Source organism: Procambarus clarkii, chromosome 45, assembly GCF_040958095.1.
Source record: "Procambarus clarkii isolate CNS0578487 chromosome 45, FALCON_Pclarkii_2.0, whole genome shotgun sequence".
In the NCBI taxonomy this organism is placed as follows: Eukaryota; Metazoa; Arthropoda; class Malacostraca; order Decapoda; family Cambaridae; genus Procambarus; species Procambarus clarkii.
The window spans coordinates 8,622,853-8,693,675 of record NC_091194.1 but is presented as its reverse complement, the minus strand read 5'-3'; the positions used below and the strand labels follow the sequence as shown (position 1 = coordinate 8,693,675).

General features: G+C 45.5%; 5 protein-coding genes across 11 annotated transcripts in view; 2 read left to right on the top strand and 3 right to left on the bottom strand.

Moving 5' to 3' along the window:
• LOC123770179 (uncharacterized) overlaps positions 1-15,250 on the bottom strand; it is a 101,990-nt gene extending 86,740 nt beyond the window's left edge. The window contains exon 1 of one of the 2 annotated variants that reach the window (XM_069301353.1): positions 14,550-15,250. The gene's annotated coding sequence lies outside the window, so the exon portion shown is untranslated. Of the gene's footprint in view, positions 1-12,383; positions 12,613-14,549 lie in introns of those variants that run through there. The other variant, XM_069301352.1, reaches the window with a different exon arrangement.
• Positions 15,251-24,779: 9,529 nt separating this feature from the next.
• On the bottom strand, positions 24,780-54,885 carry LOC123770063 (integrin alpha-8). 6 transcript variants are annotated; one of them, XM_045761721.2, is made up of 26 exons: positions 54,314-54,881; positions 45,548-45,746; positions 45,043-45,179; positions 44,768-44,871; positions 44,341-44,455; positions 43,232-43,323; positions 42,908-42,956; positions 42,399-42,580; positions 41,800-42,006; positions 41,454-41,556; positions 40,521-40,606; positions 40,212-40,348; positions 39,887-40,062; positions 36,728-36,797; positions 34,459-34,540; positions 33,720-34,012; positions 33,157-33,385; positions 32,431-32,615; positions 31,176-31,338; positions 30,303-30,425; positions 29,767-29,984; positions 29,309-29,368; positions 27,999-28,077; positions 26,672-26,800; positions 26,304-26,399; positions 24,780-25,238 (listed from the first exon to the last, which is right to left on the bottom strand). In XM_045761721.2, the coding sequence occupies exons 2-26, from the start codon at positions 45,718-45,720 to the stop codon at positions 25,104-25,106; spliced, it is 3,423 nt and encodes a 1,140-aa protein (XP_045617677.2). In that variant the 5' UTR covers positions 45,721-45,746; positions 54,314-54,881; the 3' UTR covers positions 24,780-25,103. The 6 variants fall into 6 exon arrangements, with proteins under 6 accessions (XP_045617677.2, XP_045617678.2, XP_069157450.1 ...); XM_045761722.2 differs by lacking the exon at positions 54,314-54,881 and adding an exon at positions 49,840-49,937; XM_069301349.1 differs by lacking the exon at positions 54,314-54,881 and adding an exon at positions 49,874-49,933.
• On the bottom strand, positions 48,694-51,901 carry LOC138350414 (putative uncharacterized protein DDB_G0282499). Its single transcript, XM_069301047.1, has 2 exons — positions 51,390-51,901; positions 48,694-48,793 (listed from the first exon to the last, which is right to left on the bottom strand). Exons 1-2 carry the CDS (start codon positions 51,899-51,901, stop codon positions 48,694-48,696), a joined length of 612 nt encoding a protein of 203 aa, XP_069157148.1.
• Positions 52,490-59,642, top strand: LOC123770064 (anti-lipopolysaccharide factor). The gene is made up of 3 exons (XM_045761724.2): positions 52,490-52,759; positions 55,755-55,888; positions 58,685-59,642. The coding sequence occupies exons 1-3, from the start codon at positions 52,635-52,637 to the stop codon at positions 58,795-58,797; spliced, it is 372 nt and encodes a 123-aa protein (XP_045617680.2). The 5' UTR covers positions 52,490-52,634; the 3' UTR covers positions 58,798-59,642.
• Positions 59,643-63,781: 4,139 nt separating this feature from the next.
• LOC123770065 (proteoglycan 4-like) lies at positions 63,782-67,529 on the top strand. The gene is made up of 3 exons (XM_069301348.1): positions 63,782-64,548; positions 64,655-64,800; positions 65,431-67,529. Exons 1-3 carry the CDS (start codon positions 64,292-64,294, stop codon positions 67,416-67,418), a joined length of 2,391 nt encoding a protein of 796 aa, XP_069157449.1. The 5' UTR covers positions 63,782-64,291; the 3' UTR covers positions 67,419-67,529.
• Positions 67,530-70,823: the final 3,294 nt, after the last annotated feature.

Below are 70,823 nucleotides of genomic sequence, written 5' to 3'. Positions count from 1 at the left end.
CAGACACCACCACAACACCACCAGACACCACCACAACACAGCCACACGGCCATGGTGGAGGATCACTACCCACAGTGCATGGACCCTTGAAACTCTCATAAAACATTGGCAGTCAGCTGGCACAGTGTAAACGTTCATGATATTAAGAGAGAGACAGAGAGAGAGAGAGAGAGAGAGAGAGAGAGAGAGAGAGAGAGAGAGAGAGAGAGAGAGAGAGAGAGAGAGAGAGAGAGAGAGAGAGAGAGAGAGACAAAGAGAGACCAAGACAGACAGAGAGAGACCAAGACAGACAGAGAGAGACCAAGACAGACAGAGAGAGACCAAGACAGAGACACAGTCAGATCAGAAAGACAGAGACAGGGAGACATAAGGAAACAGAGACAGAAGGGTGAAATAAATATGAAAATTAAATAAACCCATAATTAACCAAATTAACTAATAACATTACCATATGCATGGGAATGAATAGGAATTTGAAATGAGGAAGAGAAGGAGGAGGATGATGAGGAGGAAGAGAGGGAGAAGGAGGAGGAAGAGGAAGAGGGGGGCAGAAGAGGACAAGAGAGGATCATGAGAGCTAGAACTACCCCCTCCCCCCCCCCTAGCCTCCAAGCCGATGCCCTGATCAATACTAGGGGTTGTTCCCTTGCTGGGGGGAGGGGGGGGGGCGTGAGGGGGTCCTATACCCCCCTCACGTGTAGCTATGAGGCGGGCATACACCTGCCTCCTGCCCCCCCATTCCCCCCTCACAGGTTACCTCTGTTGAGTATACACCTGCCTTTCTCCACTACTATATGGAGTTCTTGACTCCTGTACACATCTGCCTTAGTCTACGACTTGGGCTACCTACCTGTACTACCATACACGGCTACCCACCACCTGTGCTACCTCACAAGACTTCGTATCTGTGGTAGTCCCCCCAGAGGTTATACCTGCCAGAACCTCCCATCTCGACAACCTGCTTGTCCTCGTGTGTAAGACAAGACACTACCTGGTCAGCACCTTTCCGCCTGTTCTGTCAAGTTTACCTGGTTACTGCAACTGGTCAAGTTGTGTTTACAGGCAGGCAGGGCTTGGGGGACCTGGGGTTTGTGTGAGGGAGGGAGTTGTTACCTGAAGACCCCCTGGTAAGGGTGTGGGGTTAGGGTGTAGGCTGAGAATGTGTGGTCGTCAGGGTGTAGGCTGAGAATGTGTGGTTGTCAGGGTGTTGGCTGAGAATGTGTGGTTGTCAGGGTGTAGGCTGAGAATGTGTGGTCGTCCGGGTGTTGGCTGAGAATGTGTGGTCGTCCGGGTGTTGGCTGAGAATGTGTGGTCGTCAGGGTGTAGGCTGAGAATGTGTGGTTGTCAGGGTGTTGGCTGAGAATGTGTGGTCGTCCGGGTGTAGGCTGAGAATGTGTGGTCGTCCGGGTGTTGGCTGAGAATGTGTGGTCGTCAGGGTGTAGGCTGAGAATGTGTGGTCGTCAGGGTGTAGGCTGAGAATGTGGTGTTAGGGTGTAGGGTAAAGGTGTGAGGAGGGGTTAGGGTGTGTATATAGACACTGAACAACACCCACGAACACAGCCACCATTATTTCTGAGATTGTTTTTCCCCCCCGCAGCTGAATTTGAAACACTGTCGGTGAAGAAATCCTGAAATATGAAGGCTTGAGGGCCACCATGGACCTTGAACCCATGGGACAGTCTGATCACTGTGGCGTGCATTGGTCGTCCCCAGGACCCTGTTGAGGGTCACCAGCAACGGAGACACAGGGGCCATGCTGGGAGTGTTGTCAACACTCTTGGGACACCTTCTGACTAATGAGCACTTAAGGAAAAGATCTTCCCACACATAAGCCCTTCGTCCCTCTGGACAAAACCCCACCGGTGGACCTATTCCTGGACGCATCCCCAGGTGTATGTAACCCCTGAACACCCCCTGGTCACTGACTTGTCCGCCTCTGATCGTTTGTGACCCATTCCCCCCCAGCCTCCATTCCTCAACCTATTCCTCCTTTCTACACCAATCCTTCACTCTTCCCTCTATCCTTCCTCTACCCACCCCTCCTCCATCCCCTCTCACCTTGCCACGCTCTGCAGGACATTTCTTCCTACGACATTCCTCCTTGCTTGCACCTTCTCAAGCACACCTTGCCCACCCGAAGCCCTCCCCCCTCTTCTCTGGATCCCTCCCCCACCATACCCCAACAACAACCCCCACCAGCCACACACAATAACCACACCTTCCCTCCACATGACCTTAACCTTCTCTCTCTCAGGATGCTCCCCTCAGAATTCCTTTCCATTCTGCTGTGGTCATCCCTTTTGCACATCTTCCTGGTTCCCTTTCACCTAGTTCGTCCCTAAACGTGCCCCTTCTACCCTGGAAACACAAACCGAAACTATCTCCATTTTCCGCTTGTTACAACTTGTAATAAAGTTGTTACATCTTGGGTTAACGTGTTTATGACGTATTAGAACGTTGTTACAACTTGCTATATTGGTTATTATAACTGGTTAGGAGGTGTTAAAACTTGTTCGAACGTTGTACCAACGTCGTAGTTTCGGTGTGTGTTTGGCGGGTATACATCTAAACACTACATCCACCCTACCCAGCCCCATTCCGCTACATCCAACCCCTCCCATAATACTCCCCTGGGATTCTGCCGTTCCTCTTTATCCTACTCCTTCCAGCATTTCCCGTTAATTCCATAATAGACCACGGGTGCCATCAATGTCAATCAGTCTAGGCCTTGTTCCTATCACCGTCCAATCCACTTGAACTGCAGTTCTATCTAATGACTGAGACACCCTTACAACCACTGCCTCATCTCGTTCCTCGTCCCCCACATGCAGGGAAAACAAGGGCAGGTCACTAATTTTGGTACACCAATGCTGATGGAATGTCAGATAAGGCATATGAACTGAAATAACTATAGACATGAACTTTAATGTAATACCAACAGAAGATGAAACTGTGAAGCTAATAATGTTATATTACTCGTGAGAGAATAGACCCAGAGGCGAGGAGGTGGAGTTGTATTTTTGACTAAAGGGAACATTAGCTTTAACGAATTTCTTACCATTGAAGCAAATGAATACACAGGATCACCAGAATCATATCAAAGGTGAAAAAGTGAAAGTGGCTGTGATCTACAACCTCAACAAAGCAACAGGAGACCAGAGCAGTAACATATGAACACAAGCAAACCTGTCACATCCTCCATGAGTTAGCCGAAGCAGACCAAAAGGATGTGAGCTAAGGTTGCTCATTATGGGAGACTTCAGTCACACGGTTATTAAATGGGAAAGGATCGAATCCACAGAGTCCAGTAGAAGACATGGCAAATAAAGCTAGCAGAGGTAGCACCTAGGAATTTCCTCGTGCAGCACATCAGAGAGTAAACTAGAGAGAGGGTTCAGAACCTCCCACCAAGACTACTCTTGGAAAACTTTACGATAATCAAACCCAACAAAAAAGGAGATAATGGGATAAGAAGACTTTTGTACTTCAGACAAAATAGACTAGAATATTGTGGTAATGCTTCGTGAGCCACACCATGAGATAGTGAAGAGCAAAGAGAAGGCAGAGAGGAATGAAGGCACAAGAGACCACCAGTGCTGGGCCTGCACGACACTTGCACAATGCTGATAGAAGGAACACATGTTACCATAAACAGAGAATACACAACATCATCTGTGCGACACTACACACCTGTATGTTGCCCTTAGGAGACATGTACAACGTTTTAGGTAGGCATTACTTACTTCTTCTTCCTCCTCCTCCTCCTTCCCCTTCTCCTCCTCCTCCTTCCCCTCCTCCTCCTCCTCCTCCTTCCCCTCCTTCTCCTTCTTCTCCTCCACCTCCTCTCCTCCTCCTCCTTCTCCTCCTCCTCCTCCTCCTCCTCCTCCTCCTCCTCCTTCCCCTCCTTCTCCTCCTTCCCCTCCTCCTCCTCCTCCTCCTTCCCCTCCTTCTCCTTCTTCTCCTCCACCTCCTCTCCTCCTCCTCCTTCTCCTCCTCCTCCTTCCCCTCCTCCTCCTCCTCCTCCTCCTCCTCCTCCTCCTCCTCCTCCTCCTCCTCCTCCTCCTCCTCCTTCCCCTCCTCCTTCCCCTCCTCCTCCTGCCCTGGCCTCCTACACCTTCCTCATCAAGATCTGTGCTGAAGGGTGAGGAAGGGAACAGGAAACTTGGTGATAAAGTCAGGGGGGGGGAAGAAGTGGACGGTTCTAAGTGTTTGAGAGGAGAGCAGGCAAGGGAAGGGAGAGAAGTTAATAGAGAGAAAAGAAACAAAAACTGAAGAAGTAAGAGTCACTTTCTCCAGTAAAAACCAAAGGATTTAGATCTTTATTGACAGCCTTCCTTGGCGAGGTAGGCGGTCGGGGCAAGAGGGTGCTAAGGGCCATCATCAGGAAGGCAGGCCGGGAGGTATGGGTAAGACGTCTATTTTTAGCTAAAGGTTTCTTGGTCATGTTGGTTCTACGAGTTTTGTGGGGGAGCTGAAAAATTGTTGGGGTGCTTGGCGCTGTTTATGGGGGGTGGGGGAGGGAAGGAAGGAGGGGGTGGGGGTGGGGAAGAGGGGGTCGGGGGGGAGGGAGAGAGGTGGGGGGGGGGAGGTAAAGCGTACTTTACACAGTGGTTACATTACTGTAGTAATCTCTCCCACTTTTTACGTTCTCTATCTCCTTCCCTCTTTCTCTTCTCTCACTATCTTCCTCTCTCTCTCTCTCTCTCTCTCTCTCTCTCTCTCTCTCTCTCTCTCTCTCTCTCATTCCCCCCTCGATCTATATATATGTGCTCCTTCCCTTAATCTCTCTCCTCCCTTCCTCCCTCTCTCTGTCTCCCTCTCCCTCCTCCCTCACTCTCCCGTCCCATTACCTGTCATTCTTCTGTCCTCACCCCTCATTCAATTTACCTTTTTTCTCTTTCTCCCCTTCCTTTCTCTCGCTCTCTCTTTCTTCTTTAATTATTGCGTATCTCTGCCTCCCTCTCTCTCCCCTCTGTGGCACACCCTGCCTCTCTCTCCCCTCTGTGGCACACCCTCCCTCTATCTCCCCCTCCTTCACTTTCAGTCTCCCCTCGCCATCTGACATGAGTATGACGGTTAAAAAAGATAACCAGACTAAGTCTCCATTAACAGGCAGCCAGGATGAGTAGGAGAGAGAGAGAGAGAGAGAGAGAGAGAGAGAGAGAGAGAGAGAGAGAGAGAGAGAGAGAGAGAGAGAGAGAGAAACAGAGAGACAGAGAGAGAGACTGACTCAAGGGGCAAGCAATAGACGTAACGCCTAAACAAAGACTTTATAGACCCTAGAAGAAGGTTCCGTAAACAAAATCCGGTGCTCCGGTGCACTCATGAAGGATTCAACGTCATAAATGGTTGAATCCAACTCTGTCTGTGACCAAAGGCAGCGGATTTAGTAGTTTAGGTTGCTGCGTCGTTGTTATGAAGGGCAGAAATATTAATGAATGCTTTACCTGTGGTACACATGATTAATGTCAACTTCCAGGAGCGCGTAAACTAAATATTTCAAGTTTACTATCTTCGTACCTGGACTGTGGTGGGGGGGGGGGTGAGTGGTTGAAGGGAGAGGGGGGGGGGTCAAGGGGACGGTGGAGGACGGTACCGGAAACAAGACCAAAGGTCCCCTTCTTGGTTATTCGTCACAAGTTCTGTCAAGACCATAGGTCCCCTTCTTGGTCATTCGTCACAAGTTCTGTCAAGACCAAAGGTCCCCTTCTTGATCATTCGCCACAAGTTCTGTCAAGACCAAAGGTCCCCTTCTTGGTCATTCAATACCCAAGGCCAAAGGTGCACAGTTGGAGAAGACAACGTCAAGTCCTGCCTGAACCAAGGGTCCACCTGTGTACGAGACACAGGCCAAGCATGCTCCGTACATATGCATTCACAGCTATTACATTCCCGGCTATTAATGTTTTTTTTATGACCAACGTGTCTCAGGTCTTGTTGTTGTCGCAGGAGATCCGGAATCCGTTCGTGAGCTGACCCACGCACACCTAACCGGCTACAGAAAATGCAACACTCCGTTCGTGAGCGGACGCATTCACTAAGCCGGCTACAAAAACGCAGTTTTTGTAGTTCGTGAGCGTTATATACCACACCTGAATCAAGATAGGATGATAAGATAACAGCAAGAAAGATAATTAAATAACCAAGTTCTGGTTACAAAATACTTATCAAAACGATGGTGATTTTGTCACAATACCCTACCCCAAGACACTGAACATTGAACATCCAGAACACTGAACACTGAACATCCAGAACACTGAACACTGAACATCCAGAACACTGAACACTGAACACCCAGAACAGTGAACCTCGAGGACACTGAACACTCAATGTTAAGGGACAGGAATATGTAGCACTACGATACTCGGAATTACTTTGATTACTTTCTTGGTTCCTTGATTTATTAAATAATTTCGTTTGATCTACTTCAGCTGTCACTCTTACCCTGAGGTTCCTCTCTCCAGTTTTATTATTATTATTATTATTATTAGTAGTAGTAGTAGTAGTAGTAGTAGTAGTAGTAGTAGTAGTAGTAGTAGTAGTAGTAGTAGTAGTAGTATTACTACTGCTTTTCAAAACCCATTGAAGCACTCAAGAGTATTCGAACCACCATTCTACGTCTCCCCAGATGCACACCTGAACCCCACTGGACTACGTGACACAATAAATAATTTAGCCTGGGATTCCGCTGAACCCATTAGTGGATTCAATAGACTACCCAGGTTAAATTACCGTATGTGGTCCAGTGAGTTAAGTGCGTGGCTAGGGAGACCTTAGAACGCTGGTTCGAATACTCCGAGTGCTTCAATGACGACAGGTACTTGGGGGCTAAGCGTACTCAACATTTCAAGATGACACATGCGTGGGAGAGGATTGTCATAGGCCGGGCGAGGATCAACCCCAGTGCCCCCCTTTTCAAGGGGGGGCACTGGCTCGCCTATTCCAAATCCCAGCGACTCCTCTGACGGCTGAAATTGGAGTTTTGCTTTCCACAGAGTTTTTCTACAGTTTTTCAGATTTGTGTTTGCCGTGATATGTGTTGAAAGAGAGGGGGGGGGAAGAGGGAGGGGGGGGGGAACGAGACCCAAGAATCGCCGGTTACCCCATTTAGTTATTAAATATAATCATAATCCATTTTCTCTCTGACCAGTTTCTCTATTCGTCTGACCTTACCCTTCCCCCCCCCGTGACCTTTGCCCCCGGGGGGGGGGGGGGGAGAGGTCAAACTAATGACCAACATCAAGACTTTCCCTGCATATTTATTGCTTAAATTAAGCTTTCTACCTTTAGACCACCCGCAACTTGACCCCGTTTCACCCCCCTTGAGCCAGTCCCCTGACCTTTGGCGGGGTGTGGAGGGGGTGTGCCGGGGTGTGGCGGGGGTGTGGCGGGGGTGTGGGGGGTGTGGGGGGGGGTGTGGCGGGGTGTGGCGGGGTGTGGTGGGGTGTAGGGGGGTGTGGCGGGGTGTGGCGGGGGTGTGCCGGGGTGTGGCGGGGGTGTGGCGGGGTGTGGCGGGGGTGTGGCGGGGGTGTGGCGGGGTGTGGGGGGGTGTAGGGGTGAGGGGGGGTGGGGGTGCTGGGGGTAACGGAACCTGAACGTGGTGGGGAACACAATTAAGTCTCCTGCCCAATAAAACTTGGCCAAACTACCTAACTCGTTGTTTTTTAACAATGACCATGACTTAAACTTTTGGGAAATTCCCCCTCAGGTGAGGGGGAAATTCCCCCTCAGGTGAGGGGGAAATTCCCCCTCAGGTGAGTGGAATTCCCCCCAGGTGAGGGGAAATTCCCCCCAGGTGAGGGAAATTCCCCCTCAGGGGAAGGAAATTACCCCCTCGGGTGAGGGAAATTCCCCCAGATGAGGGAAATTCCCGTCAGGTGAGGGGGAAATTCCCGTCAGGTGAGGGGAAATTCCCCCCAGGTGAGGGAAATTCCCCCCAGGTGAGGGGGAAATTCCCCCCAGGTGAGGGAAATTCATAGTTCATCCATACATAGTTCCAAGAGTATGTGTGACGAGTAGTAAGAGGGTCGGCAGCCATTGTAATGTGTAGCCAGCACTCGAAGTACGAGCCCAGGAGCTAAATCTCGTCCTGTAAGCACATATAGATAAGTACCTATATGTGAATATACCTACACACTATGATAAGCCTTTAGGAGATAACCGCACTCTTCGCCATAATTAATATAATCACCCACTTGATAATTGGCTGTAATTGCCTGAATTATCGATCACAATTCCCTGTAATTATGTACAATAGATAATTCATAACTATTTGTATAATCACTTAATTATAAACGGTGCTTTTGAAGAGGCTCTTTGAAACACACACACACACACACACACACACACACACACACACACACACACACACACACACACACACACACACACACACACACACACACACACACAGCGCTCTTGAGTCGTGGTCCTAAGGGCCCGGGTTCGATCCCCGGCGGAGGCGGAAATAAATGGGCAGAGTTTCTTTCACCCTACGCGCCTGTTCACCTAGCAGCAAATAGGTACCAGGGAGTTAGAGAGAGCTGCTACGGGCTGCTTCCTGGAAATATGTGTGTGTGTGTGTGTGTGTGTGTGTGTGTGTGTGTGTGTGTGTGTGTGTGTGTGTGTGTGTGTGTGTGTGTGTGTGTGTGTGTGTGTGTGTGAAAAAATTAGATAGTAGTTAGTAACAGTTGATTGAATGACAGTTGAGAGGCGGGCCGAAAGAGCAGAGCTCAACTCTCGCAAACACAAATAGGTGAGTACACACTCCGCCCCCCCCCCCACACACACACACACACCTGAGGGCAAACATTTACCTATCAAAAAAGGTCTCCAACAACACCATCTTCCCGCCCGACGCTTGATACACTCCGCTTGCAAACACGACCAGAAAAATTGCTTTAAAACACCTTTCTCGGGTCGTTTTTAATTCAAGCACGAGTTTTTCTTTGATCAAATTCAGCTTTTTTTTTTATTTAGTGAGTTTGGAACTGTGCATATTTCTTTTACACAATAACTAATGGTCCATTAAGTACCGTTTTCTAAGTATAAATCAGTAATTACTGGGTACACGTAGGCTAAGTGATTTCCGGGTTCCAATAACGCAGGCGCGGAGACGCTGCTATGTACAGCGACTCACGTAATTTGGTCTTTTAAAAAGGCTGAAAACTAAAATAATAAACTCGTTCTGTCTGGCTATTATCGCTGGCTATTATCGAACTACTTCACTGCCGGTAAATGTCGTAGCCTCATTAGTGATGCGCTTTCAACAAAATTCTTTCACTGGGATTATTTCGGAGGGAGTCGACATCCCCTTTAAGTGCGTCCTAGGCGTTGATTGGTCCGAGATGTAATGTTGACGAAATTCGGCGCTCTGATTGGATATTGTGCTGGTGTTTACTTATTACCACATGCTGATTGGCCATTATGGTACTCATTGTTGCTCTCTGATTGGTGGATGAGCGTGTTCTAGGTGATCGGGGAAAGTATAACGTTTATAAAGAACGTGCGCTAGTGAAAATTACCACTCCGTCAAAAGTGCAACTAACGTGCCTAAAAAAACCTTCATAACCTTAAAAAACGTAAACAATTACGGTGCTTAATTTCTAATTAATGCGTCTCATTTTAACATTTTTAACGGATTTGTCGATTCCGTTAGAAAATGACACGTATCCTATAAAAAAACTTTTAAAATCTGCGAGTTAAGTAATTGAGCAAATTTTGGGAGGAGGTTCGATTATAAGGCATAAATTATTTATCAATAAATGAGAACTGCCGTGGCACTCCCGGGCGAGTGCCACATGCTCCTCAACAAACCTCCCCTGAATAACTGTATGCAAATGACCTTAATTTGCATAAGATAATATGCTATTATTTTTGTTCATCACACACGCAGGGAGTAAGGAGAGTCCCGTGTGTATGTATTTATTTATATATTCATTTAGAAACTGCGGGTAAGAAGGCAGAGAGAGAGAGAGAGAGAGAGAGAGAGAGAGAGAGAGAGAGAGAGAGAGAGAGAGAGAGAGAGAGAGAGAGAGAGAGAGAGAGAGAGAGTGAGAGAGAGAGAGAGAGAGAGAGAGAGAGTGAGAGAGAGAGAGAGAGAGTGAGAGAGAGAGAGAGAGAGAGAGAGAGAGAGAGAGAGAGAGAGAGAGAGAGAGAGAGAGAGAGAGAGAGAGAGAGAGAGAGAGAGTGAGAGAGAGAGAGAGAGAGAGAGAGAGAGAGAGAGAGAGTGAGAGAGAGAGAGAGAGAGAGAGAGAGAGAGAGAGAGAGAGAGAGAGAGAGAGAGAGAGAGAGAGAGAGAGAGAGTGAGAGAGAGAGAGAGAGAGAGAGAGAGAGAGAGAGAGAGAGAGAGAGAGAGAGAGAGAGAGAGAGTGAGAGAGAGAGAGAGAGAGAGAGAGAGAGAGAGAGAGAGAGAGAGAGAGAGAGAGAGAGAGAGAGAGAGAGAGAGAGAGAGAGAGAGAGAGAGAGAGAGAGAGAGAGAGAGAGAGAGAGAGAGAGAGAGAGAGAGAGAGAGAGAGAGTGAGAGAGAGAGAGAGAGAGAGAGAGAGAGAGAGAGAGAGAGAGAGAGTGAGAGAGAGTGAGAGAGAGAGAGAGAGAGAGAGAGAGAGAGAGAGAGAGAGAGAGAGAGAGAGAGAGAGAGAGAGAGAGAGAGAGAGAGAGAGAGAGAGAGAGAGAGAGAGAGAGAGAGAGAGAGAGAGAGAGAGAGAGAGAGAGAGAGAGAGAGAGAGAGAGAGAGAGAAAGACAGAGACAGGCTGATTAATGATAACAAATACTGTGTCATGTCTATATAAATATAAAATATGTACAGAAAAACAAATGGAAATATGAAACATTTCCATTTTTTTAAACATGTTTAAAGCATACACTCCGTGCTATGAGTGCACAACACATACACTAAGTCCTCCATGAAACGGACAGAGAGAAAGATCTAGGACTTGATATCACGACGAACCTGTCTTCTGAATCCCAAAGAATATCATCATTTGCGTATGCAAGGCTGGCAAACATCAGAACTGTCTTCAGGAACCTGTATAAGGAATCCTTCTGAACCTTGTACACCGGTTGCAACCCGTTCTCGTACTTTCTTATTGTCAATATTGACTTATTAAATACATGCATATGTGACATACTAATTTATTGTGAATATTTTAGTTTACCTTGAAAAGCTTCATAGAAAACACCGACCTTACCTAACCTTCTTAGTATGTTAAGATAAGCATCTTATTGCTTCGTAATTACAATTATTACTTAACCTATTATAGGTATAGGTTAAGTAATAATTGTAATTACGAAGCAATAAGGTGCTTATCTTAACATACTAAGAAGGTTAGGTAAGGTCGGTGTTTTCTATGAAGCTTTTCAAGGTAAACTAAAATATTCACAATAAATTAGTATGTCACATATGCATGTATTTAATAAGTCAATATTGACTATAAGAAAGTACGAGAACGGGTTGTGTATACCACATATGAAAGGCCAGTCCTGGAGTATGCGGTACCAGCATGGAGCCCGTACCTTGTCAAGCAGAAGACGAAGCTGGAACACGTTTAAAAGTATGCACTAGACTAATCCCGGAACTTAGAGGCACAAGTTACGAGGGAAGGCTGCGTGAATTGCATCTCACGTCGCTGGAAGACATAAGAGTTCGGGAGAGACATTATCAGGGTAGATAAGGGACAGATACTCAAGGGGAATTGACAGGGGTAGATAAGGACAGATACTTTAACACGGGTGGTACTCGAACAAGGGGACACAGGTGAAAACTGAGTACCCAAATGAGCCATAAAGACATTAGAAAGAACTTTTTCAGTGTCAGAGCAGTTAATAAATGAAATGCATTAGGTAGTGATGTGATGGAGGCTGACTCCATACAAAGTTTCAAATGCACATATGATAGAACACAATAAGCTCAGGAACCTGTACACCAGTAGATTGACAAATGAGAGGCGGGTACATACACCTAGTTGTAAAAATATTTGAACACCAGAACGGGCCGAGTGTGTGAACATTATTCCATACACGTCAAGACCTAACTCTACTCTGGCAACATTCCATCTATATAAAACGAGGTGTACAAACTCATTTTTGTTATGTACTGAAGGTCATGATAAGGCGAAATTCTTTCCGTTGTAGAGAACAACTCTAGCGTTTAACTATTAAGTTTTAATGGTTGTATGAAGTGAATTTCATACAGGAATGCATGTCTCCTAATTCCCGTGATAAAATAATATAAATTTTAAAATAAATAATATTCACATTGAGCTCTTGAAAGACCCGAGCATCGCCGGTACCCAGGGTCAATGTAATGGACCATGTAATGGAATGTACCAGGACATTAAAGTGAATCCGGGACATTTAGTAGACCGCAGTCATCTTTGTTTACCTGTGAAAGTGGTGGTTGGTGTGAGGACAGTGGGTACTGATGCACCTCAAGCACTGGTGGGGGTCCCGTGAACACTTCTCCACCTCCCCTGCACGAGCCTCGAACTTAACCATTCAGCTGCTGGCCCAAGGTGCCGCACGTATTGCCCCTTGCTCCAAAATATCACTGTTTTTCTTTTATAGGTGCAAAATAGCGATAGTGTTCTCTCGGTACGTCCGATATACTACCACTTTCCTCTCCCGTTTTCTGTCATGGCCTCGCAACAACTGGACTGTTGGTTCTTTTTTTGTTCCTGAATATTTTTTGTTAAATTCTTTACTACTCTGACAATATTTGTTTCATCCATATGTAGTACAAGTCATTGTAATAGATATCACAATGTATTTTTGAAGATATATAAATGTAATGTAGTTTAAACATGCAGAGTGTGACGCAGTTAGCTGTGATTTGCAGCTGTTTTGAGGCAAAATAAACGACTGTAGTTCAAACAGTCTATTACAGTTGATATTTTTAACCTATGTCGTGACGTTGGTGTCGTTTTTCACGGTGGCATTTAGACCTGAAATGCATATTCGGGAATTTTACTTTATACGCGAAGGTAGTGAGTGGAGTGGCCTCTGTTGAACCTGCAATTTCTATTTCAATATCTTTATTTGTTTTGATTGAGAGTGTTTTTATTAGGCTAGACTAGGTTATGTGTAGCTATGCTAGGTTAGGTGAGGTAAGCTAGGATAAGTTAGGTTAGGTGAGGCAAGGCTAGGCTAGGATAGGAAACGTTTAGCTAGGTATACGCTACACCACACAAACGAAACGAACGAGGCTTCATAAAATACACAGATTGTAAACGCATTAGCAGCAGGCATATGAAACTTTTTTAATATTTAATATTCTTAATATTTCACAAAAACATATAATTCAAACATTAACCCAAACAAACCAAAGGTGAGATACATTAACAATGACAGCCTAATATCCACGGAGGATAGGACAAGCAAACACAACAGTTGCTTTTACTCCTAAACCACCACCTCCTTCACTTGTATGGTGCTCATTGACTACTTTTCTCGTTTCTCACCTAGTTCAGTTGTTTGGAGGTCTCAGGCATGCCTATTAAACCCTCATGAAAATATAAATTCAGTGGTTTATCGGGATTTTCTGGCATCGTCGGAGTTCATTAGTGATCAACACATGATTTGACAGTACCAAGAAATCAGGTGACCAATCATGCCATGAGGTCCCCAATCAGTATGTTTGTACGTATGAGTGTTGAAGTGTTAGTGTAAACACTTTTGCCTGAGTGTGTGCCCAGAGAGGGTGGTGCCCAAGGGTGCCTACGACACCTATGTAGTGTGGAACATAAACAATGGCACCCTAACTATCCCCTCCTCTCCTTAAGATTATTCTTTAAAACTATACCCCACAATTCTGGCATTCTTTGGCATAAAGGTGGAAATATTAATCCTGCTCATGCTGTTTATCTTGCTACTTCTACTCTTCTACTTTTGTTTCTACTACTTCTACTCTTGTTTCTACTACTTCTACTCTTGTTTCTACTACTTCTACTCTTGTTTCTACTACTTCTACTCTTGTTTCTACTACTTCTACTCTTGTTTCTACTACTTCTACTCTTGTTTCTACTACTTCTACTCTTGTTTCTACTACTTCTACTCTTGTTTCTACTACTTCTACTTTTACTACTTCTAATAAAATACTGATAATAATATTAATTATTATTTTTTTTTACAAAATTACAGAAAGATAATAATTCTAATTTAAGAAAGCGTGTTTTATCCCCAGGTGGGGGAGATAATGATCACATTAATAAAGATTAAAAACTAGATACACAGTGATGGCAAGGTTGAAGAAATTATCTAATAAACAAGCCACAAGCAGCTGTTTATCAAAACAACTTTGTTTACCACAAACAGTTGTCTGTCTACCACAAACTGTTTGTTTACCACAAACAACGGCTTGTTTACCAAAAACAGTTTGTTTACCACAAACTGCTTGTTTATCACAAGTGTTTGCTTACCACAAACAATAGTTTTTAAAACAAACAACTGCTTTTCAAACAAACAACTGCTTTTCAAACAAACAACTGCTTGTTTATTACAAACAACTGTTTTTACCTCAAAAAATCTAACAAAAGAGCATCAAAACACTTACTGGAGCTTAATGATGTAAGTAGAGTGAAGCAGCCAGAGTGCCAGGGAAGACCCTAGGGTGAGTCCTAGAGTGCCAGTGTGACCTTAAGACGTGACCCAGAGTATTAGGGTGACCCTTGGGCGAGTCTCAGAGTACTATGGTAACTAAAATACGTCCCAGAGTGCTAGGGTGACTAGGGCGAATCTCAGAGTACCAGTGATCGTAAGGATGTTTCAGAGTGCCAAGATGACCGTAAGGGTGACTCAGAGTGCCAGGGTGACGGCAAAGGAAGTCTCAAAGTGTTATGGTGACCCCTAAGGAGAGCCTTAGTGCCAGGGTGACCCTAAAAGCGTGTCCTAGAGTGCCAAGGGTAACCCTAGGACGAGTCAAAGAGTTTTAGGGTGACCATGACGAGTCCCAGAGTGGCAGGGTGATCTTAAGGTAAGTCCCAGAGATCCAAGGCGCTATTAGGGTGATGCGAATATCTGTTCTAGAGTGATTGGGTCACACTACTGTGTCGTAGATAGAATCTGTGACAATAGTCAGTCTATATCGCCATAATAGGGTGAAACAAGGGGTAGTTCAAGAAAGGGTGACACATCAGGCTTTGGTGGCACTCGAGTGACACAAAGAGCCAGGGTGACAATAGAGGCACAGCTCGACAGGGTGATGGCACAAGAATGATACAGAGAGCCAGAGTGACAGAACCAGGGTGACAAGTGTCACAGACCCTGGTGACACTAGTGACACAGATAGCTAGGGTGATACATAGAACCAGGGATACACTAGTGACACAAGAATGACACATAGAACAAGGGTGACACTTGAGTACACAGAGTCAGTATTACAATAGTGACACAGAAAGTTAGGGGGACACTAGTGACAGAGCTAGGGTGACACTAGAGTGACACAGTCAGGATGACACAGAAAGCCAGGGTGACAAGTCACAGAGCCAAGGTGACACAGAGTATCAGGGTGACATTAATATGACAGATCCAGGATGGCACTAGGGTGACAAGAGTGCCAGGTTGGCACAAGGGTGACAGAATTCCAGGGTGGCACAAGGGTGACAGAATTCCAGGGTGGCACAAGGGTGACACAAAGTACAAGGATGGCAATAATGTGACACAGAGAGCCAGGATGACAGAATATCAGGGTGTCATTAGGGTGACAGTACCCGAACGGTACTAGTGTGACAGAGTACCAGGGTGGCACTAATGGGACACTGAGAGCCAGGGTGACACAGAGTATCAGGGTGTCATTAGGGTAACAGAGTGCCAGGGTGGCACTAATAGGACACAGAGCTAGGGTGATCACAAAATAAATAGAAGTGGCACCATGGTTTCACATCGATTTAGGGTGACACTTGTGGAGCAGAACGAACTAGGGTGAATCTTAACAGCCACAGATATATTACGTCGAGTCCTCAGGGTGACATAGAGAACCAAGAAGGCACTAGGGTGACACACAGAGACATTAGGGTGCCAGAGAAAGTTAAGGTGCTGTTTAAGGGGGTGTCCTAGAGCTCAAAGATTTGTCTAAGATAACACAGATAGAGCCAGGACTACACTATGATAACACAGATAGAGCCAGGACTACACTATGATAACACAGAGAGCCAAGGGGGGGGGGTGACGTTAGGGTGAGGCCGACCACCCGGAGCAGCGGTACCTCTCGCCTCTACCACAGCCGACGCCAGACTGGGCGGTGGAGCTGCCATACTCCCTTATATACCCCAAGCTGGCAACCTCCTCCCCCTCCACCCTCCCAACGTCGTCATCAACTGCCATACTTCCTGCTATGCTGACAGTGATGTGATGAATGCCCGTGCAGACAGTGCCATGCTGACAGGATCATACTGAGTGTGGTGTCTTGACAGTGGCATGACAAGGATGGTTATACCCACAGTATCGGTTCGACAATGGCATGTTAGGTGTCATGTGCTGACAGTGATGGATTGGGAGGTATGTTGACAGTGTCATATTGACAGTTTCCTTCTCTCCTTGTGTCTCCCTCTCCTTGTGTCCCTCTCCACCTGGTCTCAGTCCTTGTGTCCCTTCGTCCTGGACTCACCTTTTCCACATCCTTAGCCTTCTTGTCGATATGTCAAAGTACTTCGCATGTTGTGACTATGTCTCGCCAGCGTCTTGATGAGCTTCAGAGAGTGAGGGTTTCTAGCTAGTGCTGCATACAGGTATATATATATATATATATCTGCCTGTCCCCGACAAAACGAATTATGTTGTAAAATATTATATCCTTGCCGAAGTGTTTGAGGGCTGTTCATATGTAAATGATGCACACGCTACTGACGCAATCCTCTTAGAATTTCTATCAATAGAGGGGGGGTGTGCTGGACATCACCTTGCATTTATTTGGATTCAGCTCGAGTAGCCACGTGACAGCCTCTTCTCACCATTCGTCCACGTCACTATATGTAGACTTTGCCACCTCTTACCAGCTCATTATTCGCATAAGATTGTCAACACCTGCAAACAATAACATAAAGAAGTTGATCTATTCTGCTTTGTTCAAGGAACATCTAAGGGCCGTGCACCGGACCTTGGGAACACCTTGTTTGCTCCAACCTGTCCTCCTACAACCTGTCCTCTTACAACCTGTCCTCCTACAACCTGTCCTCTTACAAAGAACGTCGTTTTTCGCTCGTGTGCGTTATCTAAGGCCAAATAATGTCGTACTAGAAAATGGAAGCGGCTGGCGAAAGTGACGTACTGTCCCGTTCTCTGTTTTGGGTCCTCTGGTAGGTTAGGAGAGGACACTTTACATTGACCATTTTCTTGACGTTAGAAAACCTTAGGAGGACGGGCTGACGTACGCGCGCGCGCGCGTGTGTGTTTTTGCTATTTGTGTCTGCAAGATCGATCTGTTAGCTCTTGGACCCCGCCTTTCTAACCGTCAATTGTCTAATGTACTGACTCCGACATATATTACATCACTGAGCGCATCCAATCCTTCGATCGTTGTCGCCCCTCAATCAACATAACTATCATATCTACTACATATTTCCCTCACACACACATCCCCAGGAAGCAGCCCGTAGTAGCTGTTTAACTCCCAGGTACCTATTTACTGCTAGGTAAACAGGAGCATCAGGGTGAAAGGAACTCTGCCTATCATTATTTCTGCCTCAGCCATGAATCGAACCCGGATCCGTGTGTATACCTCTCCATTCCTCCCCCGATGGCCTTATTCCGCTCCTGGTTCCACCGGGATCATTTTTATATCCTCCTCCTCCCTCCCCTTCATCATGGTGTCAATCACTTCCTTTGTTATGATCCATCCCTTGTCTGCGTCTCTCCTCCTCCTCCTCCTCTCTCCCCGCCTCCTAGATCTCAGCGTCCTCCTTCTCAGTTATTGATTACTCTTCCAGGTACCCAGACCAGGTGAGCTGGTTATGATGTATTTGATCCAGACACAAGAAACTCACTAAGCTATCTCCGAGGAGATAGTTCTCTCGTTACGATGCGGCCTTCCACACGCCCCTGGCGGACGCACCAGATACTCTGCACTACCAAATAGCCTAATCACAACATTATTTTTTTAATGCTGTAACAACAATATCACAACCTTGTGTGATATCGTTACCAACCTTGTATGTTTGCTGGCCAGTTGCTACGTTTTCAAACTCGTCAGAATATATTTGTAATTCTGTAGTGAGAAGCATTATAACAAAGAGATGACTAAGAGGCTGAAGGGCCGCTACCACAAAGTATATTAGTGTTAGACTAGCAAGCATGTAGGAGGCTTTTCCTACAGACGTTTGTGCCTGTTGTCATTTGTAAAACCTGTTTGCCAGACGCACGATCAATAAACCCTGGCAAGTCTCGTACTCAAGATTTTGCCATAAGGTAAAAAAATTACTTCCCTTCCAGGCGGATGATCAAGACGGAATGTGCCAATCTATTAGGCTTTAAGTTTTACAATAGAGAACAGCCTAACGTCTTCTGTAACAAATATCCATCACACCCATCTGGCTCCCACGCTCTGATTGAATAACGAAAGCTCACAGAAGTACGACTGAGTTTCCTGTAAAGCAGGCAGCACCCATCAGGTCGTTGGCGGGCACCGTCGAGCAACGAGCCACTACATCGCCAGCCCCAAAGGTGTTGTCACGACACCCATAACTTCCAACTGGTCATGGCGGCCGCTGCTGCTAGACACACAACCATGGTTCATTGGCCACTTCGAGGCTGTTTGTCTGAGGTTGGTACTGGCGCCTGGTACTGAGGTACTGGCGCCTGGTACTGAGGTACTGGCGCCTGGTACCCGCTGCCAGGCGCCAGTGGGTACAATACACTAAGGTTTGGTGCACTGCGCGACAACGAAGGATGAGTTGTCGCATGTAAGATAATAGTATATATTGTTTGCGTTTTGTATATATACTAGTATTAAATTAATAAATATAATATCAATAAAATGAGTAATAATAGGCAGTAAGAAATGTGGTGTTGTTGGTGGGGGAAAATGAGACAGAAAAAAAGTTATATAAGAGATCTTCCCCTTAATAACACCTGCTTTATATATATTATTAAGCCCTAGCGTGGTATTGATAAAAATAAAAATTTTGTTGATCAATTTACATCAATCAGCATACTGAAAATTATCTCTAATGAAATTTTTATTGAAATGATAGCGATAATATGAGGCTAGGCATAGCGGAAGTTCTTCACCTGAAACACACACTGATCCACTTATCAAGAGTTAGCTCATGTCTGTTTGTCCTTACTGTAGACCAAGATGTAAGTGGTAGTTGGTGCTTCACCAACCACGCCAGCCCAACTGTGAGAATGCAGGATGCTATTAACATGTTCTTTTGACAGGACATCACTGCCTTTACTACACCCACATCATCATGAACATATTGAGATAATGTCAATTGAGTTCCCTGCCTCTGAGGATGTTAAGATGAGCCTAGCCAAACACACCACGTACATTATAGGTGTAAATGGGACCTTGGAGAGTTACATTTGTAACTTCCTTCCCAAGTAATGAAAAAACTAAATAATAGAGAATATTTGTGATAGAATAATAAGATTATACGTTTATGTTTAGTTTAAATCATGGTCTCAGCTCCCTGTAGCATAGTGATCAGCGTCTTTAACTCGCAATCGAGGATTTAGGGTTCAATCCCCAGGCAGGGCAGAAACAGTTGGGCAATATTACATTTCACCCTATACTCCTGTTCACCTAGTAGTAAAATAGGTACCCGGGAGCTAAGCAACTGTTGTAAGTTGCATCCTGGGAAGGCCAGCAGCTGGCCCAGGGAGACCTCGATAACCCTAAACACAGATTTTCTACTTTCGACAACGGAAAAAATACCGTTGGACAATGACAGTAGGGGTCAAAAAGGGGATAAAAATGATGTGATCCCACGTCATCGTGACGTCATAGTTTTAAGTCTCGGAATCCTTTTTGGATACTAGTATTTCCTCTGCAGAAATGGACCTTGTGCCAGGTCAATATATCTCCCTCTAAACATGGTGCCCGCGTCACAGCCTCGCGTGAGAGGTCACGTTAACACTAAATAACTGCACCAGTTTCAGGCTCTCCACGCACAGCGAGGCCAACACAGTCACTATATACGCTTCAGTCCACACCATTAAACGCCGAATTTTCTTCCATTACATTTGTATATCTTTCTTGAAGGGATATTTTTAACCCGTTGTTTATTTATATATTTGCCAAAATAACAAGGGAAAAGTTTTGTTTTTATTTGTTAAAAGAGCATAAAAATAGTTATAAATTTAAGTCTGTTATTTATTTAATTTCAAAAGCAATCGAAAACGCAGATATAGGACGAGTGACGTCACCGATAACGTCATGAAATAAAGCCGTGATTGGCCGGGAGTTAGCCAATGGGAGGCCGGTAGGTTATCCTGTCACGATGATTGGTTGCTGTGTTTCCCGCGTTACTGTAAACAAGACGCTGATTGGTCGTAGCGCTGCACGTGGCACTGTAGCCAGCACTGTGATCAGCTTCCCATGACCCCTCCCCCCTATCTTCTCCCACACAAACATTCTCCATTTCATGTGCAAGGGAACACTGTAGGTCATGATGGTCACTGTAGGTCATGATGGACACTGTAGGTTATGATGGTCACTGTAGGTCATGATGGACACTGTAGGTCATGATGGACACTGTAGGTCATGTTGGTCACTGTAGATCATGATGGTCACTGTAGGTCATGTTGGTCACTGTAGGTCATGATGGTCACTGTAGGTCATGATGGACACTGTAGGTCATGATGGACACTGTAGGTCATGATGGTCACTGTAGGTCATGATGGACACTGTAGGTCATGAAGGTCACTGTAGGTCATGATGGACACTGTTGATCATGAAGGTCACTGTAGATCATGATGGACACTGTAGATCATGAAGGTCACTGTAGATCATGATAGTCACTGTAGGTCATGATGGACACTGTAGGTCATGATGGTCACTGTAGGTCATGATGGACACTGTAGGTCATGATGGACACTGTAGGTCATGATGGACACTGTAGGTCATGATGGACACTGTTGATCATGAAGGTCACTGTAGATCATGATGGACACTGTAGATCATGAAGGTCACTGTAGATCATGATAGTCACTGTAGGTCATGAAGGTCACTGTAGATCATGATGGACACTGTAGATCATGAAGGTCACTGTAGGTCATGATGGACACTGTAGGTCATGATGGACACTGTAGGTCATGATGGACACTGTAGATCATGAAGGTCACTGTAGATCATGATGGACACTGTAGATCATGAAGGTCACTGTAGATCATGATAGTCACTGTAGGTCATGAAGGTCACTGTAGATCATGATGGACACTGTAGATCATGAAGGTCACTGTAGGTCATGATGGACACTGTAGGTCATGATGGACACTGTAGGTCATGATGGACACTGTAGGTCATGATGGTCACTGTAGATCATGATGGTCACTGTAGGTCATGATGGTCACTGTAGATCATGAAGGTCACTGTAGATCATGATGGACACTGTAGGTCATGATGGACACTGTAGGTCATGATGGACACTGTAGGTCATGATGGTCACTGTAGGTCATGATGGTCACTGTAGGTCATGATGGACACTGTAGGTCATGATGGTCACTGTAGGTCATGAAGGTCACTGTAGGTCATGATGGTCACTGTAGGTCATGTTAGTCACTGTAGGTCATGATGGACACTGTAGGTCATGATGGTCACTGTTGATCATGATGGACACTGTAAGTCATGATGGACACTGTAGGTCATGATGGACACTGTAGATCATGATGGACACTGTAGGTCATGATGGACACTGTAGGTCATGATGGTCACTGTAGGTCATGATGGTCACTGTAGGTCATGATGGACACTGTAGGTCATGATGGACACTGTAGGTCATGATGGACACTGTAGATCATGATGGACACTGTAGGTCATGATGGACACTGTAGGTCATGATGGTCACTGTAGGTCATGATGGACACTGTAGGTCATGATGGACACTGTAGGTCATGAAGGTCACTGTAGGTCATGAAGGTCACTGTAGATAATGATGGACACTGTCGATCATGATGGACACTGTAGGTCATGATGGACACTGTAGGTCATGAAGGTCACTGTAGATCATGATGGACACTGTAGGTCATGAAGGTCACTGTAGATCATGATGGACACTGTAGGTCATGATGGACACTGTAGGTCATGATGGTCACTGTAGATCATGATGGACACTGTAGATCATGATGGACACTGTAGGTCATGATGGACACTGTAAGTCATGATGGACACTGTAGATCATGATGGACACTGTAGATCATGATGGACACTGTAGGTCATGATGGACACTGTAGATCATGATGGACACTGTAGGTCATGATGGACACTGTAGGTCATGATGGTCACTGTAGATCATGATGGACACTGTAGGTCATGATGGACACTGTAGGTCATGATGGTCACTGTAGGTCATGATGGACACTGTAGGTCATGATGGACACTGTAGGTCATGATGGTCACTGTAGATCATGATGGACACTGTAGATCATGATGGACACTGTAGGTCATGATGGACACTGTAGGTCATGATGGTCACTGTAGATCATGATGGACACTGTAGATCATGATGGACACTGTAGGTCATGATGGACACTGTAAGTCATGATGGACACTGTAGATCATGATGGACACTGTAGATCATGATGGACACTGTAGGTCATGATGGACACTGTAGGTCATGATGGACACTGTAGGTCATGATGGACACTGTAGATCATGATGGACACTGTAGATCATGATGGACACTGTAGATCATGATGGACACTGTAGGTCATGATGGACACTGTAGGTCATGATGGACACTGTAGGTCATGATGGTCACTGTAGATCATGATGGACACTGTAGGTCATGATGGACACTGTAGGTCATGATGGTCACTGTAGATCATGATGGACACTGTAGATCATGATGGACACTGTAGGTCATGATGGTCACTGTAGATCATGATGGACACTGTAGATCATGAAGGTCACTGTAGATCATGATAGTCACTGTAGGTCATGAAGGTCACTGTAGATCATGATGGACACTGTAGATCATGAAGGTCACTGTAGATCATGATGGACACTGTAGGTCATGATGGTCACTGTAGATCATGATGGACACTGTAGGTCATGATGGACACTGTAGGTCATGATGGACACTGTAGATCATGATGGACACTGTAGGTCATGATGGACACTGTAGGTCATGATGGTCACTGTAGATCATGATGGACACTGTAAGTCATGATGGACACTGTAGGTCATGATGGACACTGTAGATCATGATGGACACTGTAGGCCAGTTTCTTAAGCCTCCGCTATAAACTGTATTTAACAGAGAAAATGATACTTATGTACTAATAAAGAAAACGAAAATATTCACTAAATTAGTAGGGAACTATAATATATATTTTCTATAGGCTTTTTATTCATCCGTTTTGGAGAACTGAGCAGGTTCAAGAACGAGTAATGGTTTCTCATGACTAATTCGAAAAACTCGAACGATAATTTAACCTTTTTACACTATGAATATGTGGGACAGAGGTTAATTGAATTTTTCACTGTATATACCAAATATATTAGGATGATGAAAATATGTTGTGATACCACTAGATATTTTTATTATTTCCTAATTTAAATTTAAAGACTCAGTAAGATTGTTATGACAGTTTTGTCACGGAATCACAGTTGTTTCAATATTTATTTTATACAATTGTACTACAGTACCAAACCCTCTTTCGACTTCTCAGCAATGACACAGTAACACAGTAAGCCTTTTCCCTCTGGGCAGCAACACTGAGACGATGAAACAGGAAATTGGCTGCTTTTGGGTCTCTAGTTTACCTACTTAGTTTTTCACCCAAATTCCTGAGAAATTTAAATGCATATTTACCCCAGGAACCAAGGAACTCCGAAGTTACTAGCACGAACCTGTAACACTGTCCTCGACTCCTGCACTTGCACTTGTTCTAGGTATCCCTGAAAGTGGCAGCCGCGCCATCTTCACATACACTGTACCGTAGATTGGTATCAGTCATTGCATGTACACACACACACATGTCGTCCCACACAAGTGCATTATCTTTCCAGTAGTAATAATACTACTACTAATAATAAGAATAATATTAATAATATTTTATAAGATAGAAGAAAGATAAATTATATCAGTTATTATTTAGTGAGTATTTGTATTTTCTATAATAAAACAAATTACGTTATATATATATATATATATATATATATATATATATATATATATATATATATATACATATATATATATATATATATATATATATATATATATATATATATATATATATATATATATATATATATATATATATATATATATATATATATGAATGAGACAAACTCAAGTACACAAAGCAAATTGCAATTTGCTATTGTACTGACTATGAGAGAGTACAGAGCATAGATCAAGAGCCAGCTGTGAGTTGATCAAGAGTCTCCACCTCACCGAATGGGTATAGCCAGTCACTCACACACACGGTGTAAGAAGCACGTCACGACAAGCGAGTCTGGTCTCCTGGTCCCCGACTCTTACAAGCTCTGGGGAGACCGCCTGAATATCTTCCAGTTTGTGTGCGTGTGTGAAGTAGTTACAGAGCTCAGTGTACAAGGTATATACGGCTTTCATTTAGGTCTCTCCTATCTCTGTTTCTCATCTTTCCTTCCTGTATCTCTCGCTTCTTTCTGTCTCTTTCTCACCAATCTCTCTCTGCCAGTCTCTCACCTCTCACTCTGCGAATCTCTCACCTTTCTCTACCTGTCTCGGCCTGTCTCTCACTTCTCTCTGCCAGTCTCTCTCCTCTCTTTGGCAGTCTATCACCTTTCTCGGCCTGTCTCTCACCTCTCTCTGCCTGTGTCTCACTTCTCTCTCTCTCTTTGCCTGTCTCTCACCTCTCTCCGCCAGTCTCCCTCCTCTCTATACCTGTCTCTCACCTGTCTGCTAGTCTCTCACCTCTCTCTCTACCTGTCTCTCACCTCCCTCTCACGAAAAACCTTTCAAGCCTTTGCTCCCTCAGCGTCATCACTTTGTTCCTCTTGAGAAGTTTCTTCTTCTCCTTCCGTCTCCCTTTCTCTCTTCTTTATCAATTCCCGCTCGTCCTTGGGGACCCTCTGCCTCTCGAAGAAGCCCACCTGGACACGAAGAACTCCGTCGTCAATGGAATCAACAGGTTTTTATATATTTTTTCTTAAACGGGAAGAAACTATCAGGAGAGAGCGTCAAGGAAGTACGATAATATAGCACTTGGAAGGAGTCAGGATTTGGGATGGGACGGGGGGAAGGAATGGTGCCCAACCACTTGTGGACGGTCGGGGTTTATGATTTTTTATGAAAGTAGATGATCCTACTGAAAGTAGATACTCTAAATGAAAGTAGATACTCTAAATGAAAGTAGATACTCTAAATGAAAGTAGATAATGTAACTGAAAGTAGATGATCATACTGAAAGTAGATACTCTAAATGAAAGTAGATAAACATACTAAACGTAGATAATTTTATTGAAAGTAGATAATCTTACAAAAAGAAGATTAATCTTGCTGAAGGTATATATTCTTATAAAAATATCTTTCAACGCATGGCACTGCAGGAAGATACAAGTGCCCAACACTGCTGTGGCACTTATAACCTATGTTAAGTATTGCTAATTCACGACGTGTGCAACTGGAACTTATAACTGGAACTTATAATTAGAACTTATCTAAGTTAGTTCTCTTTGAAACAATTATTGTGTTATACAAATTAAAATTTTACATTTGCATTCCTGAGTGGCACTAATTGATAATTATAATTTGCACTGGTCGACTACTGTAGCTGGCAGCCAATCTGTGCCAATGGGAGAATCTAACTGCCACTCGTGCTTGGTTTCAATGACCAAATTACCTGTAACTAATTAGTATCCCCCACGTAGCGATAATTAGCCTTCCAATCTTGTACTTCCCATTGCTAATGGCATCCTAATTAAAATTCCAAGATAACAAACTTTTAGCCCATGACTGGTAATTAATTCCGAATCTGAAAAAAATATAATAAACACAAATATAATTTTCTCAAATTTTCCAAATTATAAATTCTAACAAAGTAGCTATTCGTGGAAAAAAATATTCGATATAGACTTATCACACTTTGGCACTGACGTTAAAAGTGGGCGTTTATAGTATTTGAGTGGCACTTTGTGACACAACTTGGCAGTACTGACCTTTTTCAGGACCGCCATGATGATGAGAATGATGATGAAGCTGATGAGGAGGATCAGGAGCCAGTGCCACCAGCCGATGGTCCGAGCGCTGGACGTCTGAGGGTGAGAGAGAGAGAGATAGAGAGAGAGAGAGAGAGAGAGAGAGAGAGAGAGAGAGAGAGAGAGAGAGAGAGAGAGAGAGAGAGAGAGAACAACTGACAACTGCTGTAGTGGAGCTGTTAAAATAATATGTATATGTATATATACCACGTGATTGCAGTTCTAGAAACTTATATACATATTTTCAGACACCATTAATGTATATTACCTTACAACCACTATGACGAGCACCATCACAACCACTTGCACCACGCGCATGCCTCACTTACCATTGGTTTGATGATGGTAACAAGTGTTCCAGCTGTTACGTTCTCATTGGCGCCGGTGATAAAGTTGTACTGATGGTCAACCTTTACCGTCACCTGCGTCTCCACCAGCACTGATCGGCGACGCAGAGACTAAACAATTTTGAGGAGAGACAGAGAGCGGGTGATGTTAATTCACTAAAATATTCAAGCTCAACATTCTAGCTCAACATTCAAATTTACCAAGCCCAATAACCAAAATATGTATATATTTTCTCTAGTGCCGTAGGGAGAATATTTAAATCAGGCGCCGGTGGAAGGTTCCGCAGCTGCAGGGTGGCGGGAACTGCTGTGATTGGTGGGCCGCTGTGACGTGCGGCGGGGGACGCGCGGCCCGCCAGTGTACCAAGTACCCTAGTGAGAGTACGACGCGTTTCCCGACCTAATGGCCTTGCCCTCAGACCTTGCGCTACCTGCATGTACTCGAGCAGAGGACAGGAGGTGTAGCTCGACAGCTCAGTATCCCAGCTGACATGTCTAAAGTCGTCCTCCGAGGATCATCCCACGAGAATGTGTTCAACCCCATCCAACTCCGGCCGTTCGAAGCCCTCTGACCCCCTGGCAGAAACCCTCACCCATCTTCCCACAGGGTTACAGGGAGCCTTGAGGAGGACTGAAGATAGCTCCAGCCTCTAGGTAAGTGTTCTTCTGTGTACACTACCTCACATCCTACAGGTGAGCACAGAGGTAGTACACTGTACCACCAGTGTACCTGGGGTACACTGTATGTATGTACCCCCCCCCTGTATGTATGTATGTATGTACTCTTGTATGTACTGATACACTGGTACACAGAGGGAGTACACTGTACTAACTGGTGTTCTTCTACAGTATAACGTTTTTATTTCTAGTTGTCACCCATCTCTGTACATACAAACTGTATGAGATATTGGTTCTTCAGTTCCAGCTTATCTTTCATAAACAGTGTGCTGGTTGTATCCTTGTAAAATGTTTGAGTTCAGGTAAAAATAACATAAAAAGTAAAATAACATAAACAGTAATATTTAAGTGATTTGCTAAAGTCAATGCTCAAAAAATAAAGAACGTATCTTTTGTAGAAAATGTAAAACAAACGCGTCGATGATAGGAGGCACTAAAATATTTTCTAGACCGTCGAACGCGTTCCAAGAATTACAATGTTAAGAAAATAGGAGGCACTAAGCTCTATAATGATAAGTAAAAAGTAATTTTAAATTAGATTAGAGGCTACAGGGAATTTAAATCATGAAATGGCTGGCCTGAGACACATTTAGGGACTCGTCAGAGACCAGAAAGTGGAGTTGTATGTTACCTGGAGGGCAGCCACCACGGCGTAGCCAGTCACAGACACCCCCACCTGCATCCCAGCCCTCAGCGTCGTCGCCTCACATCTATATAAACAAATGAATTATATCGTACAATCTTCTTCTATCGTACAATGCAGTGTATACAAACATTTACAGGACCAACAATGTTTACAACATGGGTTAAGGACATAAACAAGGGTGGGGGGCTGTATAAACAAGGTTCTCAAACTATGGGAACAGTGCAGATCCCACTACAATGGGTACAAGCTAAAGAAATTTCGTATTAGGAGGGAAATTGGGGAGTACTCTTTTGTAGATAAGCAAGAGTAGACTGAGCTACCAATGGGCATTATTGTGACAGATTGCAAGAATAGATATGACTAATACATTAGTGAGAAGGGATGGATATAAACGGGACTCGCCTAGTATGGGACAACATTTATTTCCATGTAAATATGTATCATAGTGTGTATAATATTGTCGCAAATTATTGTAAGCTCCAGTGAATGCTCAGGGAAAGCTATATTGCCTCCAATTACGAAACTGTTAGTCGTGTGGGGTAATGAGTCGAGGCCAAATTGGTAAACAAGGTAAAGGATATAAAATGGTTGTGACCCTCTGGTTTACAGGCAGGTTCCCGTGACAGTGTTTACAAGCAGGCTCCTGTGACAGTGTTTACAAGCAGGCTCCTGTGACAGTGTTTACAAGCAGGTTCCTGTGACAGTGTTTACATGCAGGCTCCTGTGACAGTGTTTACATGCAGGCTCCTGTGACAGTGTTTACAAGCAGACTCCTGTGACAGTGTTTACAAGCAGGCTCCTGTGACAGTGTTTACAAGCAGGCTCCTGTGACAGTGTTTACAAGCAGGCTCCTGTGGCAGTGTTTACAAGCAGGCTCCTGTGGCAGTGTTTACAAGCAGGCACCTGTGACAGTGTTTACAAGCAGGCTCCTGTGACAGTGTTTACAAGCAGGCTCCTGTGACAGTGTTTACAAGCAGGCTCCTGTGACAGTGTTTACAAGCAGGCTCCTGTGACAGTGTTTACAAGCAGGCTCCTGTGACAGTGTTTACAAGCAGGCTCCTGTGACAGTGTTTACAAGCAGGCTCCTGTGGCAGTGTTTACAAGCAGACTCCTGTGACAGTGTTTACAAGCAGGCTCCTGTGACAGTGTTTACAAGCAGGCTCCTGTGACAGTGTTTACAAGCAGGCTCCTGTGACAGTGTTTACAAGCAGGCTCCTGTGACAGTGTTTACAAGCAGGCTCCTGTGACAGTGTTTACAAGCAGGCTCCTGTGACAGTGTTTACAAAGAGACTCACATGATCAGCTCACAAGGTGTGTAATCACAGTTCAGAGAGACGACCTCGCCCATACGATCCCTGTTAACCAAACGTAGATTAGTGTCACTTTAAATATAAAACACAAATCACTGAGAAAAGGGAACGAAATAAAGGACAGTAGAAGTGATTACATTCAAGAATAGTTTGGTTTGGGCTTAAGATCTATCATCCCCCGGAGGGATTACTAAGACCATCACCATAGGTTAGTGACCAACCAGCTTTAGTCTTCAATACAATCCAGGACAAAAGTAAACTGTAAACTGAGAAAGCAGTATACACTCCTCGGTGTATATATTGTGTATATCCCTGCCTGTGTAAGAAGAGGCAAAGATGACAGCAGGTTGAAGGAGTCGTAGAAATGGAGGAACATGTTGTATAAATAGTGATAAATATATTAGATAAATTGCTTGAGGTTTGTCTTAAACCTTGGGACTCACCTCGCCACCTGCTCGTGGTCATCGCCTCCAGCATCACAAGCGACGTCCTCATCACCAGCGCAAAGCTTACGAGGACGAGGACCTTCCGGGGTGTCAGCCTGCCTCCTGCGTCTGCGATGGGGGTTGTCGGGGAAGTTTATGGTTTGAGGGTCGACGACGCTGTTATCAACGTGGGTGCTGATATCCTCACGGCCGTTATCGTCTTCTTTAGACGTGAACTGTGTCGGAATATATGGGATGACTGAAGTTGAACCGTGGAAAAATGTGGCGGGTGACTGAGGTAAAGTAAACTGGTGTAGGAGGTGAGGGATGACTGAGGCAAAGCGAACCGTGTCTGAATTTACGCCAGGATTCATGAACACTTTTGAGAGAACAGTAGATATCAACTAGAAACCAATGAAGATTGCTAGATACCACGGTACCTGTGAGGCCGAGAGACGACTAGTAAATACATGTGCAAACTCTTAGAATCTCCCTCCCCTCCCCCCCAAAAAAAAACTAGAAGGCTTTAAAATGGCCGTAGAGGCAACTCTTACGTTAAAATTCTTTGGGTTAAGAGTAGGAGATGAGCAGGTGATGGCGCCTGAGGTCCGGAGCGGCTCCACAACGTAGAACACTGGCAGACGTCCCGCCAGCTGCCACGGCACACCAAGCACCACCTACCGGTACAAAAACAAACCAACCACGTGAAATACACACACACATTGGAGCCCAATAGGCTCAGGAACCTGTACACCTGATGATTGACGGTTGAGAGGCGGGACCAAAGAGCCAGAGCTCAACCCCCCGCAAACACAATTAGGTGAGTACACACACACACACATACACACACACACACACACACACACACACACACACACACACACACACACACACACACACACACACACACACACACACACACACACACACACACACACTAGCGGCTCCAGGGGGACACAGGCTGCGGATGTAATAGTTTCATCATTCAAAACATCTGGTGTACTCGAGTCTTTCTGATTTAAGCTCTTAGCCTGTACACCTGTCTGATTTCACCTCATCTGTACACATGTCTCCGTTCCTGCCTCACTTTCTTCACACCAAGGTATACTTCCAGGGTATACAGGCTGCTACTCCTAAGCCCCGCTGTTTAAATGATTACTTGAATGATTTAAATTAATTGACTTCATTCTCTCGTTATTCAAATCACATATGGAATGTATTACATGTAATAAGATGCCTTCGACTTATTGATCTAATTCATTTCAGTTATTTGCAAACTGAACGTCTAGTTCTGTCTTACTGACATCTAAGGGGAGTCATTTGCGTTCTTTAAGTACTTTCTATATGCCCCCGTGTCAGTCACTGTGGCTGACACCAACTGTGGCTGACACTCACTGTGGCTGACACTCACTGTGGCTGACACATACCTTGAGAGAGAGAACAGGAGACGGGCCATGGTTGATGATGGAGAAGGTGTGGGTGACGGGAGGGCCCAGCCTCCCTGGAGAGTCCAGAGAAACATTGCCGGCCAGCGTCTCCACGCCCGCCGTCTCGTTCACCCGGCCCTCGACGCTGTCAGGGTCCGCGGTCCTGAAGGAGAGCAAGCTTTAGCCGGAGGAAGTGTTGGTGGTATACAGTTTTGTTGAGGGGAAGGTCCTGTTGGAGTAACTTAAGTTCAAAGTTGTTTCATCAACCTGTTCTCCTACAAAGAACGTCGGTCGCTTTTCGCCCGTGTGCGTTACCTAAGGCCAAATAATGTCGTACTAGAAAATGGAAGCGGCTGGCGAAAGTGACTGTCCCGTTTTCTGTTTTGGGTCCTCTGGTTGGTTAGGAGAGGACACTCTACATTGACCGTTTTCTTAACGTTGGGAAACCTTAGGAGGACGACCTGGTTTTATATCCTGGATTCTTTGCTGAATACAGTCTTGTTAAAGGATGTTTTCACCTGATAATTATTGAAAGATTATTCTCATGACTATTTCAGTGAATTATATTTTTTTGATTTAAAATTGTACAAAACCTGTCACTTATGATTGTGACAAGTTTTGTACAACTAGTGTTGGGCTTTAGGCCTATCAACCTCTGGAGAGTAATTAAGGCCACTGCAATGGCTTACTGCAAGTGTAGTACAAGTGTACTTTAGTTCTGAGCATTATGCAAGACCAAGGTAAACTCTCACTATTTATATACCGAGAAGCGGGGTATACACTTGTTAATATATTTTTGTTATCATTGCCATAACACCAAAACAAATTGAATCACCACCAAACAGTTGTTTCTTCAAACAATTACAGACGACTTTACTATAAACGGGAAGACGACTGACGACCAAGCCTCCTTTACTAACAGCCAGACTGCTAATGATCCTTAACTATTGATAACACGTCTACTAACGACCCCTGGCTTGATAACACGACTACTGACGTCCCCTGTCAAGTGATAACTCCTGACTATTGATACCGCGACACTTATTGACCCTATTTGACAACAACCTAGAACTGACAACAGACGGACAATTAACAACCCTGATTGATCAGATTTCGTGCATAAATGAGCAACCAATTGACATATATAATTGTTACACGTGAAACTGAGTCACCTAAATCTGTAGTTGTGAGATATATAATGACAGAAACGTGATGGCTAAATAAAGTTTACTGTAGACTTTGTGTATGGACCCACCCAGACACTTGGAGGAGGACCTCGCTGATGGTGGGGATATCGAGGGTGATGTTGTTGTCCTTCTCGTTGAGGTCAAGACTGATGCTGGAGACGTTCATCTGCAGAGTGACCTTCGTATCCCCGGAGGTCATCAGGTGGTCGAGCAAGACCTCAGGAGTGTAGTCGAAGTGGAGTGCTAGCGAGACCTGAGGGTAAATGGTCAGAAACGTATTGTTAAGATTTCATTGTTACTTAGATGTAAGAACGAAGGAAACTGTAGACGGCCTATTGACCTACGCGAGGCTGATCCTATTTATATCTGCCCGAATTCCTTCATGTGTGTGTCTGACCTGCGCTTGACACACTCCAGCGATCCCACGTTAAAGCTATACACGTGTGCGTATAGCCTTAATGGGGGGGGGGGTAATACTGACAACCACAGAAAGATTAGGTTCTGACCGAAATTCAAGAACCACCAACATCAGAATGATTGATTAAGTTGTGTTTTGAAACTTTTTAAATTCTCTCTCTCTCTCTCTCTCTCTCTCTCTCTCTCTCTCTCTCTCTCTCTCTCTCTCTCTCTCTCTCTCTCTCTCTCTCTCTCTCTCTCTCTCTCTCTCTCTCAGTTGTTAAATGAGGAATAAGGATATACACTTTGTTCCTCCAATGCGAAGTGAAGCAGCATGTTGTTAGTTCACTGAAGAACAATGTTCTACCTGCTTCTGATGGGAGAAGAACAGTGACTACCTGATCATCCTTTTGAAGATCCGAGCCAAAGACACACATCAAGGTATTCACGCCATCCTTGGTGAGGGAGGGGAACCCGCACCTGGGGATGTGAACATCTCCGGAGACCCGTCTGAACACCAGTTGCTGCGGGTATTTCATTCCCAGTTGTACGGAGAAAGCAGAGTCCTTCCTCACGCCCACCACCACCTCCACCACCAAGCCTTCCCCACCTATCACCAGCGGACGCCTGCACGCACCACAGGGAAAAAAATCAGTCAGTGTGGGAAAACGTAGCAAGTGGAGTGCCCCAAGGCTTTGTCCAGGGACCTCTGTTGGTTACGTGTATATAACCAATGTTAATTCTTAAATGAACAACAGCATTTGTAAATTTGCGCAAGATACAAAATCATGAAGAAGACTAAAAAAAATATGAAGAGGACTAAATACAGCATGAGGGGATAGGGGGCTAAACTGGGCATGAAGCAGACTAAACAGAGCATGAGGAGGGGGGACTTAACAGAGCATGAGAGGGAACTAAACAGAGCATGAGGGGGAGACTAAAAAAAAATCTGAAGACTTACGTGTTGAGAGCCACAAGACTGAGGTCAGGCTTGGAGAAGCAAGACTCTTGGTCATGACAGACGAGACGGGCGTCGGCGCTGAAGGTGGCCCTACTGAAGATGTCCAGGACGCTGGGGACCACCGCCTGCAGCACCTGAGGACTGCCGAAGGATCCGCTGGTATCGCCACTGATAGGATTAGCCCTGTCACGGCCCTCAGAACCGTCCAAGAAGTGAACCACCTCCTGCGTAACCGGTTGAAGACTAGCATTGACGGAAACTTTGACGGGAGTGTCCAATCGTGGACGACCAGGCTGTTGTAGAGGGCAAAGAGAGTTGTATTAACTGGTGAGATGTGCCAACAAGACCGTAGACAAACTCGTCCACGCATATAAAGAGACAAAAAAAATAGATACAGAGACAGAGATAGACAAAGATAGAAAACCAAATAAAGAACGTTGGTCACAAGAATATGGCGAAGGAAAGTTGTTGAAGGGGAGGAGAGATGTTTAAGGAGTCTGGCAGCGGGTAAAATGGTTGTTAAGGGTAACAATCAATTCTGAACAAGAATGGAATTTTATAATTGAGTCCTGAGTGGCTCCTATAGCCACTCGCTCTCCTCCGTCTCTCTCTTTCTCTCTCTCTCTCTCTCTCTCTCTCTCTCTCTCTCTCTCTCTCTCTCTCTCTCTCTCTCTCTCTCTCTCTCTCTCTCTCTCTCTCTCTCTCTCTCTCTCTCTCTCTCTCTCTCTCTCTCTCTCACCTTAACATAAACAGGGAAAGCAGTGAGGTGGTTCCGTTGCCTCATCTCGCGGTAGTAGGAAATCTTCGCAGTATTGTTCATCCTGCCAAAAAATAAATGAGTTTGTACCAAAAATTAACAACTATTCCTCCAAGTGTTAAACTTGTACCTAAACCTGGGGTTAACAATGCAGTGCAAAAGTTATAAGAAGTCTCTACATTCGAGTCAAAATATGAAAATATGAATTCTTAAGAAAGAGAACATCTTGATAAAAATGAGAATTGACCTTAAAATACCTGACTGTTACTCCAAATTTATTTGATGGTGCGTGAAACAGGAAGGTCGGTGCGTGAAACAGTAAGGATCGTGCATGAAACAGTAAGGATCGTGCATGAAACAGTAAGGATCGTGCATGAAACAGTAAGGATCGTGCATGAAACAGTAAGGATCGTGCATGAAACAGTAAGGATCGTGCATGAAACAGTAAGGATCGTGCATGAAACAGTAAGGATCGTGCATGAAACAGTAAGGATCGTGCATGAAACATTAGGGATGATGCATGAAACAGGAAGGTCGGTGTGTGAAACAGTAAGCCCAGTGCAAGAAACAGTAAGCCCGGTGCAAGAAACAGTAAGCCCAGTGCAAGAAACAGTAAGCCCGGTGCAAGAAACAGTAAGCCCAGTGCAAGAAACAGTAAGCCCGGTGCAAGAAACAGTAAGCCCGGTGCAAGAAACAGTAAGCCCAGTGCAAGAAACAGTAAGCCCAGTGCAAGAAACAGTAAGCCCAGTGCAAGAAACAGCAAGCCCAGTGCAAGAAACAGTAAGCCCAGTGCAAGAAACAGTAAGCCCAGTGCAAGAAACAGTAAGCCCGGTGCATGAAACAGTAAGCCCGGTGCAAGAAACAGTAAGCCCAGTGCAAGAAACAGTAAGCCCAGTGCAAGAAACAGTAAGCCCGGTGCAAGAAACAGTAAGGATCGTGCATGAAACAGTAAGGATCGTGCATGAAACAGTAAGGATCGTGCATGAAACAGTAAGGATCGTGCATGAAACAGTAAGGATCGTGCATGAAACAGTAAGGATCGTGCATGAAACAGTAAGGATCGTGCATGAAACAGTAAGGATCGTGCATGAAACAGTAAGGATCGTGCATGAAACATTAGGGATGATGCATGAAACAGGAAGGTCGGTGTGTGAAACAGGAAGCCCAGTGCAAGAAACAGTAAGCCCAGTGCAAGAAACAGTAAGCCCAGTGCAAGAAACAGTAAGCCCGGTGCAAGAAACAGTAAGCCCAGTGCAAGAAACAGTAAGGCCGGTGCATGAAACAGTAAGCCCGGTGCAACAAACAGTAAGCCCAGTGCAAGAAACAGTAAGGCCGGTGCATGAAACAGTAAGCCCAGTGCAAGAAACAGTAAGCCCGGTGCATGAAACAGTAAGCCCAGTGCAAGAAACAGTAAGGCCGGTGCATGAAACAGTAAGCCCAGTGCAAGAAACAGTAAGCCCGGTGCATGAAACAGTAAGCCCAGTGCAAGAAACAGTAAGGCCGGTGCATGAAACAGTAAGCCCAGTGCATGAAACAGTAAGCCCAGTGCAAGAAACAGTAAGCCCAGTGCAAGAAACAGTAAGGCCGGTGCATGAAACAGTAAGCCCGGTGCAAGAAACAGTAAGCCCAGTGCAAGAAACAGTAAGCCCGGTGCAAGAAACAGTAAGCCCGGTGCAAGAAACAGTAAGCCCAGTGCAAGAAACAGTAAGCCCGGTGCATGAAACAGTAAGCCCGGTGCAAGAAACAGTAAGCCCAGTGCATGAAACAGTAAGGCCGGTGCAAGAAACAGTAAGCCCGTTGCAAGAAACAGTAAGGCCGGTGCATGAAACAGTAAGGCCGGTGCAAGAAACAGTAAGCCCGGTGCATGAAACAGTAAGGCCGGTGCAAGAAACAGTAAGCCCGGTGCATGAAACAGGCCGGTGCATGAAACAGGACGGTGCATGAAACAGGACGGTGCATGAAACAGGCCGGTGCATGAAACAGGACGGTGCATGAAACAGGACGGTGCATGAAACAGGACGGTGCATGAAACAGGCCGGTGCATGAAACAGGACGGTGCATGAAACAGTAAGGACGGTGCATGAAACAGGACGGTGCAAGAAACAGTAAGGACGGTGCATGAAACAGGACGGTGCAAGAAACAGTAAGGACGGTGCATGAAACAGGACGGTGCAAGAAACAGTAAGGACGGTGCATGAAACAGTAAGCCCAGTGCATGAAACAGGACGGTGCTAGGCGTCGGAATACCCACTTGGACTCGTGGGAATCGATGAAGGCGAGTCTCTGTTCTTCAGGATCCAACTCCATGGTCAGGTGTATGTCTGTGGGGAAACACCACTGGTCACTCACATGGGCCACACCACACAAGAGCCACACCACACAAGGGTCACACCACACAAGGATCACACCACACAAGGGCTACACCACACAAGAGCCACACCACACAAGAGCCACACCACACAAGGGTCACACCACACAAGGGCCACACCACACAAGAGCCACACCACACAAGGGTCACACCACACAAGGGTCACACCACACAAGGGCCACACCACACAAGGGCCACACCACACAAGGGCCACACCACACAAGGGTCACACCACACAAGGGTCACACCACACAAGGGCTACACCACACAAGGGCCACACCACACAAGGGCCACACCACACAAGGGTCACACCACACAAGGGTCACACCACACAAGGGTCACACCACACAAGAGCTACACCACACAAGGGTCACACCACACAAGGGTCACACCACACAAGAGCCACACCACACAAGGGTCACACCACACATGGGTCACACCACACAAGGGCCACACCACACAAGGGTCACACCACACAAGGGTCACACCACACAAGGGCTACACCACACAAGGGCCACACCACACAAGGGTCACTCACATGGGCTACACCACACAAGGGTCACACCACACAAGAGCCACACCACACAAGGGCCACACCACACAAGGGTCACACCACACAAGAGCCACACCACACAAGGGTCACACCACACAAGGGCCACACCACACAAGGGTCACACCACACAAGGGTCACACCACACAAGGGCCACACCACACAAGGGCCACACCACACAAGGGTCACACCACACAAGAGCCACACCACACAAGGGCTACACCACACAAGGGTCACACCACACAAGGGCTACACCACACAAGGGCCACACCACACAAGGGTCACTCACATGGGCTACACCACACAAGGGTCACACCACACAAGAGCCACACCACACAAGGGCCACACCACACAAGGGTCACACCACACAAGAGCCACACCACACAAGGGTCACACCACACAAGGGCCACACCACACAAGGGTCACACCACACAAGGGCCACACCACACAAGGGCCACACCACACAAGGGCCACACCACACAAGGGTCACACCACACAAGAGCCACACCACACAAGGGTCACACCACACAAGGGCCACACCACACAAGGGCCACACCACACAAGGGTCACACCACACAAGAGCCACACCACACAAGGGTCACACCACACAAGGGCCACACCACACAAGGGCCACACCACACAAGGGTCACACCACACAAGAGCCACACCACACAAGGGTCACACCACACAAGAGCCACACCACACAAGGGCCACACCACACAAGGGTCACACCACACAAGAGCCACACCACACAAGGGCCACACCACACAAGGGTCACACCACACAAGAGCCACACCACACAAGGGTCACACCACACAAGGGCCACACCACACAAGGGCCACACCACACAAGGGTCACACCACACAAGAGCCACACCACACAAGGGTCACACCACACAAGGGCCACACCACACAAGGGTCACACCACACAAGAGCCACACCACACAAGGGTCACACCACACAAGGGCCACACCACACAAGGGTCACACCACACAAGAGCCACACCACACAAGGGTCACACCACACAAGGGCCACACCACACAAGGGTCACACCACACAAGAGCCACACCACACAAGGGTCACACCACACAAGGGCCACACCACACAAGGGTCACACCACACAAGAGCCACACCACACAAGGGTCACACCACACAAGAGCCACACCACACAAGGGTCACACCACACAAGAGCCACACCACACAAGGGCCACACCACACAAGGGCCACACCACACAAGAGCCACACCACACAAGGGCTACACCACACAAGGGCCACACCACACAAGGGTCACACCACACAAGAGCCACACCACACAAGGGTCACACCACACAAGGGCCACACCACACAAGGGCTACACCACACAAGAGCCACACCACACAAGAGCCACACCACACAAGGGCCACACCACACAAGGGCCACACCACACAAGGGTCACACCACACAAGAGCCACACCACACAAGGGTCACACCACACAAGGGCCACACCACACAAGAGCCACACCACACAAGAGCCACACCACACAAGAGCCACACCACACAAGAGCCACACCACACAAGAGCCACACCACACAAGAGCCACACCACACAAGGGCCACACCACACAAGGGCCACACCACACAAGGGTCACACCACAGAAGAGCCACACCACACAAGGGTCACACCACACAAGGGCCACACCACACAAGAGCCACACCACACAAGAGCCACACCACACAAGGGTCACACCACACAAGAGCCACACCACACAAGGGTCACACCACACAAGGGCCACACCACACAAGAGCCACACCACACAAGAGCCACACCACACAAGAGCCACACCACACAAGAGCCACACCACACAAGGGCCACACCACACAAGGGTCACACCACACAAGAGCCACACCACACAAGGGTCACACCACACAAGGGCCACACCACACAAGAGCCACACCACACAAGAGCCACACCACACAAGAGCCACACCACACAAGAGCCACACCACACAAGGGCCACACCACACAAGAGCCACACCACACAAGGGCCACACCACACAAGGGCTACACCACACAAGGGCTACACCACACAAGAGCCACACCACACAAGAGCCACACCACACAAGGGCCACACCACACAAGGGCTACACCACACAAGGGCTACACCACACAAGAGCCACACCACACAAGAGCCACACCACACAAGGGCCACACCACACAAGGGCCACACCACACAAGAGCCACACCACACAAGAGCCACACCACACAAGAGCCACACCACACAAGAGCCACACCACACAAGAGCCACACCACACAAGAGCCACACCACACAAGGGCCACATCACACAAGGGCCACACCACACAAGGGCCACACCACACAAGAGCCACACCACACAAGGGCCACACCACACAAGAGCCACACCACACAAGAGCCACACCACACAAGGAGTCATCATACAGTACACTATACGAGTCACCATCCAGCCTCATTATACACAACACAGGTCACCATACTAACCCAGGTCGTCACGTATAGCCTTGGAGGTGTACTGGAGGTCAATAACCAGGTCAAAGCAGGTCACCTCCTGCACGTCCTTGCTTCCGGGCATGGTGACCGGGCACGTCTTGTTGCGCAGGGGTATGATACTGGGGTCAAAGGTCACTGACCCCACCAGGGTCACCACTGGAGACGACCTGTGGGGGAGAGGAAGAGAGAATTCGGAGGTGAGTGAGGGACGAAGGAAGAGGAGTGAGAGAGAGGGGGAAGTGAATGAGGGAGAGTGTTGATAAGATATTGTGAGTAGGTGAGGTTGGTACAGTTCCAGGTGGTACTGTCAGCTCACCTGATTAACACAGCTGTGTCCGATTCCGGGGAACCAATGATGATGTCCGGATATTCGTTGAGATCGACGTCCAGGCCACCGTCCAGGCTGAAGCCGAAGCCACGCAGTCCGGTATCGAATTCAGAGGCGTAGATTACCTGAGAACGTTATGTTCAGTGTTAGGCATTGTTAGCACATTATTGCTAGACATTGGAAGTCTGAATCCTATATAAAAGGATTCAGTCCTACACAAAAGATTTCAATCCTCCCCAAACAGCTTTCGCTCGCACTGAAGGCTCTGAGCTACTGGAGGAGGTACGGAGCACCTACCTGGGTAGGGGTCGGGATGAGGCCCTCAGAAGACCCGCTGAAGACGTACACGGCGCCCTGCCCGCCAGGGGCACCAACCACCACGTCTGTCAGGGAGACAAACCTCACCATCACTACCGTCTCACCTTATTGGATTAAATTGGGCAATTTTGTGTGTACAAGCGCCTATATCTAGTGTCTATAGGCAACCCATCCTCCGAATTGAGGTACGTTTTAATACTAAGTGTAATAAGTTCATTTCCTGACTTATACATAATACATAATTGCACTTATGGGGCTGTTACATTTACCTCCTCATTTAAGTCTCCTCGTTTTCTAGTAACACGCTCAGAATTTTAGGATGAAGTTTTAACGTTCAGTTTGTTCTACACAAGTTTTAAATATCAGAAATTTCTTTTTTAGCTTTATTAAACAATAGAGATTTTATACAAAATTTGAAAATATCCTAAGTTACTTTACAATTTATTTAAATATTTTAGTTTTGTTTTATAAAACTGTAATATCAGTATAGCTATGGGCTAAGTAATAATTGTAATTATAAGCAATAAAATGCTTATCTTCAAAAACTAAGACAGTTAGGTTAGGCCGTGGGTTTCTATTCAGCTTTTCTGGTAAACTCAAATATTCACAATATAATTGGATACGATTTAATACTGTGTAAATAAGTACAATTCCTGACTGTCACACAGTACATAATTGCACTTATGGGGCTGTTACATTTACCTCCCCATTTTTGGAGGACGGGCTGCTATAGGGGGAGCGGGATGTAACTCTTGGGCCCCGGCTTTAGCTAATGGCTACCTGGTGGTTTTATTCCTCTTATTATTATTGAAGGTGCTGTTCTCAGTCACGGAGGCTTCCTTTACATTATGTCGTTTACGATGTGTTAAACAATTTCCCGTTGAAGTGGTCAAGGTCGGAAGTATTAATTACCTTCATAACCATCCTGGTTAAGGTCTCCGGGGCACATGACAGCTTGCCCAAAACGACCCCAAGCTTGTTGACCTCTAAGCACCTGAGGGGCTCTGGACACACGCTGTGGGAGGTCAAAGGTCACACGAGGTTAGATCAAGTAACGAGAGAGAGATGACAACTTTCCTACAATATCCTCGCTAACATGACCCTCTGTAATACGGTCCTCTCCAAAATAGTTCTTCCTGACAGAATTATCTCTCGATTATGACAGGATTATCTCGAATATGAACAAAAGCAAACAGTATGGAACTAAAAACAGAGTATGGAAAGCTTGCCCAGGTACTCAAGAGCGGGCCACACCCACCTCCCTGACAGGAGAGTAGTATATGTAAACTTTGCCGGCATCTGGGGCTTGGTGTAGCCCGGGAGCCAGAGGGGCCCCGACCACCAGGTCGTCGGCCCGGTCCCCGTCCAGGTCTCCCCCAGCGAGGCTGTAGCCGTACTTGCCCCCCACGTCCTTCCCTGCGAACCTCACCGTCAGCTCCTTCAGGTCCTCCGTGTAGAATTTCACCTGTCCACCACAACACATAAAGCAATGGACCGATTAAATGCATAAACCATTGGTATTATCTGGATAAGTTAAGATGCAAGAATGACCTGGGTAAATACTGGTTTTCAAATATTTGATATGTGGGACAAATTGTGAGTTAATAGGCGAAGGATCACTTGATTTTTTAGGATCACTTAATTGTTTCAAGCTTAGGTTACTTGGAAGGGGTCAGAATAAGGATTTGGGATGGGACGGGGGGGGGGGGGGGGGGGGGGGGAAGGAATGGTGTCCAACCACTTGTAGACGGTCGGGGATTGAACACCGACCTGCACGAAGCGTGACCGTCGCTCTACCGTCCAGTCCAAGTGGTTTGGCGTATAACTAGGTGAGTACAAGCAAGCGTGAGTACTGACCAGGCCCTTGAAGAGGAGGGTGTTGGGGGTGGAGGTGGCCAGGTATGTCACTTGGCCATCAAACTTGCCGGCCACGGTGGCCCAGCCTTCATGGGAGAAGTCCAGCTCTTCGGATCCGTAGGTCTCCTTGCTGGAGTACTCGACCCTGTCATCACTGTCTGTCTGTCTGCTCACCACGGCTCCTGTGGCAACACGGGGGTTAGAGATGAGCAAGAGATAGAGCACAGGATGACATAGAGCAGAGAATGAAATGGTTAGAGCAGAGGAAGACACGATTAGAGCAGAGGATGAGCCGATTAGAGCAGAGGAGGACAGGATTTGAGTAGAGAAAAAACGATTAGAGCAGAAGAAGAGATTAGATAAGAGGAAACTGTAAACATGCAGTACAAGGAGGGACAGAAAACGGTCGGGTCGTGCATGGAGGACTGAAACAACTCATGTCTGTAAACACGAGTTTACAGACCAACATGCAAACTCATCACAAAGGTCAACCCACTAAGATCATTTACCTTGACCAAAGAAGGCGTTGGGTACTCCCATGTACACACGAGTCTCGTTCTGAAAATACAGGTAAACAGAGGTAAATGACAAAACTATTTTATTTAATAAAAGCCTAACTAGCGGAACACCTATAAACAGCATATGTATCGTGAGTCAGGTGATGTATATACCAATGATTCCATTGGAGAACATGAGAGGTGCGATACCTAGCCACTCGTACGTTTAGGAACAGGAGAAAAGTACGATACCTGGCCACTCCTCTCTTATAACAAAGAATATTGACATTATACGTGATGTCTAATAATTTTGAAATAATGATACAGTTACGATACCTGGGTAACACAGACACTGTAGCCTGCCAGTCCGTTGCCTGTGTATCTGTAGTCGTTTCTTAGGGTAACGCCGTTATCTATATGGTAGTCATCTGGTGAGAACAGCTCCATTAGACAATAGTTCTGTATTCAGTGTTATTATCAAGTTAAACCAACTGTTTGTAAGAGTTAGTTCTATTTGTGTTAAGATACACACACACACACACACACACACACACACACACACACACACACACACACACACACACACACACACACACACACACACACACACACACACACACACACACACACACACACCTTGTCAAGCACAAGACGCAGCTGGAAAAAGTTCAGAGGTATGCCACTAGACTGGTCCCAGACCTAAGAGGCATGAGTTACGAGGAAAGACTGCGGGAAATGCATCTTACGACACTGGAAGACAGAAGTGTGAGGGGAGACATTATCACTACCTACAAAATCCTCAGGGGAATTGACAGGGTAGTCAAGGATAAACTATTCAAGACTGGCGGTACGCGAACAAGGGGACACAGGTGGAAACTGAGTACCCAAATGAGCCACAGGGACGTTAGAAGGAACTTTTTCAGTGTCAGAGTAGTTAACGGATGGAATGCATTAGGCAGTGATGTGGTGGAGGCTGACTCCATACACAGTTTTAAATGTAGATATGATAGAGCCCAATAGGCTCAGGAACCTGTACACCAGTTGATTGACAGTTGAGAGGCGGGACCATAGAGCCAAAGCTCAACCCCCGTAAGCACAAATAGGTGAGTACACACACACACACACGCCGGTGGCTGTGTCAGTAGCACGCTGATCACGTAATCCTGTGACCTGAGTTCGATTCCCGGCGCCGGTGAGAAATAATGGGCAGAGTTTCTTCCACCCTGCTACCCCTATTACTTAGCAGTAAATATGTACCTGGGAGTTAGACAGCTGAAACGGGCTGATTCCTGGGGGGAAGGTGCATGTTAGAGAGAAATATATGTAGCAGGCATAATAGAAGAAAAATTTGATTGGTTAGAAAGGCGGGGTCCAAGAGCTTAATAGCTGGGTTCTGCAGACACACGTAGTAAATACAAATAATAACCCCACACACAGTAACTCACAGGTAAAGGGGACGATGGTGGTGGTGGAGTGGTGTCGGGGGTTGAGGACATAACAGGCGCCGCGCCCTTGCAGGGACAGGCCAAACTGGTTCCTGGGGTACCGCGGGGCGCACGCCTGCAACCACAGAGATTTGGTATTAGTATCCGGGAGGTACTGCATGGTGCATGCTCCTGATACTGGTACACGCTCCTGATATTAGTAGCTAAGGGGAGGGAAAATCTCTCAGCCTGCTAACAGGAGTCAGCAGTCGGCTATTCCTGTACCACATGTGTTAAAAAAAGGGTATACTAGTGTATATACACAGAGAAGCAGGATACACCTCTCAGTGTATATACACAGAGAAGCAGGATACACCTCTCAGTGTATATACACAGAGAAGCAAGGTATATACCACTCAGTGTGAACACCCCCATCCACCCTACTCACCACAAGCTTGGCCTCTACACCCTTGGAGGTGTAAAGACTCTCCCCGAACCCGATGCCTTGCGACTGTATAGACTCCCCCCACCAAGCAGCTTCTAGACTCTTATCTGTTGACGATTAAAAAGAACTGTAAAGGAATGAGAGAGAGAGAGAGAGAGAAGAAGACAAATGATGTAATACAGGAATTTGGAGAGTGAGGAAGCTTCTATTATATGCATAGACCTATTATATTCGCCATAATAGGTGTATGTACGCCCTAATATTCTGGAGTCTCTCACCATGTTTGGAGAGGATGGGGAGGGAGGGGTCGACGTCACACTGGCCGCTGGAGGCGTCACAGAGGTGGAGGTTCCCCAGCGGGAGCGTCATGTTGCCTGCTGTGGTATTCCTTCCCCGGGGCGCCCCTACCACCAGCCTGCAGCAACAGGAAGGGCGTGGTTAGCGTGTATGTTGGTGTGGTTTGGGGACCGACCGGGGTCCAGGGGGGCTGTGGTAGGCCGTAATTTGTGTGGTATAATCAAGGAATAAATTATTCTGTACATTCTGAAGTGATACACAATAGAGCTGGGTTCGAAGCTCAACTTGATATTTGGATTCCGCTCCATAGTGTTGGTTGTGAAATTCAAAGACCAAAACAGATAAAACAAAGCAAACCTGTGTATTATAACGTCCGGGGCGTTGTTTTGAGGATATTACAAGCCAAAATATCACCATTATTTTGAATGTCTTTATTTTGTGAATTATCAGCAAGTGGGAATTATATCATTTAACACGGAAAGTTACCTGTAGCCCTGAGTGTGGCTGTGCCACAGTGCCACGCTGTAGCCGAAGTTGGTCTGGTTGGGTCCAGGGACTACCAGGCCCAGGTCTGTATGGAGGTTAAACCCTTCTACAACCTTCACCACCATCACCATCACCACCATCATCACCGTCACCATCATCTTCGTCATCACCATCCTGGTGACCGGCCGGAGCCCTGATCCTGAGGGAATTAGATGTTGAGTAGATTATTCTCTTCATGGTGGCAAATATATACACTGAGAGGTGTACCCTGCTTCTCGGTGTATATACACTGAGAGGTGTACCCTGCTTCTTGGTGCATATACACTGAGAGGTGTACCCTGCTTCTTGGTGTATATACACTGAGAGGTGTACCCTGCTTCTTGGTGTATATACACTGAGAGGTGTACCCTGCTTCTCGGTGTATATACACTGAGAGGTGTACCCTGCTTCTTGGTGCATATACACTGAGAGGTGTACCCTGCTTCTTGGTGTATATACACTGAGAGGTGTACCCTGCTTCTTGGTGCATATACACTGAGAGGTGTACCCTGCTTCTTGGTGCATATACACTGAGAGGTGTACCCTGCTTCTTGGTGCATATACACTGAGAGGTGTACCCTGCTTCTTGGTGTATATACACTGAGAGGTGTACCCTGCTTCTTGGTGTATATACACTGAGAGGTGTACCCTGCTTCTCGGTGTATATACACTGAGAGGTGTACCCTGCTTCTTGGTGCATATACACTGAGAGGTGTACCCTGCTTCTTGGTGTATATACACTGAGAGGTGTACCCTGCTTCTTGGTGCATATACACTGAGAGGTGTACCCTGCTTCTTGGTGCATATACACTGAGAGGTGTACCCTGCTTCTTGGTGCATATACACTGAGAGGTGTACCCTGCTTCTTGGTGTATATACACTGAGAGGTGTACCCTGCTTCTTGGTGTATATACACTGAGAGGTGTACCCTGCTTCTCGGTGTATATACACTGAGAGGTGTACCCTGCTTCTTGGTGCATATACACTGAGAGGTGTACCCTGCTTCTTGGTGTATATACACTGAGAGGTGTACCCTGCTTCTTGGTGCATATACACTGAGAGGTGTACCCTGCTTCTTGGTGCATATACACTGAGAGGTGTACCCTGCTTCTTGGTGTATATACACTGAGAGGTGTACCCTGCTTCATGGTGTATATACACTGAGAGGTGTACCCTGCTTCATGGTGTATACACACTGAGAGGTGTACCCTGCTTCATGGTGTATACACACTGAGAGGTGTACCCTGCTTCTCTGTGTATATATACACTGTACCCACATGTGTTAAAGGTGTACCCTGCTTTATGGTACACACAGTATATGTACTCAGACCTCTCTGATACGATCACCTCAAAATTTAAGTCTGGAGCAATATTTTTCAAGACTTATCGGATATCCTTCAAAGTCCCCCCTTCCCCCCCCCCCCTCCCCCCACTTCAACCTCTATATATTTGGCCGTGTTTGAGTGTATATCCTTCAGCTCCTGGAACCCGCCTTTCGTCCTCCCTCTTTCTCTCGTTTAAACTTGAAGACTCTGGCAGTTATTGTCGTATTTGGTGATTCGGCGTTGATACAAAATGACCCGGGTTCGTGTCGTTACTTTAACAAGCCTGACATCTTCAGAACATTCTGTGGTACAAGCCTGACATCTTCAGAACATTCTGTGGTACAAGCCTGACATCTTCAGAACATTCTGTGGTACAAGCCTGACATCTTCAGAACATTCTGTGGTACAAGCCTGACATCTTCAGAACATTCTGTGGTACAAGCCTGACATCTTCAGAACATTCTGTGGTACAAGCCTGACATCTTCAGAACATTCTGTGGTACAAGCCTGACATCTTCAGAACATTCTGTGGTACAAGCCTGACATCTTCAGAACATTCTGTGGTACAAGCCTGACGTTTCCATGTATATTTTTGGCAGAGTAGCTTGTGTAGGATTTACATATTTACACTACATTATTTATTTACATTTACATGATTGTAAATGATGAACTGAGATGTAAACGCCATTTTACACTGTCCTTTATCATATATACCCGCCAGGTTGCCGGCACGCGCGTGCATCAAACACTATCTCTGCACGCGAGGGAGTTATCAATTGTCGTCCCCGGGGCGTTATCATCCGAGAGGAAGCTTGGAATCCTTACGCAAAGCTGCCGGGGTTTCGTTATCGTGTTTACGCCGGCGTGAGCGCAATCTTCAAGAGGTCGAACGTGTGTCTGTGTGTGTGTAGGCTATCTTGAAGGTTAATGTCATGCTTCCGTTAAGCGGTTATCGCCACCACCACCACCACCACTCTCCCTTACATGTAAGGGGAGTCTGTAGAGTGTAGCCTTTTAGTCTAATGGTCCAGTTGTGCAGTTGAATAGTCTTGTAGCATAGTTATGCGGTTGCCTGGCAGTGTAGTAGTGTAGTGATCTAATAGTCCTATTGCAAGTATCGTAGTTGTCTAATGTGGCTTAGTTGCCAAGCAAATTGAAAGTCAGAAATGCCTAGTTGTCAACTAGAAACTCAATGAGGATATAATCACTTAATTTAATAGTGTGTTTAGGGCAATAGCTCTAGACTTGTCAGTGAAGGACTTAGCAGCTCTGTAGTTTTTTGGCATGGGAGCGAGTACAGAGGTGTTTATTACAGATATATTATCATGGGAGAGAGAGAGAGCCTCTGAGACACGATGACAGTCATATAGGTTGGGCGTTTCTTGTTTAAGGTCGTTAGAGCACATGTTAAAGAACCATCTTAACTCCCATTTTTTTTTTTTTAGTTTTCTTACTGTTATCTCGACCATTACAGGAGGCTACAGTGTGCAGGTGTTCAACATTAGGGGCAGGGTGTATGCAGGTGTCACAAACACCTGTAGCTTAATCAGTTTCAGTCACATCTGTTCTGAATACACCTGTCTTGTACAGCATTCAATATATCTCTTTGAAAACATTGCATATATTATGGGGCCCAGAGGAAATATTCGCCACGTTCTTTAAGCCTTTTGCATGAACTTTATATTTTCTAATTTCACCCCTAAAGTCATTAATCTATTTTTCTTGAAAGGGTCTCGGCAACCTTTAACCTCACAATATTATCTGTCTCTTTCTTAATCGTCTTTATAGCTTGATGACATTTATCCGTGATGCTGCGTCTGATCTGAAGTAAGCAGCCATCTCTGGGACAGCCAGCATCTCTCCATTGGTTATGACATCAGATCTATTGTGGGCGTCTTATTAATTTAGTGTAATGGTTGTAACCAGGCAGCCTGCCTCTCCGTGGGTGTTCTAGGAGGGATGCTATCTTCACCCGACCTAATTACCATTAACATGATACTTGTAACAACACTTAATTGCGACGTAATTACGTAATCACGTTAGTGTGATCTCTGTGTGTAACGTAATTGAGACTTCTGCTGACTGTGCTGGGTTGGACATGTATATAAGTTGGATTGGGTGATTATAAATATGAGCTGCCTCGTATGTGTTGGACGCAGTTGGACGCACATTGGTCACACATGTGGTGACCATTAATACCCTCATCTCAACTGGATATATCGACTGCATAGTCAAATACGGAGTCAGCAGAACTGCAGAAGAAGAATCACGCAGAAACACCTCCCACCATCAGACCATCTCCAGCAGCAGAGCCGGACACACACATTAGCTCGTGGCCCAATTGAGATATATTTATATTATATAGTAAAGAAGAAAAAGCAACAAGCGTTTGGTACCCCGTTCCTCCCCGCTACCAAACTACAACCATAACCAACACAGCTGATAATATATAGGCCAATAAGCCTACTGCAGTTACCTTTATTCTTATGTTCTTAAATTACACTGAAGACTAGTGCAGACAATGACCTCTGATGGAATTTGCACATTATCAAATTCTCCGTAAAGGCGGCATTTGACCTTATTCAGGTCACCAACAGTGTCTTGCCTCCTAGTTTAGACGAAGGAGAGCTATCAGGAGGACCTCGGGGACGTTGGTCCTCGGGAACCATTGTAAGGTAACCCTAATGTACGTAGGTCAGGGAGGGTAGCACTGTTGGTAGCTGAGGTCAGGGAGAGTGGCACTGTTGGTAGTTGAGGTCAGGGAGGGTGGCACTGTTGGTAGCTGAGGTCAGGGAGAGTGGCACTGTTGGTAGTTGAGGTCAGGGAGGGTGGCACTGTTGGTAGCTGAGGTCAGGGAGAGTGGCACTGTTGGCAGCTGAGGTCAGGGAGGGTGGCACTATTGGTAGCTGAGGTCACATCAATACGTACCTTTAACATCTATGAAGGAAAAGGCGGACCGTACCGTTGGCAGCTAAGGACAGAACGGACGATACTGGTGGAAGCGAGGCAAAGCACAACACTGATATGTAGAGACAAGACTCAGGCTACCGGATAAGCCTATCCTCTAGTCTTACAGGCTGCAAGATACAGCTATCCTCTAGTCTTACAGGCTGCAAGATACAGCTATCATGTAATCTCTACAACCCAGCAAGTCCTTACCACTAAACCATACAATTTGCGATACATTAGGAGAGATAAAAGACGCAGGAATAATGACGTTTTCTATGCCTTAGATGTTCAACTCGTTCCTATCTCTTCTTGGTTACTTTTAGTGAGATGTCTCCGGTACTCTCTACTCATATGTAATCGTTCTCATACCATTTTATTATATTTTTTTCTGAGGGTTACGTCGCCCAATCGCACGGCGCGGAACTCTGAGACAGCTCTCAATGCAACCCGTCCTCTTAAAAATAACGTTACTTTTGGCTCGTATGCGCGCTATGGCCAAATTTGGACGTAATTTGAAATGAAATCGACTCACAAAAGTGACGTACTGTTCCGTTTTCTGTTCGAGTCGTCCGGCTTACTCGACAAGCTTAGAAGAGGCAACTTTTCATTAACGTTTTTCATACCATTTTGAAACTTTATGAGAATTTCCTGCCCACCTAACCTATCAGAGGACCCTTAACTTACTGTTGTTGAAAAAAAAATCCCAAATTTATTTTCATTTTCAAATTACGTCCATATTCGGCCATACGGGCAAACGGCCAAAAGCGACGTTCTTTTTAAGAGGACAGGTTGTTGAGTGGTTATTAAGGTCATCAACAAATGTATCAATGTCTTCTGGTATTTGGTATTCCGTGAATCAGTCACTCATATCTGCTCCGAGTGATAACCTTTTTCTTTGATTTGTCTCTTTCCTTCTCTTGCTCATGTTGACGGTGGTAATCAGTGCTCAGTGGTCACTACATAGCCTGTGTACGTTGTGTGTGTACTGGCATCCGGGTCCTGTGCATTCAGCAGGAGAGCATAGCGTAATCCTCCTCCTGTGAGGTGAGTTGGCTGTTCATCACCCAGGACCCTGAGGTTATCACTTCCCCTGCAACCCGTTCTCGCAAATTTAATAAGTCAATATTGACTTATTAAATATGTGCATAGGTGACATACTTAACATAATAGATACCCTTAAAAAGATTCATAGAAAACACCGACCTTACCTAACCTTGTTAGTATCTTAAGATAAGCATCTTATTGCTTCGTAATTACAATTATTACCTAACCTATAATAGGTATAGGTTAAGTAATAATTGTAATTACGAAGCAATAAGATGCTTATCTTAAGATACTAACAAGGTTAGGTAAGGTCGGTGTTTTCTATGAATCTTTTTAGGGGTATCTATTATGTTTAGTATATCACCTATGCACGTAGTTAATAAGTCAATATTGACTTTACGAATTTGCGAGAACGGGTTGTCCCCTGATATAGAGTGACAGTTTTCGTCCTTTGACAATGGGCTCGTGACTTGTTCTTCTCAGACCTGGTCATGTTATTGTCCTCTGAGGTGTTCATCTTGTTCTTCTCAGAGCTGGTCATGTTATTGTCCTCTGAGGTGTTCATCTTGTTCTTCTCAGAGCTGGTCATGTTATTGTCCTCTGAGGTGTTCATCTTGTTCTTCTCAGAGCTGGTCATGTTATTGTCCTCTGAGGTGTTCATCTTGTTCTTCTCAGAGCTGGTCATGTTATTGTCCTCTGAGGTGTTCATCTTGTTCTTCTCAGAGCTGGTCATGTTATTGTCCTCTGAGGTGTTCATCTTGTTCTTCTCAGAGCTGGTCATGTTATTGTCCTCTGAGGTGTTCATCTTGTTCTTCTCAGAGCTGGCCATGTTATTGTCCTCTGAGGTGTTCATCTTGTTCTTCTCAGAACTGGTCATGTTATTGTCCTCTGAGGTGTTCATCTTGTTCTTCTCAGACCTGGTCATGTTATTGTCCTCTGAGGTGTTCATCTTGTTCTTCTCAAAGCTGGTCATCTCGTTCTTGTCGAAGGTGTCCATCTTGTTCTCAGTTATTCATCTTGTTCTGCTCAGAGTTGTTCATTTTGTTCTTCATATAACAATGAATAACAATAATATTAACAACTAACAACATCAGGTTAAAGTGTATACACTATATACATGTTATACAGTGTATATACCACTGTATAAAGTGTATGTGGCGCAGTAGTCTACGTCCTCGACTCACAATTGAGGATCCCTGTCCCCAGGCAGGACAGAGACAATTGTCCCTCTGCATATGTATCTATATATATATGTGTATATATATATATATATATATATATATATATATATATATATATATACATATATATATATATATATATATATATATATATATATATATATATATATATATATATATATATATATATATATATATATATATAATGTGAACTAGGTGTGTGACGTCAACATGACGTCAGCATGGCGTCACCACTTTCATGACGTCACAGGTTATAGACCCCTGCTAGAAAGGCAAAAAAAAAAAAAAAGAGCTCGCCGGCAACTGTACGACAACTGCCGTAGGCTGAGTATAAAAAGGTGGGGTCCAGGCCGTTGCCGGTTCAGAACACCTCTAGACGAGACTCAGGGAAGGAAGGGTGTATCCTCTTCTTACAAGCTCTCATTAACACTCACACAGCTGATACACTCTCATAGGCGCCTTAAACACACACTCTCTCGGCTTCCATCCTACAGTAACGAGTCCTGTAATGCTGGAAGCTTCACAACCATGCGTCTATCGGCAGTGTTAAGCTTGGGTGTGGTGTTGACACTCGTGGTACTCCCAGCTCCAGAGTGCCACGGGCAGGAGATCTTGCAGACTCTGCTTGGTGCCGTCACTCAGCAACTGGTCGGGTGAGTAACTCCACTCAGCAGCTGATAGGGTCCGTGTGAGTGTGTCTCTCCGTCTGTCTGTCTGTCTCCACAGACAATCACCCAGGAGATTATAGGCGAGCTTAAAGGACACTTGCTGTTAATAAAGTCTTCTACAAACACAGGTTAAGTGTGTGCATTCGCCTCTCCCTCGCCACAAGTGCGTTCACGCCCTCCAAGAGTGTCTCACAGTTGGCCAGAGTGCAGTATAGTGTGTCGTGAGTGTGTTAAACAACCCGGCCCACTTGTAAGAGAAGAAAGGGGACAACTTTTGCAACCGCTTTGCAACGTGGTCTGTCCTGGATCACGTTGCAACCATAAGGGTCCGTTATTATTCTTAATCTCTCGTTAATTATATTACTTTTCAATTGCTCTCACGTTTGACTGTTGATAGTTATTAATTCACTTGGACTGGACGATATAGAACGACGGTCTCACTCTATGCAGGTCGGCGTTCAATCCCCCCGACCGTCCGATCTAGGGTGGCCATACTGGGAGCCACTGAACTTTTATCAATGAGTTGATTATATATATATATATATATATATATATATATATATATATATATATATATATATATATATATATATATATATATATTAGTATATTTTGGTAGCAGTCTTTCCTGTAGACATATATTATTAAATATGACCGAAAAAGTAAGATTAATAATTCTAACACGAATTTTCTCAATGTTTCTTATATTTTTCTTCACTGTTGATGGTAACTGAAAAATCAATTCTCCAAAATTCATTTTTATTTCTAGTCTGACGCGACACTTGAGCGCGTTTCGTAAAACTTATTACATTTTCAAAGACTTTAGTTTGCACAGACACAACTATAACTGAACAGAGCTTAAACATCTTCGATTTTATACCTGCATTTGGGTGAGGTGATATGTTACAACAGTTACAACTGTTGTAACATATCAAGGCCTATATCACGGCCTTGCGCCCATGGCGAGTGGGAACTTCAGCCTTACCTCACGGCCGGACTTGCCCGCCGTAACAATGGGTAAACACACAGGTGAATCTTGTCCACTCACCCGTATTCAAGGTCGCCAGCCGGGCACCTGTATTCACGTCCCAGCAACACTTCTCAGTGGTCTTATTATCATAAGCCAAGGATACAATGCTACATATAATTCAGTGCAATATTAAAAACTTACTCATCTCACCCTGGAGATGGAAAGCTCACACAGTGGTAAAAAATGATGTTTACTGGAGAAAACTGCATGAATCCGCATAGTAAATAATATGGGCTGTCAGACGACGGCAACACTCCTCACTCCGACACTGGCAACACAGCTGGATAGTTTAAACGCTTCCCTCATGGTCTCATGTTAACCAGCCACTTCCTCTAGTTACCACAAAATGTCACTACACCCACACACATAAATTAGCTCATGTATATATGTATAACCTGGCACATAGCCTTAACCTACCACACTGGCAGTAATAGTAAAGACAATGATCACGACATGAATAATACTCTAGCTCACCTAGACCAAGGGATAATGGGAGGAAATTTATCTACCTTAAATCTCTCTTCTACAAAGTCGACATATCCTCTGGCGATGGTTGCTGAGGTCCTCTGTCCTGGTGGTCGGTCCCCCGGTGATCAAGGTCCGGAACACACAAGGTCCTTAGACGACTTGTAGAAGCGCGTCCTCTCCGTGCGCACTCCCTGAAGGCAGGTCCTCTACCTCCTTGGCACTAAAGGCATGTCCCTGCGCACGTCGTCTCCCTTCTCCCACACTGGAACTGTAGACAAACTTGCAGTCTGGTTCAGTGTCCCCTTCTCAATCTTCCAGTGAACTTGACCCAGTCACAGCAGCTCGCTTGATGTGTCTGAACGCGGCCCGCAGGGCCTCCACACGACCCAGCGCCAACGTTCACCTCCGCCGCAGACTATCAGCCAAAGAGCTCTTGCCGGTCTAACACCAACTAAATCCTGCTTCATGTACTCCCCAGGAGTCAACTAATCTTCCTCGACGTCTGTATTATCAATACGGCCGCTTGGGTCCACTGGCTGGGGCTTCCTAGCCTCCAAGCTGAGAGCTAACTTGAGCGTGTCTACGCTCAGTGACGGGCAGTGACTCTCTGAGTGCCGCAGGGCATCGGACCGCCCGGATCATTCTTCCCTGTGACGTCACACCACCCAAGGGCGCCGCGCTATTGGTCAATCCCGTCACGTGACCTTACCTGGCCAATCACCATACAGCTGGCGTCAGGCTCCTTTGGCGGGAAACTTCTTGCCTCGGCACCATCTTGTAACACAAAAGAGCGTAAGGCACTTGTAACGCCAAAACTAAAACTGCAAATTTATCTCCCATACAATAACTTTGAATACCTTTATATATATCAAAATATTCCCTGAACATCAGAGAACGTGCATGTTGAAGAGTTATGACTATGCCGGGATAGGAAAGATATAGGGTGGAACACGGTTACAATATATAATATTAAATATATATATATATATATATATATATATATATATATATATATATATATATATATATATATATATATATATGTATCTACCTATATTTTCAAAGCGGGCCACTGTAGCTAAACCACATGAGATAGAATTTTTTTCATTTTTGTCCTTCTTTGATACTAATTAATAATGTCAAAGAAACAAATATTTGTTGTCAGAACAATTTATTTGATATACACCTGGGTGTTGCATGGTAGAATCGTTTGAGCAGCAGTAGGCTCGCTAGGCCCCATTCCTTTCCTCCGTCCTATCCTTCCCTTCCAAGGATAATAACCCCTTCCAAGTATTATTTACTCGTAATGGCTGAGTGCATTTTCCTGGTTATTGTTGCTGTTATTAAAGATTCGCTACTTGGAACTTTTTGTTCCAAGTAGCACGGGCTATGGTGAGCCCGTAGTGGACTTTTCCCGGTTATTACCTTATTTGTTTTCAAACTACAGTTGGGCATGGACTAATGTGGTAATTGCTCCGGTAGGTTGTGGAAGAACGGTGAGGTGGAGCTCCTGGGCCACTACTGTCAGTACTCTGTCTCTCCCAAGTTCAAGAGTTTCGAGCTGTATTTCAGAGGCAGGATGACCTGTCCAGGCTGGACCCCAATCAGAGGAGAAGGTTTGTATTTACTAGCTGTTAGGTCTTGAACCCTCGCTTGTCTAATGTAGTGACTACCGTCCTTGTCTCTCTCTCTCTCTCTCTCTCTCTCTCTCTCTCTCTCTCTCTCTCTCTCTCTCTCTCTCTCTCTCTCTCTCTCTCTCTCTCTCTCTCTCTCTCTCTCACCTAGTTTCTCTATAATCTTTCTCACTCACACACACACAGGATTGAGGATAACGAGGAGGATTAAGATAGAGGAAGATAGTATAAGGTTAGAAGATGACCCTAGACAAACTGAAGGAATGGTCCAACAAATGGCTACTAACGTTCAACCCGAGTAAATGTAAGGTAATGAAACTAGGCGGAGGAAACAGGAGGCCAGACACTGGATACTGAATAGGAGATGAAGTCCTTCATGGAACGGACAGAGAGAAGGATCTAGGAGTTGATATCACACCAAATCTGTCTCCTAAAGCCCACATAAAAAGAGTAACGTCTGCGGCATATGCGAGGCTGGCTAACATCAGAACTGCCTTCAGAAACCTGTGTAAGGAATCATTCAAAATCTTGTATACCACATATGTAAGACCAATCCTGGAGTATGCGGCCCCAGCATGGAGCCCGTACCTTGTCAAGTACAAGACGAAGCTGGAAAAAGTTCAGAGGTCTGCCACTAGGCTAGTCCCAGAACTAAGAGGCATGAGTTACGAGGAAAGACTGTGGGAAATGCACCTCACGTCGCTGGAGGACAGAAGAGCTCAGGGAAACATGATCACCACATACAAAATTCTCAGGGCAATTGACAGGGTAGACAAGAATGGATTATTTAACACGGGTGGTACACGCACAAGGGGACACAGGTGGAAGTTGAGTAAGAAAGAAATTAGAGACAATGTCTTTCTGAGACATTAGAAAGAACATTTTCAGTGTCAGAGTAGTTAGTAAATGGAATATACTAGGAAGGGATGTGGTGGAGGATGACTCCATACACAGTTTCAAGTGTAGATATGATAGAGCCCGGTAGGCTCAGGAATCTGTACACCAGTAGTACGGTTGAGAGACGGTTGAGAGGCGGGACCAAAGAGCCAGAGCTCAACCCCCACAAGCACGACTAGGTGAGTACACACATTTCCAGGATGCAGCCTACAACAGCGGTCCAACTTCACGGTACCTGTTGACTGCGTGGTGAACAGAGGTATCAGCTGAGAGAAATTCAGCCCAATTGTTATGCCTCGGCTGGGAATCGAACCCGGATCCGTGGACTGCAAATCGCGAACGCCGTCCGCTCGGCCGTGAGACCTACATTGTGTTGCTGTAAAGGATGGAGTAACACGTTGTTGTTGTTGTTGTTGTTGAAGGTGTAACAGTATCGCTATCCTGTCTAACTCCATCATCTTGGACTGCTCGGTAGAACAACGGCATTGGTTAGGTTAATAACATATAATAATATAATACCGACCTAACCTAACCAATGAACAAATCCACAAGGGCCGTCACGAGGATTCGAACCTGCGTCCGGGAGCATCCCAGACGCTGCCTTAATCGAACAAATCGCCCTTGTGGATTTGTTCATTTGATGCATCACTTTATTGTGATTTCTGTGTTTATCCTAACCACGTAAGGTTAGGTTAGGTTAGGTTAACGTAAAGTTTGGGTAGGTCAGGTTAGGTTAGGTTAGGTCAACGTAAAGTTTGGGTAGGTCAGGTTAGGTTAGGTTAGGTTAGGTTAGGTTAGGTCAACGTAAAGTTTGGATAGGTCCGGTTAGGTTAGGTTAGGTTAGGTCAACGTAAAGTTTGGGTAGGTCAGGTTAGGTTAGGTTAGGTTAGGTTAGTTTAGGTTAGGTTAGGTCAACGTAAAGTTTGGATAGGTCAGGTTAGGTCAACGTAAAGTTTGGATAGGTCAGGTTAGGTTAGGTTAGGTCAGGTCAACGTAAAGTTTGGATAGGTCAGGTTAGGTTAGGTTAGGTCAGGTCAACGTAAAGTTTGGGTAGGTCAGGTTAGGTCAGGTTAGGTTAGGTTAGGTCAGGTCAACGTAAAGTTTGGGTAGGTCAGGTTAGGTTAGGTTAGGTTAGGTTAGGTCAGGTCAACGTAAAGTTTGGGTAGGTCAGGTTAGGTTAGGTTAGGTTAGGTTAGGTCAGGTCAACGTAAAGTTTGGGTAGGTCAGGTTAGGTTAGGTTAGGTTAGGTCAGGTCAACGTAAAGTTTGGGTAGGTCAGGTTAGGTTAGGTTAGGTTAGGTCAGGTCAACGTAAAGTTTGGGTAGGTCAGGTTAGGTTAGGTTAGGTCAGGTTAGGTCAGGTCAACGTAAAGTTTGGGTAGGTCAGGTTAGGTTAGGTCAACGTAAAGTTTGGGTAGGTCAGGTTAGGTTAGGTTAGGTCAGGTCAACGTAAAGTTTGGGTAGGTCAGGTTAGGTTAGGTTAGGTTAGGTTAGGTCAGGTCAACGTAAAGTTTGGGTAGGTCAGGTTAGGTTAGGTCAGGTCAGGTCAACGTAAAGTTTGGGTAGGTCAGGTTAGGTTAGGTCAACGTAAAGTTTGGGTAGGTCAGGTTAGTTTAGGTTAGGTCAGGTCAACGTAAAGTTTGGGTAGGTCAGGTTAGTTTAGGTTAGGTCAGGTCAACGTAAAGTTTGGGTAGGTCAGGTTAGTTTAGGTTAGGTCAGGTCAACGTAAAGTTTGGGTAGGTCAGGTTAGTTTAGGTTAGGTCAGGTCAACGTAAAGTTTGGGTAGGTCAGGTTAGGTCAGGTTGGATATTCGGTTAAGCTAACAGCTAAGAACACAGATTTGTACATTGTCTGATTTTCCCTTTGTTTGTGTGATGGCGCAGCTGAGAGCAGGAGTAGTACGGGCATCCTGGTGGCCACCACCGCTGACTTTGTCAACAAGGCCTTCCAAGCCGGCCTCATCACGGAGGACGACGCCAAGCGCTGGCTCAACTAGAGGTCGACGTTCAATCCCCGACCGTCCAAGTGGTTGAGCACCATTCCTGTCCCTCCGTCCCATCCCCTAACCTTATCCTGACCCCTTCCCAGTGCTATGTAGTCGTAATGGCTTGGCGCTTTACCCCCTGATAATTCCTTCCTTCTCACACACACACACACACACACACACACACACACACACACACACACACACACACACACACACACACACACACACACACACACACACACACACACACACACACACACGCTACGCCATTCACTACAAAAACACAGATACAAAACTCTAAAAGAACCCTACACAACTCTACAAAAGTATGATATTACACGTTGCTCATGAGATGCATAATAACCAAATATTGCACAGGGTCAATACCCACCATTTTGTACTACTGAATAACAGGAATCTTCCAAAAACCGCGTAACTGGAACGAAGAAATAACAAAGAAAATGGAAACCTAATTTACCGTAGACCTAACTAAACGTGCCCCCCCCCCCAGGCCTAACACCTTGCATAGCCACTATTTTAACCGTACGAAAGTCTGCGATAGTTAGGCTTAGGATAGGTTTTGTTAACCCTATGGTAGGTTTTCGTTCCTAATAGTACAAGAAGAAGTAGATTATAACTCATGTGCAATAGAATACATTGTGTATATTTCTATAGATATTATTGCGAAACTGGTTGATGGACTTATGCAACTGACTCTATAAGATCTTTAACTGCTTTATACAGCTCTATACCTGTTTAATACAATATTTTTGTCTTTATATGAATTTGAATTGTGCTTAAGACTTTGTACAGTCAATTATATATGTATTTCTGTTAATAAAGGTATTGTATTCTATGGTTTTAATAATGCTTTATTAAATGCAGCCTCTTACTGTCCCGTGGCCACTTGATAGAGCTGTCACTGTGACCTCAACAGTATCGTCTATCTAACAGTCTCGTATATACACACTCACTAAGATATCACTCAATGGCGTGACCAGTTTATATAACTGGTAAAGATGCACTCAACATAACTGGTAAAGACACACTCAACATGACTGGTAAAGATGCACTCAACATAACTGGTAAAGATGCACTCAACATGACTGGTAAAGATGCACTCAACATAACTGGCAAAGATGCACTCAACATGACTGGTAAAAATGCACTCAACATAACTGGTAAAGATGCACTCAACATAACTGGTAAAGACACACTCAACATAACTGGTAAAGACACACTCAACATAACTGGTAAAGACACACTCAACATAACTGGTAAAGACACACTCAACATAACTGGTAAAGACACACTCAACATAACTGGTAAAGACACACTCAACATAACTGGTAAAGACACACTCAACATAACTGGTAAAGATGTACTCAACATAACTGGTAAAGAGGAATATGTTGATATGTTGCTCGACATGTTTGACCCCCACCAGTAGGCTTACATCGGCCTGAACACGTGGGGACTTTCAACCTTGTAAACAAATTCATTTACTTTCTACGAGTGCTTTGATAAAACAGATAATTTCATAATTACTGTTCGAGGTGACTGTTGTGTACATAGGACTACGGTGAATACAGGACTACGGTGTACATAGGACTCCAGGGTACACAGGTGTATACAGGACTACGGTGTACATAGGACTCCAGGGTACACAGGTGTATACAGGACTACTTACGTAGAACGATGTTCCGTAGCCTAATCTGTCCTTACCGAATGGTTGAGTGCTTGGGTGGAATTAATGTTTTTGATGAATTAAAATTTTTATTGTAAATAATTTATCTGACGTGTCCATGTTTGTTATATTGATTCACATATATATTGTATGTGTATCATATATATATATATATATTATAGATCATTCATATATAAATTTATAATATGGATTTCTCCTCATCTTTATGGGACTTGAAGCTCGCAGAATTCTTGATGTTATATTTTAAGAGATTTTTATATTATCAATCGAACTTGAAACTCCTCTTATACACGCACACGCACACACGCACACGCACACGCACACACACACACACACACACTGTCGGAAAGCCTTTGATACAGTCCCCCATAAGAGGCTGGTACATAAGCTGGAGAGACAGGCAGGTGTAGCTGGTAAGGTGCTCCAGTGGATAAGGGAGTATCTAAGCAATAGGAAGCAAAGAGTTACAGTGAGGGGTGAGACCTCAGATTGGCGTGAAGTCACCAGTGGAGTCTCACAGGGCTCTGTACTCGGTCCTATCCTGTTTCTGATATACGTGAACGATCTCCCGGAGGGTATAGACTCATTCCTCTTAATGTTTGCTGACGATGCCAAAATTATGAGAAGGATTAAGAGAGAGAAGGACTGCTTGAGGCTTCAAGAAGACCTAGACAAACTAAAAGAATGGTCGAACAAATGGTTGTTAGAGTTTAACCCAAGCAAATGTAATGTAATGAAGATAGGTGTAGCGAGCAGGAGGCCAGTTACAAGGTATCATTTAGGAGATGAAATTCTACAGAGTCAGAGAGAGAGAAAGACCTGGGGGTTGATATCACGCCAGATCTGTCCCCTGAAGCCCATATCAAGAGGATAACATCAGCAGCATATGCCAGGTTGGCTAACATAAGAACGGCCTTTAGACACTTGTGTAAGGAATCATTCAGAACCTTGTATACCACCTATGTCAGACCAATCCTGGAGTATGCAGCCCCAGCATGGAGTCCATATCTAGTCAAGCATAAGACCAACTGGAAAAAGTTCAAAGGTTTGCCACCGGACTAGTACCCGAACTGAGGGGTATGAGCAACGAGGAGAGACTACGGGAATTTAACCTCAAGTCGCTAGAAGACAGAAGAGTTAGGGGGATATGATCACCACGTACAAGATTCTCAGAGGAATTGACAGGGTAGATAAAGACGGGCTATTTAACACAAGGGACACACGTACTAGGGGACACAGGTGGAAACTGAGTGCCCAAATGAGCCACAGAGATATTAGAAAGCAAATCTGCTATCAGAATAATATCAAATTCTGCTTTCAGACAACACACAGCCCCCTTGTTTAACTCCCTAAACATGCTAAACATAATCTCACTCCACAAATTCTCTTGTGTCAACTACATTTACAAAACCCTATTCTTAAATGCAAATCCTTGTCTGAAACTCTTCCTGGACAGATGTAATAGGACCCATTATCACCACACCAGAAATAAATATCTCTTCGATATCCCCAGAGTTAAACTTAATTTGTGTAAGCACTCTATGCAAATAAAGGGACCCAGTTTATGGAATTCACTCCCTACTGAATTGAAAAGCTGTCCAACTTTTACATCATTCAAAATCAATACTAAAAAGTACCTAATTTCATCTTCATAGTTTTTCTCTTTTTGCCTTAAAATTGCACTGTATCTATTGCTACCCAATCTCCCAACCTTTTTGTTCCCAATTTGAACATCTTTACCATTGTGATCATTGCTGTCTTCTTATATGTGCTGCCATTCTATTGTATGGTGTTTATAAATCTTGTTTATCTGTATCTTTTGCTACCCAGTCTCCCAATCTTTATGTACCCATTCTGAACATCTTTACCATTGTGATCATTGCTGTCTTATATGTGCTGTTAATCTGCTGTATGGTGTCTATTAATCCTGTTTAAATTACTAATCAAGCTGTCAATGTAATCAATCAGAGCTTTAATATAACAATGTGCTTTAATATACTTACTTATCTCTCTCATCTCATTTTTCTCTTGTAATGTATCTTTCATTTATCAATTCTGATTGAACTTACCTACTTAAAATTATCTGCTAGATTAAGGACCTGCCCGAAACGCTGCGCGTACTAGTGGCTTTACAAGAATGTAAATACTGTACTATCCAATGTATTCTCACAAACCCAATGTACCTTCTTGTATATATATAAATAAAATAAATAAAAATAAAGAACTTTTTTAGTGTCAGAGTGGTTGACAAATGGAATGCATTAGGTAGTGATGTGGTGGAGGCTGACTCCATACACAGTTTCAAGTGTAGATATGATAGAGCCCAGTAGGCTCAGGAACCTGTACACCAGTTGATTGACGGTTGAGAGGCGGGACCAAAGTGCCAGAGCTCAACCCTCGCAAGCACAAATAGGTGAATAGGTGAGTACACACACACACACACACACACACACACACACACACACACACACACACACACACACACACACACACACACACACAAACACACACAGTACACACACAGTACACACACACACACACAGTACACACACACACACAGACACACACACACACACACAGACACACACACACACACACACACACACACACACACACACACACACACACACACACACACACACACACACACACACACACACACACACAGTTTTCTTTTCAGTGTCAGAGTAGTTAGTAAATGGAATGCATTAGGAAGTGATGTGGTGGAGGCTGACTCCATACACAGTTTCAAGTGTAGATATGATAGAGCCCAGTAGGCTCAGGAATCTGTACACCAGTTGATTGACGGTTGAGAGGCGGGACCAAAGAGCCATAGCTCAACCCCCGCAAGCACAATTAGGTGAGTACAATTAGGTGAGTACAGTACACACACACACACACACACAGTACACACACATGCACACATGTACTCCTCGTATGGCCACACAAACTTGCAAAACGGTGTAGAGGAGGAACGTGACTGTAAGTAAGACAGCGGGGTATTGCTTGCCCGGCTGCTGATGGTGTTGACGTCTGCCGACCTGGCTCCTGGTGGCGCTCACTCATGGTATATAAGGCCACCACCTCCCTCTCTACCCCGACACTTCCTCCACCGCCTCCACTACCACAACTACCACCACCACTGCCGCCTCCACTACCACAACTACCACCACCACTGCCGCCTCCACTACCACAACTACCACCACCACTACCGCCTCCACTACCACAACTACCACCACCACTGCCGCCTCCACTACCACAACTACCACCACCACTACCGCCTCCACTACCACAACTACCACCACCACTAGTACAACTACCATCACCAGTGCCGCCTCCACTACCACAACTACCACTGCCTCCAACACTGCTACCACCACCGCCTCCAACACTGCCGCTACTGCCTCCAACACTGCTACTACTGCCTCCAACACTGCAACTACTGCCTCCAACACTGCAACTACTGCCTCCAACACTGCTACTACTGCCTCCAACACTGCTACTACTGCCTCCAACACTGCTACTACTGCCTCCAACACCACAACACCAAGTGTTGCTAACACTTACATACATGCCAACCGGAGGGGACTACACCCTCCGGCTCAGCGTGGCATCTACCTCCTTATCTCACTAATGGTTACTGCTGACATTCTTCCAGCTGGCACGCACACACCTGTCACCACACACCTGTAACCACCATTCTCAACGCCGTATAATATTAACTCCATACTTACATCTTTACTGCGTTGACAGCTGTCAATAGTTCACCGGCTCTCAACACCATTACCCAAGACGATGCCAGAGCTTCTCCCTCCCCCCCAACACACACACGTGACAAACACCTGTCAACAAACACGTGACAAAACAAGTGTCATGACGTCATCACAGACACCACCAAACAGGGCCATCGTGAATCCTAGACAGAGCAGTGTTGCCTCCCGGCACTCTGCCGTAGTGCTGGCACTCCTGGCTCTCCTGGCACTCTGGCCCCACCTGTGCCACGCTAACAACCTCAGTGCCGAAGTGGCACTCGTTATCGACACAGTTATAAGGTGTGCAATTAATAACATTATCAACATCACCTTTATGTTTATAATTTTGGAAATCTTGCCAACGGATATCTCGCACTAATCCATGTTATCCGTCCATGTTATCCAGGTCTGTGAAGGACGGGAGGAGGGACACGTCTATCCCCTTCCAGGGCCGTCCCTGTACCGTCCTGGTCGACTACAGCTCCGGCTCCAGGAGGTGTCCGGTCGAGGCTAGTATGGTCTGTAAGGGCTGGACCAAGGTTAGGGGTGCAGGTACGTATCCTTAAGGGATTGACAGGTACACTAAGGGGGGGTTAGACGGGTAGGTTAGGAGGGATGGGTGTGGATACTAGTAAGGGGGGATAGATAGATACATTTAGGATAGATAGACACTATATTCTCTCGTTTGCAGAGGATATTGTTAAGGTATTAGTCCTCATATCTTGCCTCACAACACTCACCTGCCTCACTACACCCCCCCTGCCTCACAACACCCCCCCTGCCTCACAACACCCCCCTTGCCTCACAACACTCACCTGCCTCACAACACTCACCTGCCTCACTACACCCCCCTGCCTCACAACACCCCCCCTGCCTCACAACACCCCCCTGCCTCACAACACCCCCCCTGCCTCACAACACCCCCCCTGCCTCACAACACCCCCCTGCCTCACAACACCCCCCCTGCCTCACAACACCCCACTGCCTCACAACACTCACCAGCCTCACTACTCACCACAGCCTCACTACTCACCACAGCCTCACTACTCACCACAGCCTCACTACTCACCACAGCCTCACTACTCACCACAGCTTCACTACTCACCACAGCCTCACTACTCACCACAGCCTCACTACTCACCACAGCCTCACTACTCACCACAGCCTCACTACTCACCACAGCCTCAGGACGCTTCACCAGGAAGGTGGTGACCAACACCGTCCACAACTTCGTCAGGGCCGCCGCGGCCAAGGGCCTCCTGCCTCCGGAGGTGGTCCGTAACGCCAGCTTCCTCGACCACCACGACTACACCACCTGGCCTGGCGATGCTCCGCCTGGCGATGCTCCGCCTGGCGATGCTCCGCCTGGCGATGGTCCGCCTGGCGAAGTTCCACCCACTACAAAAGCACCAACCACTACAAAAGCACCAACCACTACAAAAGCACCAACCACTACAGATGCACCAACCACTACAAAAGCACCAACCACTACAAAAGCGCCAACCTCTATAGAAGCACCAGCCACTACAGAGGCACCAACCACTACAAAAGCGCCAACCTCTATAGAAGCACCAGCCATTACAAAAGCACCAACCACTACAAAAGCACCAGCCACTACAAAAGCACCAACCACTACAGATGCACCAACCACTACAAAAGCACCAACCACTACAGAAGCACCAACCACTACAAAAGCACCAACCACTACAGATGCACCAACCACTACAAAAGCACCAACCACTACAGATGCACCAACCACTACAAAAGCACCAACCACTACAAAAGCACCAGCCACTACAAAAGCACCAACCACTACAGAGGCACCAACCACTACAAAAGCACCAACCTCTATAGAAGCACCAACCACTACAAAAGCACCAACCACTACAAAAGCACCAACCACTACAGAGGCACCAACCACTACAAAAGCACCAACCACTACAGAGGCACCAACCACTACAAAAGCACCAACCACTACAAAAGCGCCAACCACTACAGACGCACCAACCACTACAAAAGCACCAACCACTACAGAGGCACCAACCACTACAAAAGCCCCAACCTCTATAGAAGCACCAACCACTACAAAAGCACCAACCACTACAAAAGCACCAACCACTACAAAAGCACCAACCACTATAGATGCACCAACCACTACAAAAGCACCAGCCACTACAAAAGCACCAACCACTACAAAAGCACCAACCACTACAAAAGCACCAACCACTACAGATGCACCAACCACTACAAAAGCACCAACCACTATAGATGCACCAACCACTGCAGATGCACCAACCACTACAAAAGCACCAACCACTATAGATGCACCAACCACTATAGATGCACCAACCACTACAAAAGCACCAGCCACTACAAAAGCACCAACCACTACAAAAGCACCAACCACTACAAAAGCACCAACCACTACAGATGCACCAACCACTACAAAAGCACCAACCACTGCAGATGCACCAACCACTACAAAAGCACCAACCACTACAGATGCACCAACCGCTACAAAAGCACCAACCACTACAGATGCACCAACCACTACGAAAGCACCAACCACTACAAAAGCACCAACCACTACAGATGCACCAACCACTACAGATGCACCAACCACTACAAAAGCACCAACCACTACAGATGCACCAACCACTACAGATGCACCAACCACTACAGATGCACCAACCACTACAGATGCACCAACCACTACAAAAGCACCAACCACTACAGATGCACCAACCACTACAAAAGCACCAACCCCTACAAAAGCACCAACCACTACAAAAGCACCAACTACTACAGATGTACCAACCACTACAAAAGCACCAACCACTACAGATGTACCAACCACTACAAAAGCACCAACCACTACAGATGCACTAACCACTACAAAAGCACCAGCCACTAAAGATGCACCAACCACTACAAAAGCACCAACCACTACAAAAGCACCAACCACTACAAAAGCACCAACCACTACAAAAGCACCAACCACTACAGAACCACCAACCACTACAGAACCACCAACCACTACAAAAGCACCAAATTACCAAGAAACAACAGTCGATCCACCGACGAAAAAGTCAACAACAGTTTCTCCCAACTCTCAAAAAGGATGGTCATATGATTTTTATTTATTTTTTAAATTTTTTCTTCAATTTTAACCGGGCCAAAAATTAAGGTGTTTAATGCACAGTATATAAAACTATATTTATATATTAGGCATTTCTTTGCATGTTTATCTATTTATGGAAATAAATCTTAATGCAAAACCGTTTGTTGTGTATAATTGGAAAGATCAAATAAAGTTGAGTCTTTTCAACTTTACAATTTTGTTAACTTTCTTAACAATACTAACATATCATGACTTTAGAATTTTAAATCGTAAAATACATAAATAAAAACTTACTTTTTTAATATATGAAATGCTGGAATTATTAATTCTGTTGATCTGTTTGTTGTGTGAAAATGTCATCAACATTGAAAGAAAATTAACGAAGATAATAGAGATAAAATATCAAAACTGAACGTGAAAGTTTTGACCCTTGAATTTTCCCGCCAAATATTCCGCCTCAACATTCACAATAACCATATACTTTACTTCCAAAAGGCATGCATTTTATTTATATTGTTTTAATTGAACAAATACTAGTTGGTAAGAACTGTGTAGTGCCACTCTACACTACACTCTCCTCGTCAACTTAACATTTACAGCTTGAAACAAAGTACTGGTCATCGCTGGTTAAAGAATACCAGTTGATTCAGAATTACTCTCCCCAGTGGCGCGCTGGTAACACATTCGCCCCGCGCTTTGTGAGTGAATTGGCCTACGTTCGTATCCTGGCCGGGGAGGATTGACCACGTGCTAGTCTTTAACTATACTCCTCTGTTCACCCAGCAGGAATTGGATACCTGGTTGTTAAAGGATTGGCGGGTCCTATATCAGGGAAACTAATGGGTAACGCTTACCTTGAACTATGAGATAGGAAAGCTCCTAGTCTGCTAACAGCAGTCAGCAGTCGTCTGTTCCTGTACTCACCTGTGTAAAAACAAAAACTGATTCAGTTTCACAAAACGAGGTTCTCTCTCTGCTGGACACTTTATAGAGGCAAGGCTCCTCTTAATGATGTCATTAACTTCGTCGCGCCTTACATTTCCAGTGCAAACTATTCAACTATTCATCTGATGCTGCCTCGCCACAAGCACACCTATACGGTCTCGACTTCGATAACAAGGCAGAGAACCATTGCAATATGGAGATGTTGCAAGTCAAGATGTGTGTTTGTTGCAGAAATAATACTGACAAAAGGAAATCCCCTGCATAGGGAGCATCCACGGTTGTAACACATAGTGACTTGGTAGTGTTGCTATTTCTAGCAAAGCTGTAGCTTCCATAACCACGATGTGGTTGTCCCAGCTGGACTGTTTGTTGGTTGTTGGAAGGGTTGGTTGAGTGCTTGGGCAAACACGGTGTTCAATTTTGCGATGCATTCAGGAAAGCAGAGGTCATGCATCTCTGTTGAGTCACGAGCCTGAGTGAGTGTATGAGAGTGCTAACATTACTCATTCTGTAGAAGTGCATATATGCTGAAATACATGTGAAGAACCTCACATACTCTTACAGTTCCTTGGCAAGAGAGAGCAAACTTAGCTTAGCTGCCAACACCCACACACACACATGGTGTCAGCAAGGCGGACAGTTCGCCTGCTACCGTGCCAGCAAGGCGGACAGCTCGCCTGCTACCGTGCCAGCAAGGTGGACAGCTCGCCTGCTACCGTGCCAGCAAGGCGGACAGCTCGCCTGCTACCGTGCCAGCAAGGCGGACAGCTCGCCTGCTACCGTGCCAGCAAGGCGGACAGCTCGCCTGCTACCGTGCCAGCAAGGCGGACGACTAAGTCCACGCGACTCCGAAGAAAACCCGAATGTTAAAAAGATTTCCTGGTGATGCTGTGGGAGTGAAGATCATAGAGATGCTGTGTGGATAAGTAATAAATCTGGTGCCCTGTTCTTCAGACCTTCAGCTGACCCTCCACGCATGCACACACACACACACACACACACACACACACACACACACACACACACACACACACACACACACACACACACACACACACACACACACACACACACACACACACACACACATACACACACACACACACACACACACACACACACACACACACACACACACACACACACATACACACACACACACACACACACACACACACACACACACACACACACACACACATACACACACACTCACCAGAGGTTGGCCTTAATAACCCTCCACAGGTGGATAGACCTTACGCCCAACACAAAAGCAAAGATAACTCGTCTAAGTTTGCAGAACAATGGACAGATTGTTGATGATTGAGGAGCGACGACGATCGAGGGATCGGGTGCGCCCCGGCGTACCTGTTAAGGGTGAATCGCGAAGCCCGGAAAGGGTGAAACACCAAGCCTAATCGCGAAAGGAGTGACGCCAATCACTGGAAACTAATATGCCTCGCGGCAAAGAAACGTAGACAGGCAGATGATTGGGGAGTCCCGGGAGTCCCTCAGGGTGACAAGCACCGGCCCCGCCCCACACAGAGAACACCAGGGAGCAAAACCAAAAACTCGGCCCCCAACTGAAACGCAAAAGTCATTCGGTGTCCTCCGGCAGAGCAGAAGCCGATCGCCCACCACGGCTGAGCCTGATTCACTTGGGGCCTGATTCACGAAGCAGTTATGCATATACTTACAAACGTGTACATCTTTCCTCAATCATTGACGGCTTTTGTTACATTTATTAAACAGTTTACAAGCATGACAACTTCCCAATCAGCTGTTGTTATTGTTATAAACAGCCTCCTGGTGCTTCGGAGCTCATTAACTGTTTAATAATTGTAAACAAAGCCGCCAAAGATTGAGAAAAGATGTACAGGTTCGTAAATGCTTGCGTAACTGCTTTTGTGAATCTGGCCCCAGGAGTCCGGTGAACAGGTTACACATCACACAGCCACACCGCTCACCAAATACATCACATTGTTTAGGGACGAAGTCGTTACAAATGCGACGTTTTGCCTTCAAATTAAAACACCGTAATATAGATGTTTAATGTGCAGCGGGTCGATAGGTTAGGTGGGTTGCTTGGGGTGGTACGTTTGTGGTTAGACAAAACATTGGCAGTTTTGACGGTTCTGAATCACTTTGCTTTAACGGCCACTATACTCAGTAAAATGATATTAATAAATATTGAAAACGTAGCACGGGGTATTATAGAAAACGTAGCACGGGGTATTATAGAAAACGTAGCTCAGGGTATTATAGAAAACGTTGATTGGGGAATTATGGAAAACATTGATTGGGGTATTTAAATTATATTCATTTAATGCTTATACTGGAAAAGGTAATTAGTGGACCTGATTCTTACAATTCTCTCTCTCTTTGTGAGAGAGAAAGAGAGAGAATCTCTCTCTCTCTCTCTCTCTCTCTCTCTCTCTCTCTCTCTCTCTCTCTCTCTCTCTCTCTCTCTCTCTCTCTCTCTCTCTCTCTCTCTCTCTCTCTCTCTCTC

What these genes read in the sequence shown, in the direction of transcription:
- LOC123770065 (XM_069301348.1), top strand. Translation starts at nt 64,292, where the DNA reads ATGCCAGAGCTTCTCCCTCCCCCCCAACACACACACGTGACAAACACC. An exon ending in GTTATCGACACAGTTATAAG is followed by an intron (nt 64,549 to 64,654) that starts GTGTGCAATTAA and finishes CATGTTATCCAG; the next exon opens with GTCTGTGAAGGACGGGAGGA. An exon ending in GACCAAGGTTAGGGGTGCAG is followed by an intron (nt 64,801 to 65,430) that starts GTACGTATCCTT and finishes TACTCACCACAG; the next exon opens with CCTCAGGACGCTTCACCAGG.
- LOC138350414 (XM_069301047.1), bottom strand. Translation starts at nt 51,901, where the DNA reads ATGGACACCTTCGACAAGAACGAGATGACCAGCTTTGAGAAGAACAAG. An exon ending in GAGGACAATAACATGACCAG is followed by an intron (nt 48,794 to 51,389) that starts GTCTGAGAAGAA and finishes CGCCCACAATAG; the next exon opens with ATCTGATGTCATAACCAATG.
- LOC123770063 (XM_045761721.2), bottom strand. Translation starts at nt 45,720, where the DNA reads ATGGTGATGACGAAGATGATGGTGACGGTGATGATGGTGGTGATGGTG. An exon ending in CCCTCCTCTTCAAGGGCCTG is followed by an intron (nt 42,007 to 42,398) that starts GTCAGTACTCAC and finishes TGTGGTGGACAG; the next exon opens with GTGAAATTCTACACGGAGGA. An exon ending in ACACCTTGTGAGCTGATCAT is followed by an intron (nt 28,078 to 29,308) that starts GTGAGTCTCTTT and finishes TTGTTTATATAG; the next exon opens with ATGTGAGGCGACGACGCTGA.
- LOC123770064 (XM_045761724.2), top strand. Translation starts at nt 52,635, where the DNA reads ATGCGTCTATCGGCAGTGTTAAGCTTGGGTGTGGTGTTGACACTCGTG. An exon ending in GTCACTCAGCAACTGGTCGG is followed by an intron (nt 52,760 to 55,754) that starts GTGAGTAACTCC and finishes TTGCTCCGGTAG; the next exon opens with GTTGTGGAAGAACGGTGAGG. An exon ending in GACCCCAATCAGAGGAGAAG is followed by an intron (nt 55,889 to 58,684) that starts GTTTGTATTTAC and finishes GTGATGGCGCAG; the next exon opens with CTGAGAGCAGGAGTAGTACG.